The 70,304-nt window shown below is 39.6% G+C and overlaps 7 protein-coding genes across 7 annotated transcripts in view; 5 read left to right on the top strand and 2 right to left on the bottom strand.

Moving 5' to 3' along the window:
* inavab (innate immunity activator b) overlaps positions 1-6,595 on the top strand; it is a gene marked incomplete at its 3' end in the record, with an annotated part of 10,496 nt that extends 3,901 nt beyond the window's left edge. The window contains exons 3-9 of the mRNA XM_083887496.1: positions 853-975; positions 1,077-1,308; positions 1,482-1,535; positions 2,780-3,080; positions 3,950-4,105; positions 4,632-5,334; positions 6,503-6,595. Coding sequence (XP_083743622.1) covers positions 853-975; positions 1,077-1,308; positions 1,482-1,535; positions 2,780-3,080; positions 3,950-4,105; positions 4,632-5,334; positions 6,503-6,595 — 1,662 coding nt within the window. The remainder of the gene's footprint in view (positions 1-852; positions 976-1,076; positions 1,309-1,481; positions 1,536-2,779; positions 3,081-3,949; positions 4,106-4,631; positions 5,335-6,502) is intronic.
* Positions 6,596-15,477: 8,882 nt separating this feature from the next.
* Positions 15,478-23,147, top strand: adipor1a (adiponectin receptor 1a). The gene is made up of 8 exons (XM_083887412.1): positions 15,478-15,534; positions 16,904-17,110; positions 17,202-17,315; positions 18,190-18,361; positions 18,505-18,691; positions 19,280-19,467; positions 19,746-19,939; positions 20,856-23,147. Exons 2-8 carry the CDS (start codon positions 16,973-16,975, stop codon positions 20,982-20,984), a joined length of 1,122 nt encoding a protein of 373 aa, XP_083743538.1. The 5' UTR covers positions 15,478-15,534; positions 16,904-16,972; the 3' UTR covers positions 20,985-23,147.
* A 668-nt stretch (positions 23,148-23,815) lies between these two features.
* On the top strand, positions 23,816-29,409 carry rabif (RAB interacting factor). The gene is made up of 3 exons (XM_083887502.1): positions 23,816-23,911; positions 24,262-24,413; positions 28,118-29,409. Exons 2-3 carry the CDS (start codon positions 24,270-24,272, stop codon positions 28,364-28,366), a joined length of 393 nt encoding a protein of 130 aa, XP_083743628.1. The 5' UTR covers positions 23,816-23,911; positions 24,262-24,269; the 3' UTR covers positions 28,367-29,409.
* A 1,105-nt stretch (positions 29,410-30,514) lies between these two features.
* On the top strand, positions 30,515-48,109 carry kdm5ba (lysine demethylase 5Ba). The gene is made up of 27 exons (XM_083887507.1): positions 30,515-30,761; positions 35,182-35,259; positions 35,363-35,485; positions 35,659-35,829; positions 36,335-36,460; positions 36,797-36,890; positions 36,993-37,099; positions 37,200-37,358; positions 37,511-37,630; positions 38,583-38,741; positions 39,146-39,327; positions 39,416-39,578; positions 39,729-39,848; positions 40,050-40,244; positions 40,487-40,668; positions 41,566-41,690; positions 41,850-42,000; positions 42,322-42,442; positions 42,635-42,990; positions 44,144-44,282; positions 44,384-44,563; positions 44,650-44,808; positions 45,302-45,721; positions 45,865-45,955; positions 46,032-46,210; positions 46,299-46,562; positions 47,064-48,109. The coding sequence occupies exons 1-27, from the start codon at positions 30,609-30,611 to the stop codon at positions 47,199-47,201; spliced, it is 4,455 nt and encodes a 1,484-aa protein (XP_083743633.1). The 5' UTR covers positions 30,515-30,608; the 3' UTR covers positions 47,202-48,109.
* Positions 48,110-50,571: 2,462 nt separating this feature from the next.
* On the top strand, positions 50,572-57,716 carry nelfcd (negative elongation factor complex member C/D). The gene is made up of 15 exons (XM_083887840.1): positions 50,572-50,721; positions 51,712-51,815; positions 52,357-52,466; positions 52,591-52,700; positions 52,857-52,964; positions 53,074-53,226; positions 53,552-53,682; positions 54,473-54,638; positions 54,726-54,860; positions 55,582-55,721; positions 55,897-56,011; positions 56,108-56,203; positions 56,556-56,696; positions 56,989-57,118; positions 57,290-57,716. The coding sequence occupies exons 1-15, from the start codon at positions 50,665-50,667 to the stop codon at positions 57,322-57,324; spliced, it is 1,731 nt and encodes a 576-aa protein (XP_083743966.1). The 5' UTR covers positions 50,572-50,664; the 3' UTR covers positions 57,325-57,716.
* Positions 57,717-58,243: 527 nt separating this feature from the next.
* On the bottom strand, positions 58,244-65,838 carry ctsz (cathepsin Z). Its single transcript, XM_083888762.1, has 6 exons — positions 65,490-65,838; positions 61,705-61,868; positions 61,302-61,481; positions 61,061-61,211; positions 59,538-59,700; positions 58,244-58,858 (listed from the first exon to the last, which is right to left on the bottom strand). Exons 1-6 carry the CDS (start codon positions 65,624-65,626, stop codon positions 58,733-58,735), a joined length of 921 nt encoding a protein of 306 aa, XP_083744888.1. The 5' UTR covers positions 65,627-65,838; the 3' UTR covers positions 58,244-58,732.
* Positions 65,839-67,252: 1,414 nt separating this feature from the next.
* Positions 67,253-70,304, bottom strand: part of npepl1 (aminopeptidase like 1) — a 15,160-nt gene continuing 12,108 nt past the window's right edge. Inside the window, exons 7-12 of the mRNA XM_083887417.1 lie at positions 70,088-70,165; positions 69,893-69,993; positions 69,003-69,126; positions 68,612-68,788; positions 68,297-68,407; positions 67,253-67,519 (exon numbers count right to left, since the gene is read on the bottom strand). Coding sequence (XP_083743543.1) covers positions 67,361-67,519; positions 68,297-68,407; positions 68,612-68,788; positions 69,003-69,126; positions 69,893-69,993; positions 70,088-70,165 — 750 coding nt within the window. The 3' untranslated portion in view covers positions 67,253-67,360. The remainder of the gene's footprint in view (positions 67,520-68,296; positions 68,408-68,611; positions 68,789-69,002; positions 69,127-69,892; positions 69,994-70,087; positions 70,166-70,304) is intronic.

Genomic DNA, 70,304 nt, shown 5'->3' with positions numbered 1-70,304 from the left:
AGTGTGACGAACACTCCCTTTCTTTTCAGATACATTGTGTAGACCATGAATTGTGGATGTTGGGATTTTTTTCTGCTGTATTTTGCTGATTCAATTTGCCATACTAATTTAAATGTTCCCATAAGTAATTTGAATAGACATCTGCCACCTGCCCCCCCCCCCCACCACCACCCTTTCTTTTTGCTGTGAGTTGTCAGACAAAGATAAGAGATGAAAGTCATTTCAAAACTGGACACATGCTGCTCTACGCAATTGCTCTAGGGCAATATCCCAGGACTGATCATTCTTTCCTGTTGACACTGGGCTGGGCACTCCTGTTGGGACATGCTTAGGTGAACTAATAGCAGGCATGATAATGTGTCTCCCTTCTCTCTGTGACAAAAGAACAAGTTATCTCAGTGGCCACTTGTTTGGTTTTGTCTTTAAAGGTGGCTGTGTAGGGAGTGACTCATAGTAGCAGTGTGTGATGACTGTTCTCTAATGAGATCAGTAACTATGTGTTGTCATGCTCAGAGTTCATTTGGATATAGATATGCTTTGCAGTGAGAAAGTGAGACCAAAAGAATGTGTTGTTGAAATGAAATCTCACAGCGTTGTGCAACAGATTCCCTGAACCTCTATGTCTCAACATGTAAAGAGGAAAGATACTGTACCTTTACATCATTTCAAAACTGCCACAGACGTGTTTGAATAAGCTATCTGAACAGACATGCACGTCTTTATTTGAACAAATAAGCTGAAAGTATCCATCAGTGTTGATTTGTATCTTAATCTTGATAAACAGTGTGATCCGTCTTCAAAAAAGTACTGATTCATGTTCAAACATTGCTTTGAATTGTCTTCCTTGTTCAGGAGTTGACAGGACGCCTGTCAGATGATTACCCTCTTCTGCCGGGAGAGAAACCTCCACAGATTCGCAGACGAATTGGAGCTGCCTTTAAACTAGACGCACAAAGCTTCCCTCAGGGAACAGAGGTACAAGAAGCACTTTGAGACTGTATAGTAATGTACATCGCTCAAGGATGTAGGATGTTTCAAGAGTCATTCCTTTTCCTCTCTCTCTTCCCCCATGTCAGGAGTCAGAATTGAGTTTAGTGGATGCAGAGTTGGCTCTTCAGATGAAAATATATGAAGCAGCGCGAAAGCTCTGCCAGGAGGATCACCTGAGTAAGGCTGTTAAAAAGAGTCGTTCACAGCAGTGCAAGAGAGAGGACAGGAAACTGAAGCAGCTGCAAGAGACGTCCTTTCAGCTGCGCCTCAAGCACGGCCGATCATCGCCACTCCCTGCTTTTAATATTGCACAACAAGGTGAGAGACACTTGGCCACACTAGATGATAGCTTAGTGTGTAGATCGATTTTAATATCTTGATAAAGCTGGCTTTGTCTTTCCATAGTTTTGTAAGAGAGTGTAATTTCATAGTTTGAATGTAAATTCTGTAGAAATCTAAATGTTTTGTCTGTTTCTGTATCTGGTTTTCAGATGTGGGTACGTCTGATGACAGCTCCCTGTCTGACTCTGTGGTTCAAGATGAAGGTAAGACTTGTTTGTTTCAGCATGTCAACAGATCTGTTTGCACATGAGGGTTAATAAAGCAGATTTTATGATGTTTGAAAGCTGGACATTCAGACCTGCTGATTCAGCATTTGTCCTGACAGAGCTGATCACAAGTGAACAGGTCTAAGATCACACACAGCTTTATACTCTGTCTTGAATGTGTGATGACTTTTGATTCGGGCTATCATTAAAAAAAAAAGCCTAAAAACTAATAAATCTCACATTTTGTTTGCGATTAAAAGTTTGCTTTTCTTCAAATGACTAAGTTAATGAGTAATCAGACAGTGTGCATTTCAGACACCATTGTTTCATTGTGTTTAAACCACACATACAACTATGTGATTTCAAAGAGTCTATAAACTCAGGCCTATCACAACAACAACAAAAACACCTGAGAGTGTTCTTAGGGGAGAGGGAGAGGAAGGGGGAGGGGTTAGGCAGGTGACTGTTTCGCATGGATCATTTCCGGGGCTTTCATGTCAGAGGTCAGCACACACCAGAAGTAAACAAACCTGCATTAACTGTTAAATTATTTTATTGCATTAATCTCAGTTGTATTCATCACAACGATTAACGCATTAACATTGACAGCCATACTTTTGATTGAATCTCTTTACTTCTTCATTTTAGAGGATACCAGCTGTGTTTGAATGACACCGACCACCTCTCACTGTGGTCCTCATAGATAACAAACAACACTTGTGCTGAAATCATCCAGGACAGATACAGATGATTTTTGAAGTGTGGTTGTATGAGTACTGATAGAGAGTCAGAGCTGGTTAGTCTGTGTGCAAAAACCAGCCAGAAAAGAGCACACACTCTCATATGCCAGCAGCTGCCACTTAGCAAAGGCTTCAGCTAACACAATCTATGCCAGCTCCAGTTTCTGTTGTCTCCACTGCCACTTTGCAATCTGCTTACTCACCCAAGTCCATAGAGAAAATTGTTCAATTCAGGTGTGCTATTTTGTGACTTTGGTGTTTGAAATATCTTATTCAGATTTATCTTAGAGATAAACCACAGCAACTGTCATGTCACAGCAAGTTTAAAACACTAATTATTTTTTTCTCTGGACTTTTATGTGGTTTTAAAGGTGTCTCTTCTTGTAACCACACTTCTAATAACCTGAACTGTTCCCTTTAATACCAGGTCTGAATCTTCATGAAAGAAAAAGATGGCAACACTTAATACATTTTACATTGTAAAATTTCAATTTTTTTCAGAAGTGACAAGCCAGTCATCGCAGCCGTCCTCAGGTCTTCCCTATCTAGCAGAGACAGATGCTCCTCAGCTCCCCTCTGAGTCCTCACACTTGTCTGTAGACGGCTCCTCTACACCTGTGGATCAACAGTCTCTCCTGCTGACACCAAATAAATCTCCTCATCTGATTTTTGACTCATCGCTGAGTTTAAGCTCGAGCCCAGTGTATGATCCTCCTCCCATCCAACACTCCCCATGGACTGAGTCCAGTCTGGACCAACCTTACCAGAAGAGCAAGAAGTCTCGCTCTTTTACCAAGACAAGGTAATGCTGGCAATCCATCTTGACGCCTTTCCTGCTCATCAAGTTTTCAGAATTGAAGTAGTCCTCTGACCTGTAGGAGCATAGTAGCATGTATGAAATGCAGATCTCCATGTTTCTAATAACATTAACAAGCTTGAGTTGAAAGGATGCTGGTCGGACTATTTAGAAAAGCTAGAGCAGGGGTCACCAACGTGGTGCCCGCGGGCACCTGGTAGCCCGCAGGCAGCCAATACGGTGCCCGCGGGCTCACTTCACTTCACCTCACTTGCATGTATCCGTATGATCGCTCAGTAAAATATCTTTGATATTGTTTATAAAAACTGATAATCGTTAGGAGTAAGCACTGGAATGAATGTGTATGCAGTTGAATGCATAATATTAATCATTTAAATGGTAAACAAACAAAAAAATATTATATGGTAGCCCTCCATATTATTTTTTACCCTTAAGGTAGCTCTCATCTCAAAAAGGTTGGTGACCCCTGAGCTAGAGGAAGAAGAAGACAATGGAATATAGAAGTCATTTTATGATTAGTTCATATTTATCTTTCAAGAAATTACCAGTGTTACCACTATTACTTTTGTTTGTTTTTGTACTTTTGTTGCCTTATCACTGTGTAGATGTCAGCTTTGGTATTGATGAATGTGCAACACTGCCATCTGCTGTTGCTTTGGTGCTACTACAGTCAGTGTATAGTCATAAACATTTACAGTGACAATTTCACACAGAGGTGTAGTTCATGCTTTACTGTAGGGACCGTATATATATAGAAGAGGCACCATTTTGAAATATATTATTATTACTTGGATGTTTAGTTGTGTTTATTCTCTAAAACATAATGTCTTGTGCTTCTCCTTTTGTGTTTGCAGCAGTCCAGCCAAAACCGAACTGTTGCCACCTTTAGAGGCTTGTTTACCACAGTCTGCTCTGCCAGTGCAACTTTCCCATCTAAAGCTGAGCCGCACCGTCTCCAGCAGCACTCCCTCCACACCAGAGATGCGTGTGCACCGGCAGCTCTCCCTCAGGTAGCTACATCCTAGTACTAAATTAGTCACAGTGATATGATTCCTCCATCTCACCCACACATGTGTTATATGTCCACTTACTGGTTTAAAAATATTTGTAAAATGAATCTTTCCTTAAGCACATAAATGTTTGTATGAGAGAAAATGCAGTTTTTGCTGGACCTTTTAAAGATGACCTGTGTTCTTAAATAGTAGTGTACTAAGGATGTCATTTAATTCTAAATGTCTTTCATCAGTTATTTTCTAAATGTTTGTCAAACACTTAAGATGGCTGCCTGCTCTGTACTCAGCAGGAGTTGCTATCCCAGCTGCAAAAGAACACACACAAACACACACGCATATCTCCTGCTCAGTTTAAATTTTTTAAACAAAAGCTTTGTTGTCATAAAAAAGTAATATAATGAACAGGCTGGCAGGATGTAATGCTTATAAATCTTTGTTTTGAATCTACAATATCTAAATATTTAGAAGAAGTTGTGCAGCTTCTTGGTATAGCTTTCTTATAACAGTGTTCTGATTTGCACAGGTTGTCCAATCCTGAATCTCCATTTGAAAAGGAACGCGGCCGCACCAGAGGTCCAAGGCGACGGCTGACAGAATATACAATAACATTACCAGAGACCACTCCTCCCTCAGTGAAGTATGGAAGCCATGCAAGCTCTGAGGACAGTAACTCCGAACATTCCTTCACATCTTACAATAGCTCCCCGTGTAAGGATTTCCCCTGTGAAATGCCCAAACAGTACCGGCCTTCATTACCATATTGTAGCCCAGTTGCCAGCTTTGGACCTCAAGCCTTCTCACGCACTGCTTTTTATTCTAACCCCAGACTCCAGTCCAGCCCCACTGTTCACAAAGCCTATTACAATGAAATGGTCTACTCACCTGATGTAGATCTAGCAAGGAACTATTACTCCACACAAGCTTCTTGTCCATCCGGTAGATATGATTATTGGTATAAAGATCCTGCTGTGTCCCACCAGAGAGCTCAGAGGCCTTTACCTCCTGAAGTCAGACTCTCACCCTCCCCTGTTCAATGGGACCACCCACACTACTGCCCCAGTGGTGTCCCCCGGCAAGTGGTGAATGAACAGCTCAAGTCATGGCATCGGCGCAGTCAGCTGAAATCCCCCAGATCACGATCTCTTGACCGCCAGGGAGCAGTTCGAATGAAAAACATGCCACTGAGGGAGTCGCCCTGTCACCAAAGTCAAAAGTACCATGAACAGGTAAGGACACTGAAGTTTTCAGCAAAGATATAACCAACAATGTGTCAGCCTAAAAGACATCACATTATTTTAGTATAAAGGAAATGTATAAAGAAATGTATCCACTGGTTCAGTCCGTCTCTCTTCAGCTCTATGACTTTCTATGAAATTGTTTGGCCCAGTCTTTATCAGCAGCTGCCTTTGCAACCAATGTTGCAGCTCAAGCCCTGAGCATGAAGTAGAGGTCAGGATATGATAAACTGAGGCTCCAGTTACTTAACAACTGGTGTGTGTCCCAGTGACTCAAGGCAATTTAGTTTCACAAGTCAAGTCTCGAGTGTACATTCACCCGATTGGATAAATTGTTTAAGTTTTAATTTAAATTTAGTACAGAATGAGCCTTTTATATTTATATCAGAAGTCATGACCACTCTGTAGATCCCGCCATTTTGGACCACCATGTTGTTATAATAGCCTACAATGGACAAACTAAACACCTTTTGAGTTTTGAAGGCAACATAGTTTCCCTAACATATTTTGAAAAGTGAGGGATATTCAGCTGCAACATACAACTTCACCAATTCATTCAATCCTAATGGAGTGAAGTGTAATAGATGTAATGTAGCGCAATGTTTAATATGATTTGGCCATGAAGGAATGTCTGCTTGTGTCTATTCTGTTCTCCTCAGTACATTACAGTTTAGTAAATGTGTCTGCTAAAGACATAATTATTAGGAAATTATAGGTATATAGTGATGAAAGTTGTAGAATAGAATTAATGGTGTTTTCTTATCCGATGTGTGTTACTTAAGTATTTTTTTTAAAGATAGTTTAGTATTTTTAAGTTGTGTCTGACTTTAAATTAATAGCCACGGTACTGCTGTTTATGGGATATAGCTTGAACATAACTGCAGTGCAAATACAGTTAAAATCAGTTATACTTTTTATATCTTAACTCTAAATTAACGTTTTTGCAGACATGTTTTCCCTGTCTGTATTATTTGTGAAACACTAAATATTACAAAAAAAAGGTCACAGTGGAGACTGATGATACCTCCACCTAATGTATCAGTGAACATGAATATATGTGGTAGATACATTTGCACATTACCAAAACAGCTGTGTGTTGTTTGATTGAATTACGACTGATAGTATTGTTGCTTTTTTGTTTCCTTTCGCTGACTTTTAGGTAAACCAAAGACGGCCTCAGCAGAGAAGTGCAGATGACTCTCAAGATCACTGGGTGGTTGATGATGGCTCTCACTACATAAGTCAAGTTTAAAGACATGAAACTCCATGTTCGTTTTCTAACAGACCAAAACAAAGTAGTCCGAAAATGACGGTGGATTATTTGTTTTTACCCATCGTGAAAGCTTTGTACTTGCTCGTCTGCATTTGGGCGTACAGTTGGGAGGATGAAATTCAATCCAAAACAATAACACCACAAACTGTGGCCTCTCACGTTACTACAAACTTGAACCAACACCTCTCTGACACACACTGATTAAATCTAATTGCAGAGCTGTGTGTTTTTTTTGCATTTGGACTACAACTCTAAACTGTGTGTTGTTTTTAATCCATCCTATGTTTGTTATTCTGTAATAGTCGTGTCAAACCATCCTAGAGTTTCTGCACTATTACAAACAGGGTTGTTTATTTGTGTGTGAAGCAATCACTAATGAAATCAAACTGGTTGAGGACGACAACCTCGTACACAGAGATAGCCACTAAATTTGCTCATTGTATTACGAGAAATGTGAATATTTTAAAAATAAATAAAGTCATGTAGGTCATACTGCTGGGGTCGAACTCAGATTGATAATGGCTTCTGTCAAACATGCTTAATGTAAACTGCTTTAAACTTAAGATGATTGCATCACAGTCATGCTGCCAAATTATACTAAATGTGAAGAGTGAAACATTCACTCTTCACTTTACTTTGATTGTAAAGTTCTCCTTTAAGTATTCTTATGAAGGAAACAAAGTCATTGTAAAAGAATTTAAAACAGCATAATTTTTCCCCTTTTTTTAAGCGCATTTTATTTGTAATCACACCTTGATTTAGTCGCCCTGTTAATGAACTTGAGCTGCTTGTATTTTCTTTCCAGGTTTGTCCTCTCGTGGTGTACTTTTGGAATAAGATTTTTCATGTTTTTATTCGTAGCCATGCCTGTGGCTGTTAACTTGAATTTCTAACTGATTAAATCAACTAGTTGAAACTAGATATTATTAACAAACACAAAAGTAGCAAATGAAGATAAAAACAGTGTCTTGCTTGGCAGCTGAAGATGTGTCAATGAGCTTTGACCTTATATTTCTCAGTCTTTTGACACAGCAGATCACTTTCCACTAATTCTTTTTTTAATCGCACCAAATGTAATTTAGTGTGAAGGGTCCTCAAAACGCTGCCAATGTGTGTCAGTATTTCGCAAATCAAGCAAGATGTTATTGTAGGTCATTTATGAATTAGACCTAAGCCACAGCACAACACTGACTGCTCTCCCTCTGTGATCTATTTATGTGTTTATTTATTGTGATTTACACCATAGGGCTCATGGAAAGTCAGACTTGAAATGAAAGAAAACCTGGATAGAGTTTGTGTGACCCAGCAGCGGAGAGGACTGTGTTTAGTTATGACTAATGTACGATGCAAGACCACAATCATGTTTGTTACCTTGTGTGTAGTGTGCCTTTTTTATTTTTACTGTCCTCTATTTATCAATAACAGTAGTTTTTAAATTGACTTAATGATGTGTTACATTTCTGTATTTAAAATCTGTGAAATGTTTTTCCTGTGGAAGTAAATAAAGAGTAATGTTGTTTATTGGCGACTTTCATTTACTTGTGTCGGGGGATTGAGAGATTGGCTTTTATAGGCTTTTATTTTTAGCTTTAAAAAATGTACGCAGTCTTACACAGAGCCTGGGTCGTGACCCACAGATGGGTTAGGAGAGATGTTCTTTGAGAACTGCTAAATAAATATGCAGAATAACTGTTTTCCCATCTTTGAAAATTAATAAATAATAATAATAATAATAATAATAAAATAGCATATGGGTGCCTGGTTTGTGTGTGTGTTCACTACTGGTGTGTAATAAGGATTGGTTAAATGCAGAGGTCTAATTCACTATAGCTTATTGGTGTGTATGCAAATAAAACACACTTTTATTAAACATACATCTCTTGGAGATTGTCACGTTTATCTATTCAAAACATGTTGACAACTTATACCTAAGTTTCAAGCCAGTAAGTAACTTGGCAAAATATGAGAACAGTAACCACAAAAGAAAAGTCACAACCCGCAGTTTAAATCATATTTATCACAGCTAAATAAGACAAAGTAACCAAACAAAACGTAACTGCGGCTTCAAACGCTGAACTTGGTGCAGTAAAAACACTGAAGCATGCACCCTCTCACCTCACCACCATAAAAAGAAAAAAGTCAAAATGGCAAAGTACCAAAAAATATATACTTAAGTAAAATCTTGAAGTATGACATATACTGTACTTAAGTATCAAAATGAATCTTCTGATATAACATGCACTTAAGTTTTACAAGTGAAAATATTAAATAAGTGACGAGTTGCAATTGAGCGATGGTAGATCAGCGGTAGAGCGAGTTGTCTTACAACTAAAAGGTTGTGGGTTCCATTCCCAACCCCACTAGTCTGTATCCCCACGTCAATGGATATGAACAGAAACATGTGATAGAAGGTGTGAATGGGTGAATGGCAAAGCTGTAGTTTAAAGTGACTAGAAAAGCGCTATATAAATACAGACCATTACCAACTCTTCTGATTTTATTTGGTAGTACTAAAGATAGTTAAGGGAAATGTTGTGGAGTCAAAGTAAAGTACAGATATGTGAATTGTGTACTTGTGTACCCAACTGTCTGACAAAGGATGACGACCACAGACAAACAAAAGGTCATTAAACTCAGTTTAGTTCACTCTCCCATTCCCTCCTCTGCCTCTTTCTTGCTTCATCATTGCTTTATGCATCAACAACTACCTCTTATTTACATTATTTTTGGTCTTGCTTATGCCTCAGTGTTTTTTCATCATCATCTTTTTCACCAAAACGTTGGTGAGATCCAATGAATTGTGCAGGAATTATTGTTAAAAGCACATTTTGTGTTCTCACTAGCCACACAGCAGGCTTCACCCACAGACAACGCCCTCACCTTCCTTTGATCTATATGCAGGATACCATGGCAACCACGGTAATGGCCAAAAGTATGTTTGTAGGAACAGCATGCAGCAGGTTTCCACCCCGTCTCTATTCTTTTTCATCTTCTTCTTAGGGCCACAATGGTAACCTGCAAAGCCAGTCATTGTGTCACCTACTGGCAACAGGAAGTACACCTTCAATCACAACTTTTGTTCCATTTACAGGAAGCTTTCATGGTTGGTCGACATTTGCATCTGACTAAACAAATTATTGGTGGCCGATTTCTATCGCCACAAAAAAGGCCATTGTCAGAGGTCAGGGGCCAAGGCATGAAATTACCCAAGCCATTGCATTGCAGTGTTAAGAACACAAAAGGTTAGATGATATTATACACAGTGTAGTGATTCCTACTCCCTTAGAGCTCCAGTAGTGACAACCATTGGCGTTGTTCCACCAAGTGGAACGGTTGGGACAGAAAAGCCTCACTCCCTTCAACGCCTGCAGTCTATTCTCATACAAAGCTTGACGTCTTGTTGAGATAAGCAGCCACAGACCGAGCAGGAAAAAAAAGTAAATAAGCTGCTGGATGTCCTCCATTGGCCACACCCCACCTGTCAAGTAAAGGTACCCACAGTTGGCTAAATACACCAGACTCCACTGTTCAATATTGAGATTTTAGACATTTCCCTAGTAATTGTTGGAGATTAATCCACATTTTTAGGATCGTTAACTAGTTTTAACTGATTTTTTACTGCAGTTCGGCATTGTTGACAACACTCTGATCAATTAGTGGCCGGCAGTCTGAAGATGCCATGCATAGTATTGCCTCAGCACGCTTGGAACCTGGTACCAGGTACCAGGTAGAACTATGCTAATGGAAACGCAAAATAACTGTGCTCTGCCGAGGCGAGGCGAGCACACCAAAGGCCAAATTTGGCTTAGGACCCCACCCAGTCCTGGCCATTGCAGTTGCTTCACACCCTGACATGTATGGGTGTGCAACCGCGGTGAAATCAGTTTCTTGGACATTCAACAGACATTCGCTCTCCCCAGAGATAGGTGCACGATTGCGGCTTGTTCAAAGTCCGACCCATCGCTCTTGACTTCCGAGGTCTCATTTAGGGACCGTCAACAAATTACTGTTTAAATGACAATATTAACATTAAAAATTTATTAAATAAAAATATGGGAGGTAAAAATGTAATAAAAAGAGTTGTGTCTTTACTAGGCAGTCTAGTACTATGGTCCTTTTCTGATTTGAAGTCTTTAGGTCACATGTTCGGGAAGCTATTGAGCTGAAATGCTAATATTTACATTTAAAATGTATTTAAACTAGAGTGGTGAAAGTCGAAGACTACTAATGCTCCGCGCTGAGTCCATGCGCCCACATTTTTATGGCAATTTTAAAGCAAAATTTGGATAGGCAATGAAGGCCACTTTGGACATGTGGTGTGCAGCGGTGACCTTGGAAAGTAGGTCAAGGTCACCCATCTTCGAACTTATCCAAGATACTTGTAAGAGGCATCTACAGTGCCAGTTTGGCAGCAATACAATAAATATTTGTCAAGTTATCGCGTTGACAAGGTTGAAAAGTGCCGGTTTTTGGCTTTTTTCCAAGTTTCAAGTGCAGCTGTGACCTTGGAAAGTAGGTCAAGGTCACCGATCTACGAACTTGTTAAAGATACTTGTTAGAGGCATGGACAGTGCCAGTTTGACATCAATATGTCGTATATTTGTCAAGTTATCGTGTTGACAAGCTCGTAAAGTGCCGTTTACACATCTCTCACATTTCCCCGCAAAAAAAACGCGTAAAAAATCACGAAAAATTCAAAAAAGGTTTTTGGACAAAACGAAAAAAAAAGCCTGGAGATATTCACCCACTAAACAATCCTGCAAAATGTGAAGGGCGTACGCGCACAGGAAGGTATTCATTTTAGTCCAGACGGACGGAATGATGGACGTACGGAATGACCGACGGAACGGTGCAAACGCTATATGCAGCATAAAAATGGGAAGTATTTAAATGGAATAAAAAGAAATGTGTCCTGACTAGGCAGTTTAGTGCTATGTTTTTGCACTCATTTTGTGTATTTAGGTCATATGGCCTGGAAGCTATTGAGCTTAAAAAAAATATAAAAAATCAGCCAACAGAACTGATCTTCCTTGTCACAGTTTACCAAAGGTAGGTGTGTGTTGTGCGGTTGGGGTGATGGGGGTGTGGGGTGTGGTGGGGTGGAGAAAAAAGAGTCAGAGGTTCAAACTCATTGACAATTGACAATTCTTCAACTCATTACTTCACATAACTGATTACTTTCTCCTATCTGGTTGTTTATGTATTTTCTGATCAGTAAAATCACACCATGATTTGTTTGTTTTAAAATAAACATACTCGGGGCAGTGTTTAGCTCATATGGTACCTGACTTGCCTCATATGCTGAGGCTATAGTCCTCGCTGCAGGCAACCCTGGTTCGAATCCCGCACCAAGTGGTCTTTCCTGCATGTCAATCACCACCTCTCTGCCTCCTGTTTCGTGTTTGTCTCCACTATCCTATCCATTAAAAGCAAAAAGGCCCAAAAATATATTTAAAAATATATATATATACTTACTCTTGTAGAAGAAGTTCCTAAGCACAACAAATATAGGTCAAAAGAGCAAAAGTGTTAGAATTTGTCATTGAAAGTCTGTTTTGTTTTTTCTACTGTAGGTAAACTATGGCGCTATTCTGTCATTTGTGCTTGTCAACAACAACCACTGGAAATTACTGGTTTGTAATTTACATTTCATTATGTAGTATTCAAACTTCAAAGGTAAAGTGTTTGTGGCTATAAGTGTTTTCCTTCTTTTGTTCTGTCACAGTACATGAATGCAGCCATCAGCAGCGTATTCATACTGATCCAGCATCATCATCATCAGAGTTTGCTGACTTTGAACATGCTGCTAAAAGAATACAGTAAATAAACATTCAAGATTTTATTGATTTTGTTCTATAAAATAAATAAATGTTTAAATTAAGTCACATCTAGTTTTATACATTCATTCACATTTCATAAACAACACTAAAAGCTGATGTACTGTAATTATGACAATTTGGGAACTGAAAAATATCAAAGTTAGTATTTATTCAGTAATACCCATTCCTCAGTTATAAAGTGAATACATGCAATGGTTATTTAATGGTGACACCAAATATCTGTCTTTTAATACTATCTTCTTAACGTGTATTTATTCAGGGAATACTTGAGAATGAAGCGAACACGCCATGGAAAGACAGACTGGGTGGATGTGAAGTGGAGAGGGGGAGATATGCCACACCCAATGCAACAAGATGGAGGAAGTTGTGGCATCATTGTTGTCAAGGTAAGATTTTTTTTATTTCATCATGTCATGTAAATTATTTTTTTCTGTGTAAGGCAATTTATAAATCTGTTCAAACATGTGGGAGGCATTCAGGCAGATGTCTTCTATAATGTGTCACCCATGTTGGATTGTCTGTGTTATTACTTTACAATGAAGAGCAAACACCCTCTATAACACAACTGTTGTTTGTTCAGATGGCAGAAGCACTGATGAGGGCCTTCCCTCTGACTCCAGAAATGAATTTTAAAACAACGAGAAAAGACATGAGAAGGGAGAGGAGAGATATGGCTCTGAAAATCCTAGAGGCATCAGGTAGACACATCATAAATCACACATGCATATCTAGAATTTAATTTGTAAACAATTAAATAATGACTTTTATTTCGTGTTTAAGTCTTTGATGAGCACAGCTGTTGTGTGTGTGCAGCATTAAAGCCTCCAGGATCCAGACCTCCAGTTACAGACGGGGTGAGTTGTTTAAAAACAGTAATTACAATGAAGAATTTTGCTGTAGACATAAGAGGTTCACCTGAGTAAATCTAAAGGAAAGAATACTAGGGAATACAAAAATAATACACAATTAATAAAGCAAATAATTTCTTTTACATTTCAACAGGTCCAGTGTGGCTGTGACCGATGGTTTCATAGGCTGTGTGTGGAAATGGACACAAAGACATATTCAGTGGCCACGACAGGAAATTGGGAGTGTGTCCTGTGTAAATAAACATCCATCCATCCATCCATTATTAACCACAATCCTCCACCGGAGGGTCGTGGGGGCGCCAATCTCAGCTGATAAAGGGTGATAGGCGGAGTACACCCTGGACAGTTTGCCAGTCCATCGCAGGGCCATAGACAAATAACCATTCACTCTCACATTCACAACTACAGTCAATTTAGAGTGACTAATGTACCTAATCCCCAATGCAGAAAGGCCCTTGTTCTGACCGGGGCTTGAACCCAGGACTTCTTGCCTGCAATGTGTGCCAATAAACAGTATCTTTGAAATGTAGTCAACTGGTCTCATTCATCCATAGTAGTAAGACCATTTTGCATTGATTAGGCTCACTAGATCACATAACTTGGAAGTTATAGATAAGTAGAAGCTTCTTTGTCGAGAAATATTCATCTAAAATACAATAACTAACTAATTTACTATAATAATATTCAATATTTAACCTCTGTTTTTCTGTACCATAACTGCATCAGTTACAAAAACATTTTTCTCAGAGGTGCAAGCCTCCCTGGCAACTTGTCTCTGATTCTGAAGTTCTAAACTATAAAACAAAGTGATGTGCCCTATTCATCCACAGTAAAATATTTTTTTTAAACTATAAAGTAAAAAAATGACTTGAAACAAGTGCATAAACATAGTGTTTGACTGCCAAGTCAGAACACACCTTTTTTATTCCCTTTTCAAACCTCCTATATTTTTTATAATTTTTTAAAATGTAAATATTAGCATTTTAGCTCAATAGCTTCCAGACCATGGGGCCTAAATACTCCAAATCAGTGCAAAAACATAGTGCTGGACTGTCTAGTAAGGACACACCTCTTTTTATTCCATTTAAATACTTCCTAAATATTTTATAATTTTTTTAATCAAAATGTTAGCATTTTAGCTGATTGTATCAGGTGAGCACCTGAAAGTATCAGGTGAGCACCTGATCGTATCAGGTGAGCACCTGATCGTATCAGGTGAGAACCTGAAACGTTTTTTTTTTGTTTTTTTTTTCTCATGTCCCTTTAGGGGCTCTGTACCATACTTAAATAATAATAAATAGTCTTAAAGTATATAAAGTAAATAACAGTGTTAGTGGAATGTTCCTAGTACAATGAGCACTGTCAGTGTGTAGAGTCTTCTTATAACTGACCTTTTTTACCTTTACATACGTACATATATATATATATATATATATATATATATAATTTTCAAAAAGAAAGAAAAAAGGGGTCATAGAGTTGACATTTTTGAACCATGACTGTAAAATACAAGATGGATGAAAACTGACTTCAGAGCTCACTTACAGCATGCGTGTCCATGGGAGGTTTGGTCAGCATTCTCTGTAATTCTCACTGATTTACAGAAAAATCATTAAGTCAAATGTCTGTGAAGTTAAGGTCATTTCATTCATCCAGTCGTCAAATATTCAATTATTATAATTGTTTGATAGCTTCCCCCTTTATCTCCTCTTTCACGTCAAATACCGAGTGGTTCCACAAATATGACGTTTTCTGTCGTTGACGAAGATGACGCGTGCAAAGAAAAGTGTCAATCTTCTGCACCGTTCTCTGTGTGCTGTTTGTGAGGAGGACAGTCGTGTCCATGACAGGTTAGAATGGATGATGCCTGTGGCTTTCTTTGTCCCATGCAGTTACACATGTGTGCCACTAGATGACAAACAACATAGCTTCAGTGTTATTGTAGCAAAAAGGTACAGAAACATGCCGTGCGTGTAGATACAAGATCACTCAAAAATATAGGGAGGGTTATCCTTCACCATATTCTCAATTTTTAATCTAAAAAAGCAAAGCAAATGTAGGTCACCAATATAAATGAATGTGAATGAATGCTTTTATTTTGAAAGGAACATACATTAGGTTTACGGAAAAGAGCTCAACTTCCGGAAGTGATTGTCTTTTGTACGTAGATAAATAATTTACCTTCCTGGTTGGAAGACTACCTTGTCAGGTAACTCGTGTCTATTAAACGAAATGGTCACAGTCGGTGTGAGTAGAATAGAGTGTACAACGGTTGTTGCAGTTTGCTGCCGTCGAACTGAAATCGGTGTTAGTTTAGGTTAGATTGACAGAACAGCGTCGGCTGCACAGCGCTAGCTAAGAGGTAATGTTAGCTTGCTCTTAAATAAGAGCGAACCGTGCCCAGCTGACTCACCGTGTAATTCTGTGTTTTTGTTGTCTGTTTAATGTAGGGAATTCAGCTCACTGTTTGAAGTCTGTCGAATCTTTTGTGATATTCCTATTTTTTTGCGGTTATTTACGTGTGTTTACGTCGAGTGTCGCTGTTGTTCTGGTTTTGTTTGTTTTGTCATCCTCAGCTTTGGATCCTTTCTTTATGTCACTCCATTTTAACATGTAATAGCTAGTGTGGATATGTTTTACATATATAGATAATGGCATGTTCCTAGTCAGAATGAGCGTTCTAAATAGTTATACATTGACATTGACTGAAGCCATTCACATATTCAGTTTTCGCAGGACAAAATTATATCACGTTATCCATTCAATCAACGGAATTATGAATATCTACCATTTCGGTTTGCCATGTCTTCCATTTAATTTTGACTGGTCCCGTTTTGTAAGTCTTTGATTCCCCTGAAATTATGATTAGTCCCAATTAAGTTGTAGATTTCTCAAAGTGTTATGGATGGAGATAATGTAGTTGTAGATGTCAGCATGTGGATTAAAGGTGCAGTACCTGTTATGGCAAATTCTATATGCACAAATGGAAAAAGAGGTGCATGACACCTGGACTAAAATATGTGCACGACATTAATAACTACTAAAATAACTGGTTATTAAACAGTCAAACATGTTGTTGATGGCTCATTTCCCATTATTGGTTGCCAAGCAACATATGTTACTGCTTATTTCAATAATAATAGGCTACCAACTATTCCCTTGTTGTCATGTTTGAGGAGGATCTTTCACTATCTGGCAACCAAAATGTTTTTTTCCCCATTACCAATGTTTACCATGGTTTATCAATTAATCAACCTCCAATAAATTCCAGGTAAACCTTTGTACAAACACGTATAAATTCATTGGTCACCTTCAAAATGTTATATTACTAAAAATAGCAGCGGTCTGACCTGCATTTTTGTTTTTCACCTCTTGGCTGGTAGAGGTTATTTAACATTTGCATGTTTCTTTACGGCCTTATTTTTTTAAAATTAAAATTCACATCTGTTTGTATTGTCTTATATGTGTGTTTTCTGCATTTCAGACTTTGTTAAAACAAAAACTGAGAGCTTGTGTCATATTACATGTTTTGCATCAATAATACCAGACCAATCAATATGACTGTGATTCTTGCTCAGGAGGAAACTGAAGTGTGCGCTCTCCAGTCGCATACAGAGATTGTGAGTGGGTCATCAGGCAGTCTCCCTATGTCAGGCCGAAACGGGTCTGCGAGTGATGCAGACTGTCGGATCTCTGAGGACTGCCATGTCCCAGATGTTGAGCTGATGGAGCTGGGGCCGCTGCTGGAGGAAGGAGGGGCAGCATCTAAAGGCGGCCATGCAGAGGTAGGCTGGTTGCTTGTCTGATTCACAAAATATTCAAAGAAAACTTAGTTTCGCTTAGTAGCTTTAGTTTTTTTGTGGTATTTCTTTGAAGGGAGCTGCAATGCTTGCTGATGAGGAAGATGATGATGATGAGGTGGGAGAGGTCTTGACTTTACCACTTCAGGCTCACCATGCCATGGAGAAGATGGAGGAGTTTGTACACAAGGTACCAATATCTTTCAATAGTGTAAATGTTGAATGTGGAGAGGTAATAATTTAGATAACATCATCAATCCAAGTTTTACTTTGCTAAAATGTCCATCATATATTTATTCTGACACAGTGACCCGAGAGAGAGATTTAACTCTTCGAGGTTCTCTTGTCTTGTGTTCCCAACCTGAAGTTACATCACTTAGATAGACAGAAATAAACAACAACTTGGAATGATGGCTTTTTACTGCAGAACTATCATATATTGTTAGAAACTAACGCTATAATGCATACGGAGAATGAAGTAATAGAGATCATATGACGTTAGACGACTTGTCCCACAGTCTTACGTTGAACTGGCATGAATATTGCAGTAGCCATGTTAAATGAGCAGAAACCCAACACTCTGCTCGTCAGTGTACTGTTGTACAATTCTGTGGTTTGGAATTTAATGGACATAGAGTTGCACCAAAAACCACTGGCTGGTGTGTACTTGGAATTAGTCATATTTGAGTTAAGCTTGTTCCACATCAGTTGCAGGGTTTGTATTATATAAGGCACTCCCTAATCACCATGGTAGACCAATGTCAGGTGACAGTGTTAACTGACATCTCAAATAAAATCTGAATAATAAAAGACTCACCTGATGGGGAAAAAATGAAGACAATGACGGCATGAACATGTTCTCCGTCAAGTATTATTATCCCAAACATTTGGTTCCCCCTTAACTTACATTTCAGTTATGACTGTTGAGAGGCTTTCATATAGATTACAATACTGTAGAATTCCTCTAAAACATTTTTAGTGGCAGTGTACTGTATATTTTCCATCCTCTGGCACATAACAAAACATACAAGCTATACAATTAATTTGTAATTTACCCTTTTTAGGTTTGGGAGGGGCGCTGGAGGGTCATCCCTTTTCATGTCCTGCCTGAGTGGCTTAAGGACAACGATTACCTCTTGCATGGACATCGACCCCCTATGCCATCCTTCAGGGCCTGCTTTGGAAGCATCTTCAGAATTCACACTGAAACAGGAAATATCTGGACTCACCTGTTAGGTGAGAATAAAACAATGCGCTATTGCATTCCTCCAACATTGTGTAATCCACAACAAGACATGTTTTAAAAACATTCTGTGCGTGTAAACTCTAGACGGTCTGTTCACTTATTGACTGTCTGTAAAACTTGTTTTCTTCCTTAGGACTGATCCTATTTATTTGTCTGGGCACATTAACCATGTTAAGGCCCAACATGTATTTTATGGCACCACTGCAAGAGAAAGTGGTGTTTGGAATGTTCTTCCTGGGAGCCGTCCTCTGCCTCAGCTTCTCCTGGCTCTTTCATACCGTCTACTGCCACTCCGAGAAAGTGTCTCGCACCTTCTCCAAGTAAGGCCTCATACTGTCATACTGTTTTATAGTCATCTGTGCATCAAAACTCAGGTTGTATGTAGACTGCAGGCAAGTTGTATTTAGTTCTCAAATGAGATCTTTACAGGCATACGGTGTGCACTGATCGTTGCATCAATAATGTCAGATTTGTGTTTTTGAGACATAAACAACCTAGCTGCATGTGTTGCTTTGTTAATCACAAAGGCGGACCCACATTTGTGCCCCAGGTTTTAAACATGGATGCAGGAAATATACTGTAGGTGCCTCCTCTTGCTCTCCAAACAGTAGTCATGTTCAAGTCAGGACACAGCACTACTGGAGAGCACAAGAAATTGATACATATTGCAGTGTTATGAGAAATAATCAAGGCAAGGTGCATGCAGGTCTATTTGAATTGTATTTCAATGCAAATGGTTTGAATAAAGAAAATAATTATCTGAATAGCACTAAAATAATTGTATACCACTTTGTCCTAGATAAAGGGCAATTATAAAATCAAGATAGACTCCATAATGTGCATAAATGGAAACCTTTCCATAATGTCAAACACTGAGCAGCTGTCTTCTCTTCTCTCTCTTTTCTCAGACTTGACTACTCGGGCATCGCCCTCCTGATCATGGGCTCCTTCGTGCCCTGGCTGTACTACTCATTCTACTGTTCCCCACAGCCACGACTTATCTACCTCACCATTGTCTGTGTCCTTGGCATTGCCGCCATCATAGTGGCTCAGTGGGACCGTTTCTCTACACCTCGTCACAGACCTACACGAGCAGGTGCTGGCTAAATGAGGAATTAAAAGCCCTTTTTAGACATGTTATTCCTTTTTTAACCTTCTCCTACTGTTTGCATTGGGTTACTTCTACTTTTACCACTCAACTGTCATTAGGTCTGCTTTTCTGAGAAACTGTGATTTATTTATTTTCTCGCGTAGGAAACACTGAGGAAACATGTTGCAGTTGTAAATGACTGCTTTCATCCATCCATGTCTGAAATAATTCATAATGATTATATTTTACTGTGCTGTCAAATGTAACATCCGTGCTTCTTGCAGGTGTCTTCATGGGACTGGGATTAAGCGGCATTGTCCCCACCATGCACTTCACCATCGAGGAGGGTTTTGTTAAGGCCACCACAGTCGGCCAGATGGGCTGGTTCTACCTGATGGGTGCCATGTATATCACTGGTGCTGGTCTGTATGCAGCAAGGATCCCTGAACGCTATTTCCCTGGAAAGTGTGACATCTTGGTAAGTTTTCATTGTGTTTTTACATAACTTAATAGATTGGTTGGTTCAGGATGTGTTTTTCTCCGAAATTAAACATTTTATTTAGATAAACCAGCACCAATACGAAACTGCTTCATACATTTTCTGCTGACAGTAGATCCTAAAAAATGAAGGATTCTAAAATGTACGATTGGTTACTTGTATGTGTCGACTCTATAAACGCTGGATTTTTTACTTTACACAATACACAGTAAAAGAGCAGTGTGTATTTGTAGTCCACCTAATAAACACCGGGTTTTCAAATTCCACACCTCAGCTCGTGGTGATGAAGAATGTTGTTGGCCATCAGTAAATATATTTAGTTTTCAAACCCAGGCTATAATCATAGTACATGCAGAACCAATGACATGACACTGTGATTACAGGCTGTGGTTGTCCTTGTGACTGAAACTAATCAGATTATAGAAGTAACAGAGTTGGTATTGTGAATAAGAAGTCAGTATAGCAGCCAAAGCCTCAGTTGCTGAGGAGGTGAAACCTTGGAAAATGTTGAGAGGGAAACTTTTGAGGTTGCACACAAAACTGCACTTTGACATATAATGATTGAGTTATGGGTTACATGGGAATACAGTTTACAACAGTACAAATACAGAAGACAAACATTTGTAATGAATCAAAAAAACACTGCTTTTTGATAAAGCTCACAATGTAAAAGCTTTTGACGATTGATACGACAGACATGTAGACATGACTATGACAACATGATAAAACTTGTGACGCCTTTAGAATCAGTTCGATGCGTCTCTTGACTTATGGAGATTGTGGCCTTTTCAGAAGTGCATAACTTAACAATAATCTAGATCGCTCTTTTTTATGAGGGGGGAGTATTATGTCTCTTGATAATAATGCACATGTATTTCTCTCTCTCTCTCTTTAGTTCCACTCTCATCAGATTTTTCATGTCCTGGTTGTGGCAGCAGCGTTCATTCATTTCTACGGCGTTTCCAATCTGCAGGAGTTTCGCTATGGCCTCGAGGGAGGATGCACAGATGACACTCTGCTCTGAGATCCTGACTGTGACTTACTCATGCTTTTCTTTATAGCCCCATAAGCAACACAAACCCACACACAGCACTTTTCCACTATACAGTTCCAGCATGGTGCAACTTGGCACATTGTTTTTGCTTTTCCATTAGTGATAGTTACCTGGTACTTTTTTTAGTACCTGCTCTGGCGAGGTTCCAAGCGAGCTGAGCCGATACTATGCATAGTATCTGCCGGCCACTGATTGGTCAAAGTGTTGTCAGTAGAAGAGGCAACAATCGAACCTAACAATGCCAAAGTGTAGATCCGTTAAAAAATCCTGAAAACTTGTGTTAATCTCATTTACCAAGGAAATCTAAATATTTAACAGAGGAGTCTGTGCTCCGGCCATGCAGGAAGTACTGAACAATTATGTGAACAATATTTCTTTTTTTAAATAAACTGATTCTAGTGATTCAGTAAACTGGAAAAAAAAACAGTTTTAAACTCACTTGTTTGTGTGTGTTGCATGTAAAACGAACTGCAGACATGCAGTGTTGACACCACCCACGTTGAGGAGGTCCTAAAGTAATTGTAAAACGAACTAAACCGTGTTGTCAAGCCGTGACGAGGCGAGCTGTGCCGGAACTATGTAGTGGGAAAGCACCAATACACACACACACACACACACCCCTACACTTACACATGCTGCTGGTATTGAGTTAAGTCCCTTATTGCTCCTTCTGTATGTCTGATTTGCAAATATCCTCTTTGGGTTTTGGTGATCTGTCTAATTTGGCTCCTTTTTGCTCCAATAAAGTAGCATTAACTAGCCAATGAACTATGGAGGGAATCTTAAACAGGCAAAACGTCTTTTAAAATTATGAAGCTTGAAGTCTGTATTTTCAAGCAGAGTTAAGATGGGACTTCTACCAAATCAATTATTACTGTAATGTTTCTGTTCACCTTTTAGAAACTCTCTAGTAGCCCAGCTTCACCAGTCTGTTACAATTATTTTATTGAGTTTTTGTGCTGTAGCAGGGAGCACGTATTATAAACCATTCCTTTTGTCCCTCCCAGTTCTCATGCAGATTAGAGGACCATCAGACGGAAATAGGAGTCCAGGACCATGTAGGTGATTCAGGCCTAAACACACCTCTTTTTCTGTATATTTGAGGAGAATAAAAAATACACATACACTATGTAAGGATGTCACCAGATATCCGTATCAACAAAAACAGTACAACTTTTCATTTAAACCTGTGAGATGATTCACTCCATAATAAAATTTCTTCAAAATCCCAATGAAACATAATAATAAATGTCAATACAAAAGAAACATGGAGGTTAAATCCACTAATTGGGGCACATAGGTGTGTCTGAGTAACGAGGGATGTAGTCTTAATCAGATTTTTACCTGAATAAATCAGTGGGCTGGATATTTCCTTTGACTTTATACTGGAATTCCTTCTTTGATTAGCAATAGTCCCAAGTAAGTGATTTACAAATGGCACTGAAAGGCTGTAAAGGTTTGTAGCTTCTGTGGGGAAATGTATGAGCTCAGCTCAGGTTAGGTTAAAATGCTGAGGTGAAAAAACACCTACCATAATTTTTCAGAAAACACTATTAATTCATTTTTAGGGTAATTTTTCCTGGGCTACGCACAATGTATAGATCTGGATTGGTCTACTTTTTTTGCAAGGTGATGTATTTTTTCCTTTTGTGCTAGATTACAGATGCAATGAGAGGTGTAAATATTCAGTGCACCTTGGTGTATAACATGAAATTCTAAACTTTAAATCACTATATGGGGTTTAAAATGTGTTATGTATGATTGATATAAACTTTTAGTATTCCTGTGCCTTAGGCCAATGGAAATGTTTTTAAATAAAATGGCCTATCTTAACTGTCAAGGGAGCTTCAAGGTTTTCCAGATGTTTGACATTTTTTATGTTTTCCTTGCCATAAATACACAATCAAATCATTATTGAACTTACAACTCCATTAATAGGTTGTATCAACTGCTGTTTGAGACTCCTTTTTCTAGATCAACTTATTCAAGCTTTATTACAAAAACTAAGACAATGTGTATTCTTGACTTTGTGTTTTGTCCTGTGTAGAAAGTGATACATCATACATTTCACTGAAATGTAAACATGAATATTTATTAATGGTAATCTTGGAAAATTATTGTAATAAATTTTTTTCCACATGTACAAAGACAGTGTCTGGTTATGTCATGTGTGTATTTTAACAGTCCAATTCAATGTAAATAATGTCCAACTTTAATAGAATCAGCTGATGGTTGGAGATTAGTGGCAGAAAAAAAAGTGTGAGATGAGTTCACAGCTGATGTTGATCACGAGAGAAGATAATGCAACATGTATGTACTAAAATGCCAGGAGTATAAATCAGAATTCACAGTCATTTAACATTCACGTGTATCCAATCTCCGTCTCAATAAAGAAATTCATAAAAAATAAGTTCTATTAAAGTGACAGAAAATTGTGCTGATTTCATCTCAATCTTCTGAAAATGATGGCTTTATACAGTATAATGGTGAAAACTCAACAGAAATTGTGAATAAAAAAATCATTCTCATATTTTGTCTGCTCTTATGTCAGAACAAAACTTCATATGTCTGATGGACAGACTAATATTTTTTGTAGGTAGTTTTTATCTCATATAACATTGTTTTGAATAAATTCTGCATTAGAAATTTAAAAAAATGTATTGAAATGATGTGTGCAGAGCACTGCACTGGGAGTGACGATCCAATTATTTTATACATCCAATAACAGTCATAGAGAGTGAAGCAGGAACCAAGTGCAGCGGTATGTGTTTCTGAACGACAACAATTAGCGGCTGGTATCTTTCAGGAGTGGCTGTTATGATAGGATAGCATTAGCAATCCTCTCAGTCTTACGATTTTATTCCAGTTTTCAGCGCTTGTTCTACTCCAGCCTGTAGGTATGTCATTTGTACATTTTCCAAGTGTGTAAATGTTACATATTTCTATGTATGTTTGTATGTAAAATGTAGTTATTTCTTGTATAGTGGCAGAGTGCAGGGTTAGCGTTGGTGTAAGCGTAAATGCAAGGGGCTGGTCTTGCGTTTATAGCGTCTCTCAAGCTAAAAACTAAATGACATTCAAGCTAAAAATATAAGATCAATGTTTATTTGTTTACTTCTGCACTATGGAGGTTTTGGAGACTTGTTAAGACGTGTTGTTATTGTGCAGCCAGTTACAGTCCCTTATTCTCTTTCTGTCCCGTTGTTCATCATCATCATCACCATCCAACTCGTTTTCTGTGTGGCAGGTTTCATTATGGACAACAACACACAGTCCAAAGACAGCACGGACCGGTCCGACCTGGTTTCTGTGGACGGTAAGAACAGCAAGTCTGTGCTGTGTCAGCGCTGTGGGTCTAAAGTCCTGTGCCCGGGGATGGCTCTGTTTGCAGAGAAAGAGGTACGATATAAGAGACCCACGTTTCACTTGTTTGGCAGCTGGAATAACTTAACTTGAAAGTAACATTTGAAAACACAGGATATATCTTAGAACTAGAGAAAACTCCACAGTGTCAATACACTCTGCATATCTACATAAAGATTAAAGATTCCTTCAGGTCCAATTATTTGGCTGCTTCAGATGAGCTTTATTCACAGCACAATGGAGACAACAGTCAGGACAGTTTCCGAGAAGGAAGTGAAAATGATCCGTCACCTCTCTGAACTTCCTTCATTACTTTCACCTAAGCATATACCAAACTTTATCCTGACTCTACACAAGACTACTCTGACATAATGGCAACATATGCACATTTTCTAGCTAATCCAGAACTTTATCTGAGACCTTGCAGAAAGTTTCCATTAATCCACACTGGGATTCTTCAACCCTAAAAGAATTGGGTTGTTATCCATCTCCTACTGATTTCTCCCCTTCTGAACCAGCGACTTAATTCATTGGACTGGAAGGAATTTGTATTCCTTCACACTATCAACATGGCAATGTTGGTTAAGTTATCACTGTATCACCATTGAAATCTAATGATTTCTTTCTTAAGCCATGACTACATTCCCAGAGATGTTTATGAAAATCCATTATTAACTTGTGAGTTAAAGCGGACCTAGACCGGAAGTTCCAATTAACGCTGTTTTTTAGTGTGTATTTGCGTCATTACCTTGTTTAAGAAGCCCTGAAGGTTCTAAACAAACAGTTCAGCCACTGCTGAGAACGCTGTGTTTTATTGTTATCTCGGGCTCAGCGAGATCTCTGAAAAAACCCGGTGCGGTTACGTAAACACCGGTTCTCCTGAACAGCAGATCGTCCTGCTCCAGGCGCTAGTCCAGGCACATCCGGTTGCGTACATTGAAACGCAGAAGTAGAATAACGTCCGTTGTGGAGGTGTTTCACGAGCGACAGCGTCTTCTGACTCCGGGTCAAAGTCATAAAAGGGACTGCTGCAGGGAGTCGTGAAGAAGCTATTTTTAGACATTGTTAAAACAATGTTTTGATAATGAGTAGCAGTGCATCCACCGTTCCAGAGGGGGGAGCTGTGCTTCTGAGAGTGGGTGTGCTGAATATGTTACTTCCGGGGACTGGCTAATCACAAGACTCTGGCCGTTTCTCAATATCCATACTTGTGCGTACTTGTCCGTACTTGCGTACTCCCGTACTTGTGAAAACGTCATCAGCCTCAGACCAAGTTCTGTTCCATTTCTCAAGAACGCGAGCAGCGAGTACGGTTCTCGTACCCAGAAGTGTTCTCGCTCCGCCCATTTTACCAAGTATGCATCGGGTGGTGACTTGAGCGTACTTGGGAAAGCCATATATCCCAGAATGCATTTCGGCGGAACATAGCAGGATAAAATACTAATTTAAACCTGAAATAAATATTTTTCTGTGTCCCGGAACGCAGTTTTGAAATCATTTGAGGCGAGAAATTAGTTCTTTAGAATCCAAACATGTGGTTTGTGTAATAAGATATGACGTATTTATAGTATGACAGCAGCGCTGTCGGAGGTGATCAGCTCCGCCTCTGCGGACGCTCGGTGCGCACAGTGCCTGGCACAGAGCAGCATTACCTCGGCCTGTCCTGATGAAATGATCCGCTGGTTCAGACGGCTCCGTCATTACATACTTGGTGTGATCCATAGATTTGTTGTTGACATGTTGTTTTGTTTTTAATGCAAATGTTTTGACCTGACAGTGTGAACTTTTGTATAATATTAATGTTTAATTTATTGTAACTTTGAATTTTAGATTTATATTAAAGTCGCACTGTCATTGTATATTATAGTATATTATAAGTATTAACATATAATGGACACATTTTATAGTGTATAAAATATTTAAAATGTGAAAATAACAACAATATATGTATTTATTAAAAGTATTTTATATGTTCATTCATCAACACTGTAGGTGGCGGTAATGAGGCTTAAGTGCTTCGCGCCACCATTCAAACAGTAGAACAAGGAAGTACGCTGCTGTTCCAATTGAAGAATCGTGCTCGTGTACTCCCGTACTTGGCAAGTATGTACTTTCCAAGTAAGCAAGTACAAACTGGCATTCTTGGGTATTGAGAAACGGCCTCTGTCTTCTGGGTGTGAGAGTTGAGTCTCAAATCTCGAGGCTGGGAAACACCGTCAGAAAAGAGGATTTCTATCAGCTCGTTTACAGCAACTAGGAGGTTTTTGACCATAAAAACAAGTTAATGTATGTAGTAGACCTCCATAACTAACATATATGTGCAACAGGACCACTCTATGTGAGCTTTAAGCCCAATTTATACTCCTGTGAGCCCTCTGTGTCGAAAGAGAGGCTGTCGGAGAGCCTCTGCGTCGTCTCGGGCTGCACAAAATATTTTGTGTCCGTCACTCCGTCAAGGTACAACGGAGACGGCAAGGGCTGCGATTGGTCCTCAGGACAGGCCGAGCTAAGCTGCTCTGTGCCGGCCACAGTGTGCACCGAGCGTCCACAGAGGCGGAGCTGCCAAACTATAAATACGTCATATCTTAATACACACAGCACATGTTTAGATTCTAAATGGCCAATTTCTCGCCTCAAATTATCTTAAAACTGCGTTCCGGACACAGATAAAGTGAGAAACGGCCCTGTTTCAACAACAGCAGTCTTTCTCTCTCGGACGCCATTCCTCACTGTAGCCAAAAGCACAACAACCTTGCATAGCGACCCCGACTGATCGGGCAGGAAATTGCAGTGCGTCCGTGGTTACTCAGTCGGAGAAGTATAATGTGGCCTTTATGCTACTCACAATCAGACAAATGCTGGCTAAAACATCCATCCATCGTTTCTCTACTGTTCTATCCTCCACATGTGGGTCACAGAGGGAGCTGTGCCAATCTCAGCTGACATATGATGGGGTACACCCTGGACATCAAAGGGCCACATACATAGACAAACAACCACCCACTCTCACACTCGCACCTATCGTGAAATTAAATTATCCAATTTACCTAATCCCCATTAGGGAGAAAACCCATGTACACACAGGGAAAACCTGGCTTAAACATAATCTCCTTATAAATATATAATATTTTGGGATGAATCTAGCAACAGTATATAAATAATGTTGTTACATACATCTTGCAATGCACTTTCACACATCACCAGTGATAGTAGCAGGGGTCATCGGGGGTTTCGACACTTTCAACTTCATACCATCTCTCTCTGGTGACCCAACCAGGGGTGATCAATTCCTGGCCTGTGTCCAAGTAACATTACACCACAGCTTGTCCCTCCTGATCCACAGCCACCTTGAAGCACTCTCTCGCTCTCTCTCTCTCTGCCGACCTCGGACACTTGTTGTTTGCGTGCTCTTTAAACAACAAGCTTAGCTTATCTATACCTATACTAGCTCATTTATAACTTGTAAAAATATTTTTTGTGTTGATGATGTTCTATTTAATTTTTGTTTGTAAATCATTTAGTAATGTAAATGGCTTCATATGTCCCTGTAACACACAAATACAACATACAAGAGCAACAGTACAAAGGCACCAGCCTGGTACTTCAACATGCTTTATGCTAAATGCAATGGTTATATTGTCAGTATGGTTAAAAATGAGTCTCAGTGATTCTGTATTTAGGCATATAAACGTTACAGAAACATGAAAAAAAAAGTGAAAACATGTTTATTCTCCTACTAGCTGTTCCTACCCTCCATGCGGAAAAAGAGTGGCCTCAGCTCCACAGACGGCTCGGTGGATGGGGATACTCTGACTGCCCATTGGATTGTGGACGACATGTACTCTTTTGAGAATGTGGGCTTCACAAAGGATGTGGGGAAAATTAAGTATCTCATCTGCGCAGATTGTGAGATTGGACCAATCGGCTGGCACTGTTTGGATGACAAGAAAAGTTTCTTTGTTGCACTGGAAAGGGTGAATCATGCATAGTGTAAGTACATGTGTGATTCCGTAAGAACTTGGCAGGCTATGCATCTTTCTGTGGATTTACTCCCAGTGTTGACCCCCAACAAACATAATCCATCACACACAGTGACAACGGTGTGGCCATTATAATAAACTTGTTGTGTTTTTGTTTTTTTTCTGGGAGGATTTGATGATGTTAGTTTATTTGACCCATGAAAAATGGAATCTTATCAGAGTTGTATGATGCAGTGAGGATTCCATAAAGAGTAAGTGCTCAGTGATGTACGTTGCTGCTTGTATTGGAGAATGTTCACATTGTGGGCTTTTAACTTTTGCAATAATGATCTGAAAACTTATTTCTGAAACAGGAAGGAATAACAAGTACACAGACTTCTGAAGATACATTTACATGAATAATAACACATATCTTATGCATATTCATACCCACATAGTGTACAAGAGCAGCAATTCCAAGTCCATAGACAGGTATTTACTAGACTAAACATAAATGTCATCAGACTGTTTAAAATAGTCCTGTGGCCATAAATGTTTCATGCAGTATCACCAGACTTTGTAGAAACATAAATCAGATTGGTGCCTTATGACCTGAGATAAAATTACTGTATGAACGTATTAAACTTGAGTCCTGAAATATTCACTTTATCACCACTGAATTAGTGAAAGTTTGATGACTGATTTCTGGCTTCTCCAATGATGGTGTGTAGGTTTTTCTTAATTTCTTCTTCTTCTTTTTTCAAGTAGTATGTCTAACAAAACAAACCATCTGAAGTTCACTCATGAATAACATATGTCCTGGAAACATGTTCTCTCAGTGTTTTGATTATGTAGACAATTTAAATAGAATTTTCAATTGTGCATCTGCTTCTCTTCCAAAGTCCAAAAAGCTGCTTATCAGGTCCCTGTTTCTCTGTTTTCCCTTAAAATACGTGGAGTGCTAAACTAAGTACGTACAATCAATACATTTGTTGTATTTTTATGGTAAATAATGGTGTCATTTGCAATTGTTTTGGTTTAATTGTGTGTGTACTGTAAAAAGCTCCACCTTCTCTAAGCCAATAGCTGTGGTGCTAGTCAGCTGACACCATGAGTGGCGATGGGGGTTTGTTTCTCTTTGTGTGATTATGAAAATAAAAACCATTATTATAACAATTGTTTTGGGCGGATTGAAAAGGAACATTAAATTAAGTAGAACTAATAACTGGCGGAGGGTTGAAATTCAGTAAACTGGTTTATGCAATATTAAATAATTGACCTAATATGTACTTTGCCATCATTAAACACAAGAAAAGACTATTTAAACTGTATATTTACTGCGTGATAGCTGATATCCATATACGATGCCAGGTGTGTTTCGGGTTTTGGTGTAATAGAAGTATAAGATGACTTTGATTTAATGTTTATTATGAAAACAAAAACCCTTCCGACTACATCACCATGTGACTATGGTTTCGACCAATCAACGAGCTCCTCTAGACCATTTAAAAACGAAGTACCGGCCATCGCGTAGAGATCTGGCGGGTGTGTTCGTTTACTAAAACTCAACTGGCCGTTCTACTTGTCCTTTATGTCGGCACAGGCGGGCGGGGTTAGAATTAGGGAGAGCGAACACACAACATTTACAAACGTTTGTTGGTCCTTTGGTCTGCGTTCGTAAGAGTGACATAAATCATACGCACCCCAACAGGGAGCGATAATCTGTGAGGAAACCACGGAACCAAATACGATATAGTGTTAATCCTCATCTAAAGCGTATGCACGCATAAAGTGTTAAAAGCATGTGAACAAACTGTGTGTGTTAAGGTTGTGTCCCATTAAAGTGAACTGAAATGACGTTGAAGGCGTTTCACTGAACTCTGTCAGGCATTTAACTCTTTCAAACAGACACGAACACGCACCACTTGAGCCGAGTCGGATTATTAAAACATAAACTACACACACTATTTTAATCATGTGAAATATTGGCTTGATGTGGGCATTTTGCGTGGGACGAGGCAACACGGAAGCTGAGCGCAAGAGCCTAGTATTTATAATATTTTGTGGGTGTCTACTTTTTGAGGCGGAGTAGTACGATCTCTGGCTGTCACCCTCTCGTCTCCCAACAACTAGATAATTCGTCTTTGAGTTCAAAGGAGTGGAGAGAGTGGGCATGAACTGAGAAACACAAAACCTCCAGCCAGGCACCACACATTTTCGGCGTCGTCGAAAAAAATACACGAAGCGACATTCACCCAACAAAGATGCAACGATGAGTCAGCCGCAGCTGAATGAGTTCATTCCTCCCCCGGAGTGCCCTGTTTTTGAGCCCAGCTGGGAGGAATTCGCCGACCCTTTTGCGTACATCAACAAAATACGACCCATTGCGGAGAAAACTGGCATCTGCAAGATCCGCCCGCCGCCAGTGAGTGTTCCCACATATTGACAGTTAAGCTGTCTTTTTTGTTGTTTCTGCTTCGTTTTCGTTCCGTGTGGAGAGTCTGCTGCCGTGGACCATTTAGCAGACAAAGTTGTGTGTGAATGTGTTTTTTTAGACAGGCTTCAACATGGCGGATTGCGGCTCTGAGTGGAATTGTCACCTAGCTGCTAGCCCGAGCCTCTGGAGTGTTTGTTGGGGTTGTTATAGTTGAGGAAGAGGAAGAAAAGTAAAAGAAACGGAGGAAATCAAGTTCTATTGATCCCAAACATTTAGACGTAACGCTGTTCGTAACGTTCATCTATAAAGCCACGGTTTCTATAAATAATCCGAACGCTGAAGTTTGCCTGTATGTAAATATAACTAACTGTACGTGGCTGTACACAGAGATGTACTTTATGGGTACAAAAAACTAGTGCATTGTTTGAGTTTTAGCAACAAGGGGTCGGTCTCATAACAAATTATTAAAATGTAAATTAAAATATAAAATATAGAATTATGAGTGAAATTCAATAAGATATTTTTTTAAAGACATACTCTTCATAGCTATACCAAGAATATGCATAAAATAGTGAGTGATATATAAGTATAAACACCGTAGCTGTACAAAAAAAAGAACCAATGCGATTGAGGAATTAAAAGTGTCATACAAGGACATGCACTTTATTTTAACACATTTTAACAAGGATACTTCGGGGAGGTTCATAAAACAATACAAACGTAATAATAAAACAATATATAGATTAAAAGACCACTGCACCACCATAGTTGTAATAAAATATTAGCGTGCAACATGAAATAATCCAATCAACAACAATGACTATCAGGGCATAATGGTTGTTTGCGCATAATGAAATGCTTCCTGGAGTTGGCACACGGAAATGGCTCAAAAAAATAATAACCACCAGTCTTTAAAAATATCAAGTTATTGTGGAGTTATGGTGTGAGTTTTCCAGTAGAATTGGAACGATGTTTAGCTAGTGCGAGGTGGAAGCCTCGTCATCGTGAATAAGGCCCGTTCAAAGCTGCAGTTGTCGGACATTAACGCCACCTACGTGCTCGGTGACCAACTGTTTATGGAGAGATGGAGTCGCTCCGACGCTGAGCTGAATGGACATACGCTTCTGTTTGTAGTTTTCAAAATGTTTGCTTCTTAAATGCGTTTGCTCATATTTTTCGCGTCGTTATCTTAACGTTATGGGAACAACTCTTGGAACATTTTATTTTTCTAATGAAGAAGGGGGAGCCCTGCTCTAATGCAAACCTCCATAACGTCACAGGAGTCCAAATCTGAGGTGTTACAGCACACAAAGAAGATGACATAATTACAGATTTCCACCCCGCGATCCCAAAGGTCACAGTTTAATATTGCATTGGCCTTATTCTCTTATACACTGTGTGAGAAGAGGGCGTTCAAGGGTGTGTCCAAGCTTGTACGCAAATCGGATGGAAACATTTTGATTAAATAATTATTATCATGATCATGACTGACATCCTAGATGATGGTAGATATCCTTTGTCACTCTAAATACGTCAAGATACAGGCTGGACATTGTTTTTGTTTCAGTATTGGATGAATGACATCTGTTGAAGAAATCAGGAAATAGAAAAAAAACAAACACATTTGCATGGTTCGTCAGGAAGGGCAGGGGTATGAGGGTCTGAGATGTCATCAAAAATGGTTGCAGGCAGGGTTAAGCCTAGTGACTGGTATAAATCCACTACAAAAATGTTGCTTTGACCCGTTTTCAACCCTGACATTAATCATGAACATTTTTTTTTTAAAGAAACCCTTATTTATTTTATTTTAATTTTTTTAATCTTATCATTCAGAAATGTATTGGTAGACAAGTTTGTGGCACTACCTGTTCACATACAATTAAACCTTTGATGACCACAATGATGGGTTTGTAAAAGCAATGTTATTTTTAGGTAGAGCTGAAAAAGCTGCAGGCTAACTAATTAAAGTGTATAAATGTGTTAATTGAAACTTGGCTGGTGTTTAAAATAGATAGAAAAAGACTGTTTGGTCTACCTTGTGTGCGCACCATTATCTACAGTCCTTTGTCATGCAAAATTAGTTTTTTACTGAACCTTCAAAGCAAAATTTGACTTGAGGCTTCTATGTAGGACAAACAAACCAATAAATGACCTCAAAACTGAATTCTTGAGAGAACCAAGGCAGGATAGTGTTGGACATACTTGGGGCTTGTGTGGCAAAAGCACATGCATATAACATCCTGTGTTTTTAAAGATAGGATCTGGCCTGGTAATCTCTGTTTCTTTGTTTTCTTTCTCTAAGTTTTTCTTCTATGTGAATGGTTTGAAAAGATAGTGTTTTAGAAAGTAAAAAGCCATTGCACCGCAACCTGTTTTTCATCAGTGACTTTTGGGTGCACTGTATGTGGTCAGTATTTCCTGCGGGGATTTTGCAAAGGTTACTGACAAACATCTGTAGTCTGTAGTGTGAATGTTCTACTACTAACATCGAGGAGAACATTATGGCTGTCCATGGTCTCACCAGTTAAGGGCAAGTCATGATGGAATAAACTTGTGCTTGTAATCGTTAATGTTGTTGTCAGTCTTGTGCTTGTGGAGTGGCCAGAAAACCCAGTGCAGATCTGCATGTTTTCAAAATGATTGTTTTCCCGTTGTCATCAGACATTTGTGGTCAAGGGTTTCGGCACTTTCAACTCGGCTTTGTCTACAGATGATTATATGATGTTAATTCAGCTACTCATAGTTTCAACCCAGGAAGTAAAAACAGCCTGTCCATTATATGCTGTTAGTCTAACAGTAACAAGATATTTCTGACTTAAACAAATGAACAGTTTGTCTTTGTGCTTTTCAAGTAATTTGATAAGTTATATTTGAATTGTAGCCAGCCTAATTTCTAGGCCCAGTTGGGTCAGATGATCACCAGATAACTTACATGATACTTAGCACATTCCCTTTTCATTGTAATGGAGTTTCTTGGGATGTTAGGTTTACCTATAAATGCACTAAGAAATGATGTTTCTCCAAAGTAACAGCTGTGAAATAAAATGCCAGGATATCAAAATCAAGTGTACAGTGCGAAATGTACTCAGACATGTTGCAGTGAAGAGTGAAGTTAAATCAACAACTACCGAGTTTAAGAAAAAAAAAAAAGCTTTCATCTGTGACAGAGTTCCTCTTTCAAGCTTAAAGCGTACACGCAGAGGCCAAAATATGTGCTATCAAGAGAACATGCAACAATGCTCTTGTGTGAGGAAAGTGGTTGTTAAACTCATGTTGCAAATGAGAGTTCTCTGTGATTCTGGCTATATAGCACTTAGGTCGTTTTGTGCAGCTGGTTTTATAATGAATTATATAGATTATTTCAATATGATCAGCCTCCTGTTGAACAAGATGACCAAGTTTGTATCAAACTCAAAGACACAATCTCACCAGTTGTTCTTTCCAGTTGTAAAATTTGTAAATTTCTCACTCATGGCAAAATAAGTGTGTTGTTATCTGGTGTTGCAGGAAGTTGTGTGGTCGTGCATGAGTTGTTTTGTTTTATCACAGTGTGCAATTGCATTAGTATCAGGCGTGTTGGTGTTTTCCATTTTCCAATCACACAGGTCCAGGAAGTTATTTGATGTTGTTGGAGGTAATCGTGCATTCATTTTAGTCATCAGTTATTAATATAGAACGTTTCCTACAACAGGTGTAGACTTGCTGTCCTTTAAAGAAATTTTTTTAAACATTGCAAAATGCGATTTTGATATTGCTGAGTGCAGTAACTATCACCCAGTTTATTTGATATGTACAAATGCATATTAGTTCACCTGAGAATCAACTTGTAGTGCTCGTGTGCTACATGTTTTGTTTGGTTCGGCCATTTTGTCAAATGCAAAATAGTCACTTTCATGTTTGAATGCACAAATACTTCCTGTTGGCTTTTACTTTAAGAAATGCACTGGTGGATGATCAGACAGGGTGTGCTGACAGGACTTGTTTTGTTGTTTAATCAAGTCCTCCTCCTGTTGTATTTTGTTTCAATTAGTTGAAAACAGTTAAATATGTGTTCATTGAATAGCATATGTTGAGACCAATACCACATGCATGTAATTTGCTTTTTTTTAATGTATTGTTCTAATTTAGGAGTTTAAAAAGTCTGAAGCTAATAGACTGTTGTTTTAGGGAACTAAATATGCCACTGAAGAGTCCTGAGTAAAAACCGTTTATTTCTGCTGTTTGAGTAACATTTGCTTTAAACTACAGTCACCACGACTTGCGTATTGAGATATTGTATATTAATGGCTCTTGGTTGTTGTCGTTTTTTACACAGGTACCATGTAGTACACTAGATATGCTGACATTTAAATGTGATCATCGAAGGTTCGTCTCATTTTACTTAACAAAAGTTATATCATTCTCTCAGGATTGGCAGCCACCATTTGCCTGTGATGTTGACAGACTGAAATTCACACCACGAATACAACGGCTTAATGAATTGGAGGTAATTGTTTACGTTTAACATACAAGTACAAACGTGTGTGTAAATGGTAAAACATCTAGTTAATTGCACAACTTGCCAATCTTTGTGTGATTCTGTTTTTTAGGCTCAGACCAGAGTGAAGCTCAACTTCTTAGATCAAATGGCAAAATTCTGGGAGCTCCAAGGATGCACTCTGAAAATTCCTCATGTGGAAAGAAAAATATTGGACCTTTACCAGCTGAATAAGGTAAACGAAAAGTCTACTTTCATAGGTTTGGGCCCAGGAAGAGTGCCTTTAACAGTTCACATAAGATTGATGTTTGTTTGATCATATACACGTGTCTGCTTTCTACACATTAATTGGAAATGGAATACACCATGAGAAATATTGTACAAATATTTATCTTTCTCTCTATTAAGCTGGTGAATGAAGAAGGAGGATTCGATGCAGTCTGCAGAGAGCGACGCTGGACAAGGATATCTGTTAAGATGGGCTTTGCTCCAGGCAAGGCAATTGGCTCTCATCTGCGAACACACTACGAGAGGATCCTGTACCCATATAACCTGTTCCAGACTGGAGCCAATCTGTCCGTACGTCACAAATGTTTTCTTTTCCCAGCAGAGCAGCAGTAGTTACACTCATTCACAGATGGCTGGGTATTTATAGGCATAATCCAATCCATTACAGTGTTTTTTTTTCAAGGTGTTCAGCTTATTATTATTATTATTATTATTAACTTGTATATACCCATCCATAATTTGGTCTTGAGAATATTATAGAATCAGCAGTGGGGCTGATGATGAGGTCAGATTCTGTTAAGATGGTGAGAGAACATTGTCAACACGCATTAGACATAATGTAGTCAAAATACCATGTCTAAACCAAAGGCTCTTTTATTAGGTTACATTCATGTATGATGATAATGTCATCCTCTCAAGGAGCAAGTTCCTTTAAAATGTGGTCCAGTCTGTACTGTTTGAGTGCACGTTTTGTCCATTTGGTTTAAGTTCAGTGGGGGGAAAAATTAGCTTCATTTGAATTTTAAACAGATATTCGAGCTTTGTTAATAGGATGTTTCCTGGTTTCTGACTCTAGAGGGCCACCTTGACCAATGACACTAAAGATAGGGAGTACACCCCTCATGACCTGCCGCAGCGCCAGTCTGTCCAGCCTCAGGAGACCTGCACCATCGCCCGCCGTGCCAAGCGAATGAAATCTGAAGTTAGTCCATCTTTTCATTTCACTGCACTGTGATATTGACACTCCTGTCATTTTAGGATCCATACATCTTTGCCACACATTCACCAAAGGTTTTCCACAGAGTAGTTGCACTGATGTTTGTGAGCTGTTTTGTGAGGCAGTAACATTCTGTGGTCACCATGAATGAAGACCAACTGACCTTAATTTAAACTGCAGCTGTGGCCTTTTTCACTTAAAGGGACAAGGGACACATTTCTCACATTAGTTCAAAGCTGCCTCATTGCTGACCCAGTTGTATAAAAAGATATTTAATTTCTGTATTTTTTTCTTTCCAACACCCACCTGTGATCCTGACAGAGAAGTTATTTTAAAACTGAACCAGGAGAAGTCTGTGAGAAACGTCCCAATCTCAGGAGGAGGATGGGAACATATGTTGCCAAACCAGAGCCTGGTAAGAACAAGGAAACCTGTTGCTGACTGGTATAGGAAGACAAAGAGAATGTTTTGGTTCAAATGAAGGAAAGATTTACATAGTGTCATCAATGTCTTTCAGTGAGAATGGCAGTCGCAAAGGTGAAACGGGAGCCCAATGAACATGATGGTGATCTAACAGAATATGAAGACACTGAATTGAATGCGATAAAATCTCCCCACAATAGAGTGAGTTTATTCTTTTGTGCTAAAACATATTATACACCACTCTGCTTTTAGTGATGACATGGAAAAAAAGAGTTCAGCTCCAGCTGTTTTCTGTCCTCAGGTGGACCAGTATATGTGCCAGGTGTGTAACAATGGGACTGCTGAGGACCGTCTACTGTTGTGTGATGGCTGTGACGACAGTTATCACACCTTCTGTCTGATTCCTCCCCTTCATGATATTCCCAAAGGCGACTGGAGATGCCCCAGGTGTCTGGCTCAGGTGAGCTGCAAACCCTTCACCCTGAGGGAGCGAAGACCCCACAGCCAAGCTCATAATTGGGAACAAGAGAATAAGCTTCTATCTGATATTCACAAATTTAGTATGAATGCTTGTTTGTTTTTAATTGGTATTCTGTGTTTTGTCTCTCGCAGGAATGTGGCAAACCTCCTGTCGCTTTTGGCTTTGAGCAGGCTGGCAGGAGCTACACCCTGCAAAGTTTTGGAGACATGGCCGACTCCTTCAAGTCTGATTATTTCAACATGCCAGTTCATGTGAGTTCACAACAGATGTTAATTGACGAATTTCCCTTTGGGAAACCACTAACTAAAGTAAATTTCGTCATCCACCCATATCTGTGTTGGTCCTTCAGTTTGATTCTGTGTCCATACATACCGACAACACATGCTCCCTATAGTACAACACTTTCCTGTCCAGTTGATGGCACACTCTTGTTTTGTCCAAAGAGACAACGAAGAAGATGAAAACCATGGAAACTTGCTTGAGGTTATGAGAGATATTCCACCGGTACCCGCACACGTACAACTCTGCATTTACAGAATACAAGGAAATACAAATGAGGGCCCTCATTAAATATGAATCTAACCACAGGCTTTTACATGCATAAGAAATGGAGTATGACATGGCCCTAACAGATGCTATTATAATTCTAGTTTTCTAATATTGTCATTATTTATCCTAATCTGTAAACACAAGGATGGCATCGCTAGCACAGTGTCACTGGCAACAAAAATGTTATTGAAATAGATTACAGCTATTAGACCTACATTTAATGAGCATGCAGAAAATACTCCAGTCTGTGGAATCATTCTATTTTTATAAAAAGGTTTTCTTAGACCAGACATAGATGCCGACTTTCAAAGGGAAACGATTCTTGACTCCCCATTTTGGTTTTATGACTTTGACTTCTTTGAGCAAAGGAATTCTTCAATAACACACTTCCAAGAGGAATCCATTTTTATCTTATCAGATGTTTGGGGTGGGTGCAGGGCAGGGAGATAACAAAAGCAAACCTTGTATGCTACAAATCAGAGAAAATGAAAGAAAAAAGTATCCAGCCTAATTCTTAAAAGAGCAAATGTTTCTATGTATTTGTCTCAACAATTCAAGCACACTTTGGACATGTGTAGCAGTTGGTGTAGAAATGCATAGAATGTCCTAGTCCATATGTTTTGGTGTTTAAATTTGCATTGTATGTGTTGCCAGATGGTTCCCACAGAGCTGGTGGAGAAGGAGTTCTGGCGTTTAGTCAGCACAATTGAGGAGGATGTCACTGTAGAGTACGGAGCAGACATTGCCTCCAAGGAGTTTGGGAGTGGTTTCCCTGTGAAGAACGGCCATTTTGAGCTCCCTCCTGAGGATGAGGTACAAAATGTCTGCTGTTGTGGTGATTTGTTGTTATGGTTGTTTCACACTCGGTTAATTATTCAACATAAATGCTAACATGTGTTGCTCTAATACCATATATATGTAATATATATCACTATATATAAAGTCATTATATTTTTAATATATTATATTAAAAATATAGTGACTTCACAGCAGATAATGTTGTCTTAAACAGTCCCATCCTCAATTCCTTCCTACATTCATTAAAAACTGAAATTCACTACAAAAGCTTCCAAAAGCAGTGTGGGTTTTTAATTGGGAAATGAGCAACATGAGAAACACTTTTTGTTATTCATTTGGTTTGTTTTCGGTGTACTGTGTTGAGGTGGTTTATGACTGAGTGGTTAATTGGAGTGTTGCTTCCTGTCTCTGACCTGCAGCATTACCTGAGCAGCGGCTGGAACCTGAACAACATGCCTGTGCTTGATGCTTCGGTGCTTACGCACATTACAGCAGACATCTGTGGGATGAAGTTACCCTGGCTGTATGTGGGAATGTGTTTCTCCTCCTTCTGCTGGCACATTGAGGACCACTGGAGCTACTCCATAAACTACCTGCACTGGTAAAGAGCCCTCACCAAACTCTAATATATTACAGTTTAAATGATTTAGTCCATTACAATTCAATAATGGCAACAAGCTTATGTTTAGGGGAGAGCCAAAGACATGGTATGGAGCTCCTGGTTCTGCTGCAGGGCACCTGGAGTCTGTCATGAAGAAACTGGCTCCTGAGCTGTTTGAGTCCCAGCCAGACCTCCTTCACCAGTTGGTTACCATCATGAATCCCAATACACTGATGAACAACGGAGTCCCGGTAACAACAAAACATATTTTCTTATCAATTTGAGTACAGAATTTATTAATTACAGAAAAATATAATCTCTGTGCCATAAATCAAACCAAATTACCTTTTTAAAAAACATTTGTGAACAATTTCTTATTCTTTTTCTCTTTTCTCGACTAGATCTATCGCACCAACCAGTGTGCAGGAGAGTTTGTCATCACTTTTCCCAGAGCTTACCACAGTGGATTCAACCAGGGCTTCAATTTTGCAGAAGCTGTGAACTTCACTACAATGGACTGGGTATGATATCATTTCTACTGTTATCGGTTAAACATTTGAACCATCTAGGAAATGTGTTCTTGGTAAATATTTAGTGTTCGATTTAATCTCTCTCCTTTTTAAGTTTCAGGAATAATGCGTTTGTTCTAATTTAATAGAAACACTACAATTGTTAGCTTCATGTGACTATAAAATAACAATGACCTCATGTTTTCTCTGCAGATGCCCATTGGCCGCAACTGTGTGACACACTATCGCCAGCTGAACAGGTACTGTGTGTTTTCACATGACGAGATGACTTGTAACATGGCCTCAAAAGCAGACACGATGGATGTTGACCTAGCATCAGCGGTGCAGAAGGACATGACCGTCATGGTCCAAGAAGAGGAAGATCTAAGACAGAAGATTAAAAAACTGGTGAGCTTTTTAATAGGCCTGTCTGTTTTTATTAATTCACATAAAATAGTAAAATTATGAGAAATGTAGTCTCTATTGAGCAAAGCTGAACTCATTTAAACAAAACTCGGCTTCATTATATCGTGCCAAAGCTGGTTTACCTTTTAAGAAAGGAGTGTTATAGTGTAGTGTGTATATATATATAGTATAGTAGTCTATTGTCTGCACTGCACCTCCTAATGATTGTCAATTCATGTCCCCAGGGTGTGATGCAATCGAGGCAAGTTGATTATGAGAACCTCCCAGATGAGCAGCGGCAGTGCAGCAAGTGTTGGACCACCTGCTACCTGTCTGGCATCACCTGCGCATGTAGTCCTGGCAAGACGGTTTGTCTGTACCACACTCAGAACCTCTGCTCGTGTCCTCAGACCAGCCTTGAGCTCAAGTGAGTCTTCAGTAAACGCATCCACTAAAAATGCATCTTTGTATCTTTTTACTCATGCTATTATGCCTGCAATCATGAATTAAGATGCCCCTTTAGGGGCCTGAAGTGCTGCTTGTATAAAGTTTTACTGAATGACATCCTTAAATCAGTCCATATCTTCATACCGCTGAGCTGGTGACAAAATAATACTCTTTAAATCTGAACGTCATTGTCTTTTTAAGACATTAAATGACTGGAATCAATGTATATTATGCAAGTAATCACTGCTCTTACAACATAGTTTTCAGCAACATTCAAATGTCCAGACAGTGTTTGTAAAATCAGCTTGTTAAAGGAACAATAAAGCTGCTCTCATGAAAATACACAAAGGCTGTCATGCACAATACTGTGCAAATGTCTGAAGACACCACCAGTTTTGTTGTCTGTCATTCTGTGATCATTGCTTATATACAAAACCATCTTTCAGTCACATCATTACAGTCAACATGACAAACTGTCAATAAGTTAAACTCGTACATGTCTTTGTGATGCTCAAGTATGTCTTGAACAAACCTAGTAGGACAGACACCGTTTTTTCAAATCACATTAATTAGGGATTAAGAGAGCCAGGGTCGAGTTAATGTTCAAGTGTAATGTTTGCTTAAACTAATGTTATTTTAAAACTGCATGCATGTTTCCTGTATTTTCTGGATGTGTTCCAATTAAGTAATCAAGAAATAATAATTCTACATGGTCATTATAACATTGCTAAAAACAAATGTAATGACCAACATAGTACTATATGTTTCATTCAAGGTACATTTAGAACCAAGTGTATTTTACATATTTCTGTTGAACCTAAGCAAATGACACGGCAATAACAGTCCACTCATTGTCTTGCTTCATCTTTTCCTGTAGCTTCAAGTTTACACTGGAGGAGTTGCACAGCCTAATGTCGTCAGTGACGCTGCGCGCAGAATCATATAAAGAGTGGCTATGTACTGTTAAGGAAATTCTGGAGAAGAATGGAAGCAAGAAAAGAGGTAAACACAAATGTCTATACTAAAAAAACAATGATGCCAAATATGCCCTGAGCTTTATTTAAACGTGCTACTCTCATTTGCTTGTATTTGTGTTGCATCACCATGTCTTTTTAAGTAAATGTGTTTCCTGAAAACTTAAAATAATTATTTTCTATTCAGGTTTGGAAGAGCTTCACAGTTTGGTGGAGCAGGCAGAAACAAAGGTCTTCCCAACCACCAGCCTCGTGGATCAGCTCTGCACAGTCACCACAGAGGCTGATAAAGTTGCTGTGATGGCACAACAGCTCCTGAATGGGAAGAGACAGACGAGGTACTGCAGAAACAAGAATAAGCTTATGCTTTAGCTTTAGCTTGTTTGGTTGCTACATAGATCACAACACACATGCATATAATAATCAGCCAAGTTCATTGTGTTTCACATCCAATATTAATTGATGATAAATCAGTTATGCAATCTTAATGTTTCCTCTATAGTCTTTCTTTTCTACAAATGGCAGCTTTCTACTGTACTTTGATGTGGCCTCACTAATATTTTCATGGTGCCAACATCACATCATCATTATAACTGCTGTTTTTTCATTGTGACTTTTGTCCTTAATCGGTCTGTAATGCAGTCTTCTTCTCTGTGTAGGTATCGATCTGGAGGAGGAAAGTCTCAAAACCAGAACGAATTGACTGTGGAGGAGCTGAGGTCTTTTGTTCAACAGTTAGACAGCCTGCCATGCACTATCCGACAAGCCCCTTTACTGAAGGTTAGTTAACTTCTGTTGGACAAGTTATTGATTGTTTTTGACTTATTCAAATTGGTCAAATGTTGAGATTTTATATGGTTTTAAAACTTTAAACATATGTGATATATGTGAATAAATGTGATTGGTTTTTGAAGATGCGTGATCCAGTTATTCAGATGTTGCTAATGACTTTGTGTTTAATGTAACCTCCAGGACCTGTTGATGCGGGTGGATGACTTCCAGCAGAGGAGTGACCGTCTTCTCTCTGATGAGTCCCCCAGTCCAGTGGAGCTGCAGAACCTGCTGGATGTGAGTCTGGGCCTGGACGTGGAGCTGCCACAGCTACCCCTGCTGAGGGAGAGACTGGAGCAGGCTCGTTGGCTGGAGGCTGTGCAGCAAGCCAGCAGCTGGCCCGACAGCCTCTGTCTGGACACCATGAGGAGGCTGATAGACCAGGGTGTGGGTCTGGCTCCTCACAGTTCTGTGGAAAGGGCCATGGCTCGTCTGCAGGAGCTGCTGACAGTGTCTGAGCAGTGGGAGGAAAAGGTGCTCGGCCTTATCGAGGCCAGGTGAGGACACAAAGCTGCACTGGACCTGAAGTATTTTCTTCAGTTTCCATAGTTTAGCTTTTGTTTGTGCTTTTTTTTCTTTTATACATGGGAATCAATATTGTTTAAGTGAATTCAATTACTAATATGTCAACCTAATGTCATCTTAAGTTAAAGAATCAACTGAAACCAGTGACAAAAGTTACAGCATAAGTATTGATTACATATACTCCACCTACAGTGTGCGAAATACCCAATCTTTAGGAAAATAAACATGCTTTCCCATTACACTGCAACATGTTTAGACCCCCCTCAAATTTTGCATTAGAGGCTTTCAGGGGCTCTTGAATGTTATTCAGGGGGTCTAACCCGCCCAGACCCCGCTGTATTTCGCACAGTGTCCACCTACTCCTTATCGACCCTTGAGTTTGAAATCCTGAAAAGCTGAAATCTCTAGTGCAGTAACCTTAACATACAGTCAAGGCGGTATTCCAAAACTGAAAGCTGCGGTCAGTGATGTTGTCATTTAGTTAACTTCCTGTCTGTTGGTGCTGTGGGATCCCTCTTCCTGCTCCCTATGTCAACTCATGAGCACATCATGTTTGCCAATGGAGGGGCAGTTATTCACCAACAGCCGAACCTCTTGAGCAGAAGATCCCACCTCTTTGAGGAACTCTGGCTCCTGATTGGATAAAGCTTGTTGGGCTCCTCCTCAATTTACTGTCAGACCCCTGAGACTGTCGATCAGTGATAGCTGTTGCAAAATAGAGCTTTCGAACAGGATTTTACTGACAGCAGTTTAAATATGTATATGCACACTCTTCTTTAAATGGCAATATCAGATGTGAACTGAAAAAATAAAAGCAGCTTCAACTCCAGACAGTTTAGAGCTGGATCATGGAGTATAAACAGGATAATGGTGTTGTGACAGTTCTTATCCCACTAATGGCTCCACAGATATTATGAACTATAAAACACCAGACTCTGCTGGATCAGGCACTTGAGACAATCTAATATTTGATGTTTGTACAGAACTCTGCTCTCAGTAAAATATGACATTCTGTTGGTATTGTTGCCTGTCCTGTACATTTTACTGATAATATAAAGTAGGATTGTTTTCCCCTATATGTATGAATTGATGCTGTACTGAACTAAAATGATTGTCACTTCACAGGCCATATCACGGCTTAGAAACACTTGATGCAGCACTACAAGAAGTAGAAAACATCCCTGCTTATCTGCCCAACTGTCTCCAGCTGAAAGATGTTGTAACCAAGGCCAAGAAGTGGCTCCATGAAGCTGAAGCACTGCAGGTAAAGGTTATGAGTTTGAGTTATAGCATTTGATCCCAGCATTTAACACTTCACCAGGTGGTGGTGTGTGGATAAGTAATCTTGTGTGACCATATTTGTAGCTCGGAGGACGTATACCTGTGTTGGACAGTCTCTCTGAGCTGGTTCTCAGAGCAGAGGGCATTCCAGTGAGGCTGGACCCACTGAGTCGTTTAGAGGCCCTCATCAGTGATGTTCAGGCCTGGAAGGAGAGCGCAGCAAAGACATTCCTACTGAAAAACTCCACTTTCTCTCTCCTGGAGGTAAACAGAGATTTCTTTGTGACTCTTTTTAAAGATTTTCTCTATGATATGATTAACAAAGAACTTGTTTCCTTTCACATTTTTAGGTGCTTTGCCCAAGATGTGATGTAGGCAGCGGGCATCAGAGGTCGAGATCTAAAAAAGCAAAAGAAGCTCCACAGATCATTAAAAAACCTTCATTAAAACTGGAGTCTCTGTGTGACGTTGAGAGAGTGCTCTCTGAGAGCAAGGACACTGCTTCTGCTGTGAGTGTTGATCTAATATTGTCAAAACTGAAAAAGAAAGTGCCTTTTCTTTAACTGAGGATGGCCTTAGCTACAATGTTTATTTAAATTTGAGATGCTGGCCTGTTTTGGTAAATATTTAAAAGCTGTGTTTGACTGTCACATGTTTCTACTTTAATATTCAAATTAAGATTAATCTCATGTTTGTATAGAATTAATGTCTCTCTTTTGGCAGAAATACTGTTCATTATTATGTTTTAACTTCATTTTAACTGTGTAATCAGCTGAAAATGGCGTTATGCGTTTCTTGTTAGCTGAAGGTCACTGTATATTCTCCTTCATGTTTGGAATGGGAGCAGTAATTAAGGTTAAAAGTTATTAAATTGACTACAATGTACAGCATTATTACACGCACTCAACCTTTTTCATTTTTTCAGTAACTCAAGGAACATCAATTTATCTGTCTGTGGGTTATTTTTAATTTAAATTACTTTTTTTTTGTCTCTCCTCACAGATGACCACTCTGGCTGAAGTCCACCAGAGGGAGATGGAGATGTTGTTAGCTCTTAGGGCTTCAAATGAGTCCAGGCTTCTTCCTGCTGAAAACTGTAGCACACTTAGCGTTTGTGTTTGCCAAAAGGCCCCTTCAGATGCCATGGTGCAGTGTGAGCTTTGTCGAGAGGTTTTCCACTGTGGCTGCATGGAAGCAGCCTCAGACCTGGAGTACGGCCAAGCCTGGCTTTGTCCTCTTTGTCAGCGGTCGAGAAAACCTCCTCTAGACAAGGTCCTGCCACTGCTCGCTTCACTGCAGAGGATTCGGGTTCGACTTCCAGAAGGAGATGCGCTGCGCTTTCTTATCGAGAGGACAGTGCGGTGGCAGCACAGAGTACAGCAGGCCTGCACAGATGGAGTTCTGGAGAAAGTGTCAAAGACGGTCAGTGAGAAGTCGCGTTGTAAAAATATTTGAACAGATACACCTCGACTGTTGTTTTGTCTGTATGCTTCACTTGGCTCGTTTTCTTACTCGGTGACATTACTGGAATGACATTGTAGACTGATTGTTCTTTGTTGTTTCAGGTGAGAACTGTTCCCAGAATATCATCACACCTGACTCAGGAAATAAATGGTTCATCTTTTTATATCAAGCATCCGTCTGTTCCTCTCCAGGGTCAGTGTTTAAGCTTTTATTCAGTCAACATTGTCCTTTTTTATTTTACCCTCTGAACTTATTTTGATTGTCACAGGACTTGGTTCTGAGCTGGATGAGCTGATGGTAGAGGGATTCCTGCTGCAGGTCACTCTGCCTGAGACTGAGCAGCTGTACAGATACCTGCTGTACAAACTGGCCCCCCTGCCCACACAGAGCTCACCCACTGGGAACCACACAGAACAATCTCGGAGAGGGAGCCCCCATCACAACAAGGTAATGGCAAGTTGCAGCAAAGATTAGCACCTGTGCAGCATTTCCTCAGTCCCACTATTTTCATTTTAATTATCATGTCTCACCACAGAATGGAGACCCCAGTCTCAAAAAAGAGTCGCCGAACGGGCCCAGCAAAAGGACCAAGCGACGTAAGGAAAGCTCCGACTCCCAGCACAGTGAGAAGGCCAAGAAGTGCCGTAAAAAGAAGTGCAAGAAAAGCAAAGAGAGAAGTGAAGAGACCAAGAGGACGAGTTCTCCGACGCACACAGGGTCTGACCCTTCTCAGTCAGACTCCGAGGAGGACTACTCGCTGTGTGCTGCACCATGGTGCCGAGAGCCAGAGGGTGACGAGGTTCGTTTTTTATCATTTTATTATTATGTACTTTCTTCAACATGATCTGAATGTTAACTGACTGTTGTGTTTGCAAATTAAAGCTTCAGTTAATGATGTTTGTTGCTCCCTTGATTATTGACCTTGATTCTGAGTAATTACCAAAACACTGCGGGTGCCTCTCCATGGCATATGCCTAGTTGCTCTTGTTGAAATGCTCTTTTCAACCTGTTACAACCGTATTGCTTTACTAGAGCTATGTTGCTGTTGTATGTCCTCTTTGCCTCCTTGTCTTGGCATAAAATAAATCACTTATCTGTGTGTGGAGTGGTAATATTGCCTGGCAACACAAGATGTCTTAACACTGTAATAATCAGAGTCTTCTGAATCTTAATAAGCATTGTGAACTCATCTTACAATGGCTTCAATGTTAAATTATGCACTGCTGCTTTACGCAAATAAGTAATACTATGAGTGAACTAAAAGAAATTTTAAACAAAAACAAAATGTCCTGCTTTTCAGGTAAACTGGGTCCAGTGTGACGGCAGCTGCAACCAGTGGTTCCACCAGGTCTGCGTGGGACTGTCTGCAGAGCGGGCAGAGAGTGAAGACTATGTTTGCATTAGCTGCACACAGCCAGACTACAAACGAGGAGAATGAAGACCAAAACGTGACTTTGAAGGATCAGCAGTTTTGTTGCCGCAGCACTTAAGTGCACACCTGAACTCTGTGTGCCCTGTGGCCCCCACCCGCCACCCCCTACACCACCAGTTATTGTCTGACTTGCCCTTAGTGAACATGGTGCTATTTACTTTTACCAGAATTACAAAAAGACTTCCGTCACTGTTTTCGTCTCGTGGCTGGTTTTTCAGCTAACCAACTAACCCTTTCTGAAACTTTCCAAGACTTGATGCAGATGTACACAATGGCAAAAATGTTTGAAGAACCAGGGATATTTTTCAACCAAAAACGTCAATTTGACATCACATTTTAAAACATTTTTGTTTTTTACATGCATCTAAACAATGTGAAACTTTTCTCTTGTAGAGTAAATATTATTTATCTAAGCAATAACTGAACTGATTAATGGAAGTTCAGTTTTCACCTGAGCTACATTTGTCCTTAGATGTTCTTTGATAGGATGCCTTTTTGAAGCTTAAATCCTGAAGAATTCACTTTATGAAACGATATTAGACTCGGTTCAGTTCAAAGTTGTCAACAAATCTAATCGGAAACAAGTCAGGTGATGACTGAATGTCTGAGCTTGCACACGTTTGCACCTGAATTTTGCCCATATCCCTTAAAAGTTAACTGTAATATGAAGTCAGGTTTTCCCTTTTGCGCTGTCTGCAGAGGTAAGTAAGATGAGCACTGGATCTGTAATTCATGGTGCTGGCTGAGACTTGATGTTCACGGAGAAAGAATGAACTGTCCGACATCAAAGGAATGTACATTTTGTTTTTGGGTGGATTTTCCCTTTATATGGTTTAGGATGAAATATCGTGTTGGACTTAGATTTAACACAGATTGTGTGATTGCATTGCCACGGGTATATGACCTTTTTCTGCTCCTTTGGTCAAATAATATAATTCCTATGTTGCAGTTTGCATTATAAAATAAAAAATGTTTGTTCCCATATGCCTGGACTCATTGACCCTTTGTGCTGAACACTATACAGGTGATATTAATGGCTCAGCTGACTTTTAAATCAGCTGTCAAGAAACATTTAAAACTTTTCAGACCATGAAGGGCATGCTGGCAAAGGTCTGGGGGGACCCAAAAGATAGAAGGTCAACATAAAGTGCCTAAAGGTTGAGTGTGTAGAAGATTAAAATATTTTTTCAGCTTTTTATCTGGGAGGGACAGGTCAAAGGCAGGGATGCCCATGATGGGCCATTGATTTAATTCACATATTAAATATAAAGATTAAATAAAAAAATGTTTCAAATAAAATATCCATACTCTTTACATTCTGGAAACTGTTGACATGTGCCTTCTTTTTAAACTTTTTCTAGTCTTATTGCTAATATCTTCCTATAGTGTACTTTATTTGAAATGCATGTTTTTATTATTATCTTTACTGTCTTTTCTGCTGTGATTTTGCATTTGTTAGGTATACTGTATATCCACTGCTTGACCAGTACACATTTATTGATTTATTACAGTTATTTTGAGGCTTTATATCCTCATTATGCAGGTTACAGTTTTCGATGGAACACCACTGGTGTTACACCAGGTCTTTTTATTCTTCTTTGGCACGTTGTTAGAATTATACACTTTTAAAGATTTTGGCACATACTTTTAAACAAGACATCATTTTATTGGTGGTAAACATTGGTACTTGAGTAATTATCTTAAAGTACTTTTACTTGAATAATTGTTATAGTTCTTTAGTTTCTTAAATAAAAAGCAATATATCATGATGACATCCGAGTAACATTTAATATTTAATTCAGTTACTTAACCCTAGAACACCATTGCCGGGTGGTTTACTCCCGAGCAAATACATTTATGTGATTTTCATGGAAACCAAGTTTTCCTCTTCATTACTTTTTTTTATTATTATTTTTGTTCCCAAATTCCTAATTTTCCAGTAATTTTGGAGCATGTTTATATGGTCCCCTCGTGATGCTTTTCTTTCATTTTGTTTGACATGACACAGTTTAAAATAAAAGAGCACTACTCAAATTTGTCATGTATTGTCATGTTTTGATATATTTTGATGACAAGTACTTATTGGGTGTATTTATTATCTCGGGTAAAAAATCACCCGGCGTTAGTGATGGTGTTTTGAATTTGAGCGATGGTGTTCTAGAGTTGAAAAGAAGCTAAAATACACTTTAAGTGAAGCAACAACAAAAGGTGGGGGGAGAGTAGTCTGAATTGGGTTCTGATGCCGTGCACCAACTCATACATCGCACTCAGTTGCCAGCCGCGAGCAGTTCCAATCCAGTGAGCACCACATCCGCCGGGTGGCGCTGTCAAGGCTGCGTCACACGGTATCTCCTGTTACAGCTGCTCACGTAGAACCATGTTTACTGTTCACTCGCTCACCCGAATCAGGTGATACCCTGCTAGAGTAGCGATTGGCTCTTGTCTCAGACCTTCCCCGAGGTGATTGGAGGAGTGACGAGCACTCAGCATGTGACCTCTACAATGAGCTTCCGCCCACGGAAATGAGATGGTGTAACACGGCGTATATATATAGCGTTACATGTCACGGTAAACTTTGTTGTGGTGTTTTTAAACATCAATCTCACCGTCTCCCTGACAGCAACACATGCTACATAAAGGTCAAGCAAATAAGCACCAGAGTATCTATTATTCGTCTTTTTGTTTTTGTTTTACATTTTATTTTGTATTTCTGAACCACAACGTGAGTGTTGCATGCTGGGAAATCAGACCTCCTGCTAAACCGACAACAGTACTTTTAAGTTGATCACTATTTTTGTATTGTAAAGATACTACATTTCCGAGTTTACTTATCATCTTTAGTTATTGATTTGATATGACTGTTATTCAACCCACATTTAATTTCACGTGACAAATCTTGCATTATGAACTAATATATATTATTTGTGTTTGTGGTTGTGTTTTAAATAAACTTGCAGTTAAGTAAAGTGGTATAAAAAAAGTAGCGGTTGTTTACCTATGTTTACTACCAATGGAATTATGTCTTTTTTTTAAAGTATGTGTCGTGCCTAGAACAAAATACTGAAGTGTGTATAACTCTAACAACATGCCAAAGAGTAGATGATGGGAGATGGGACCCCCGATTATTAATTATAATAATATAATTTCGCACACTGCTGGTATTTCATCGAAACCTGTGACCTGCATAATGATGACATAAAACCTCAAAATAACTGTAACAAATCAATAAATGTGTTGTTGTGCTGAGAGAGCTCAGCTGCACCTGACAGTCCAAACATACTGATGATGAGACCCTGAGATTAGGGGGCGTGGCTTGCAGTTCACCGCTTCGCCATTTTCCGGTTGTTGTTGTTGTTAGCTTACTAGCTAAGCGGGTTGTCATTTTTCCCCGTTTCACCCGTTTACACCCATATTAAACACACTCTGGTGATTTGTTGCAACCGACATAACACCTGCTTTCCTCGTCATCATGGACGAAGAGTATTACAGCGGCGGAGGAGACTGGGAAGGAACGGAGGGAAGCACGGTGAGAGGTCGACTTGTTGCTGCCGTTTAAGTAGCATTAGCTTTGCTGCAGCACTAGCAGCTGCTGGTTTGCTGCTGTGATAACTCAATATTAACATTCAGGCTGCACATACCTGATGTGCCGATGATGGTGGTGGTGAAAACAAGTGCACCTGCACTGTTAAAGAGAAGCCCCGCGCCATAGTCTGAACTCAGCCAACAGCCAAGTTAGCTGGCTAACATCAGCTACAAGCTAACTAACATGCTTACCTCGTCTCAACAAAACTCCAGTTTTACATCTGTCTGTAGATTTTATTCATTATTTTTTAAAGCACACCAGACTTTTTGTTCTGCAACACAAACCAACATGCTCGATGTTGTTATGCTTAACTCTTCATAATGAGTCATATAAGCAAAGATGTTTAGTTAACATTTAGTTCACTGTTTTGACTTATCGAAAAGTTGCAAAGACGCGGAGATTAATATCTTGACTAATTTTTCCGAGTAATCAGTTCGCTGATTCATTGTTGTTTCACAAACCACGAAATAATGACTATGTTGTTTTGTCAACAAAATTAGTCAAGAGATATTCACTTTAGTGTCACAGAGAAACCAGGAAATATATTCATCTTTAAGATGCGGGAATCGTATAACTTAATTTTAATTTATCTCATGACGAATTGATTGTCAAAATCAAATTTGAAGGGATTTTGTTAAGTATTAATAAATATTTGATCGATCGATCTTTTTTTCTTCTAGTCCAGTAAATGTCTTGATCTGTTCTCTAACCAAATATTCAGTTGACTGTCTTACAGGGACAAAGAAATTAGAAAGTATTCACCTTTGAGGAGTGGAAATCTGATTAATTGAACGAAATCAAACCAAACCAATTAATCAATTACCCAAATATTTGGCTATTCATTAAAAATGTAAAATACTAATTGGTTAATGGATTAATTGTTGCAACTCTACGGAGAACATTATGGAAACATAAACACTTTCTATCTTTCAGGAGGAAGGTTATGCTGATGACGGAAAGGTCCAGGAAGACTGTCTGCAGAAATTCTCCAGCAGGGACTACATCATGGAGCCTGCAATCTTCAACACCCTTAAAGCGTGAGCGCCTGTCTCCTCATACACACGTGATCCCTCTTTCTAAAACGAGAACAATCAATACTAGTGCAGTTCTTGTGTCTTTGGCTTCAGCTCGCTCAGCGTCGTGTGCATGGCTCGTTGCACTTGCGTGAAGCTTCCCGTTTGGTGATATTGCTGTCATTTCTGCCAAACAAATGTTTTCATCTGTTTACTGAGTTTTGGTTGCAGGCATAGCAAAATAGTGACATAATACAGTACATTATCCACTTTTTGTTGTCTGTGACTATATTTGACACAGTCAACAGCTATTGAAGTAATCAAGTCAAGGACCTATACCCATTCCATTGCTTTCCTATCCAAACAATGTCAAAATTGGCACTGCACACCCTTAGTAGGTCAAGCCAAGTTTGAAGCCTATTAAGTGAATTGTTCAATAGTCATGTGATTAACTGTCAGACAGCTGGAGAATTAATAGATAGGTGATGAAATTAACATTTGTGAAGAAGGAAGAGAGGCTTCAGTCATACATTTCCTCTGAGAAATCCTGCTTTTTTTCTCACAGGTATTTCCGAGCTGGTGGTTCTCCAGAACACGTCATCCAACTTCTGTCGGAAAATTACTCTGCTGTGGCTCAGACTGTTAACCTGCTGGCAGAATGGCTCATCCAGATGGGTAGGTAATAAAAATTGAAGACATAGACTTTGGTTTATCTTCTGAGTAATCAACTCTGTGCCAAGGAGAAACATTTTCCTTGTTGTTTATTAATCTGCATTAATCTGTCTTTGTTTTACTGCAGGTGTAGAGCCTGCTCAGGTACAAGAGCGGGTTGAAAATCACCTCAAGAGTCTTCTGATAAAGCACTTTGACCCCCAGAAAGCAGATTCCATTTTCACTGTTGAGGGAGAGGTGAGATCTGCTCAAATACTGTATATCTAATGCCAAAGACTTGGTCATCAAGGTTATATATAACATATTTTATTATGAGCTCCATTTGATTTATTTTTAGTATAATTGTAATTTTTTGTGTGGATCTGAAACTAATCGAGTCTGCTGTGTTTCCAGACTCCTGCGTGGCTCGAGCAGATGATCGCTCACACTACATGGAGAGATCTCTTCTATAAGTTGGCAGAGGCTCACCCAGATTGTCTCATGCTCAACTTCACTGTAAAGGTATAATTACACAAAACAACTCAAAAACAGCAATTTTAAAACACATCTTTATTGTTTGTATTTTCTCAATCTAAGCAGTTTGTTCACCCTTCTTCCTCTGTGTGTCTAGCTCATTTCAGATGCTGGTTACCAGGGAGAGATCACCAGTGTGTCCACTGCGTGTCAGCAGTTGGAGGTTTTCTCTCGAGTACTGAGGACGTCTTTGGCCACTCTGCTGGATGGAGGAGAGGAGAACCTGGAGAAGAACCTGCCAGAGTTTGCTGTGAGGCTAACCTTTATTTTGCACTATGTAAACTTTGATATAAAATATCAGATTCTTCAAGGATCTGCTATCATAGGTTTGTACCTCATATCTTTTTCTTTTGAATTGAGTGTAGCATTTAATAAGTAATTCCGAGTTATTTTTCATGTAAAACTGACTGAAAAAAATGTGAGAATCTGTCTTTCCTAACAGTGTCATATGACTGACAATTACATACCTTAATTGTGGACATTCTGCCTTGATGAAAGAATTACTAGGGTATCATCTCTTTGCTGTTTCTGTGTTTGATGATCTTTGCTGAGTTGTCGTTGCCTCTCTCCTGTAGAAGATGGTGTGTCATGGTGAACACACCTACCTCTTTGCCCAGGCCATGATGTCGATCCTGTCTCAGGAGGAACAAGGTGGTTCAGCTGTTCGCAGGATCGGCCAAGAAGTGCAGAAGTCAGCACATGAGAGGTACAGCTCACTTTTTCAGTGTGACATCTGTTCTGTGTAGTTTCACCTAATAAAATCGATCAAGTGTAAGTGATTACTGTATCAAGAAAGTAACAGGGACAGAATTATGGTGATTTTGTTGAATAAAACAAGGAATCATTTATAATGTAGAATATGAACCGACTGGGATTTAAATCGGCAAATTCATATACCAACATGATTCAGTAATCTTGGCTGAGGATACTGTCCCAACTTAAGAACCACACGCTATTGACCTTGTCCCAGGGTTCAAGTAGTGTATGTTTGCCTCCACACCGCGAGGTGGTGATATGCCCCCTTTCAGCATGGTGTCTTGTTGGTAGCTAAATATAAAAAAATAAAGCTGACAAGAGCATAATTCCAGTCTCTTCATAAGTCCAAAAATACAGTGGTCTGGATTTTTATCATGTTTTCTCAGAGTTGTCTGCTTTTCGTTTGCTGGCTTCTTCTATTGTATCCATAGCAAACCTCAGTGATGGGATGTGTAGAGCATGTGCAATACATGTCGGCCAGCTTGGGTCCAGTTGAACGTATACATGCAGTAGAAATTAAATTTCCAGTCACGTTATTTGAGTGTGTTAGTGTGTTAACTTTGAGAAATTCAATTTGGTACCATTTCAGTCAGAAATGGTACTGTTTTAGTCAGGCTAACACAGTAATTCAATTTCTTTCAAAGCCCATTTAAACATTTGGGGCTTGTTTGTGTGCCTGTTTGTAACTGTCATGTATACAAAGTTCACTGTTGACATCAGTTCTGTGGTTCATATGTCAGAGGTCATGATGCCAGTCAGATAACCCTGGCACTCGGCACAGCAGCGGCTTACCCTCGAGCGTGCCAAGCACTGGGTGCCATGTTGTCTAAAGGAGCCCTGAATCCTGCTGATATCACAGTCCTGTTCAAGATGTTCAGTAGCATGGACCCTCCTCCTGTGGAGCTGGTGAGTACAGCACATCTTTGACCCTGGTTATGTTCACGGAATATTTGTTAAAGTGCTGCTCAGTGAAACACTATTTCTCGTCTGTAGATCAGAGTGCCCGCCTTCCTGGACCTGTTCATGCAGTCACTATTTAAGCCTGGATCAAAGATCAACCAAGACCATAAACACAAATACATCCATATCCTGGCGTACGCTGCCAGTGTGGTTGAGACGTGGAAAAAGGTACAGAAAACTAGTAATTCTGTAAGGAACTGTTCATAAACACATTGCTTAAAACACATCAAATAAGCCAGAGGTGTTTTTAACCAAGGTGGGGTTGCTCCTTTGTTGCGCCTGTCGTTGCTGAGCAAATAAAACTTGGTTTTATATATATATATATATATATATATAAAAACAGCATCACTTAATTAATGTTTGCATTAAAACTAAAACCAAATCACAGACTGTGGATGTTCATGTGTCAAGAAAAATAAGAAAGAACTTGCCATGTCTGGGTTAATCCTCTTGTCCAGCTGATTCAGGAGTCTGCATGCTGGAACGTTCAAAGTTCATTTCAGAGTTGACGAAAAACAATTTGATCCAGTTCTTTGGTCCGAATATCAAAATGCGTGCTGAAAGCACCTGCTGCGTTCAATTTTTTGGGGGATATTTTCATCTCAGTGTGACGGGGTGTCAACGCACATTTGTGCATCTCCATTGAACATAAAGTATTTGTGTGCACAAAAGACAATGCATGTGAACAGCACCGAAATTAAGCAGACATGGTGATGCAAAAAACACTTGCAGACGTGTTTACAGCAGTAAAATGGGTTAGGGTTAGAATAATATATAGTAAATATAGCCATAGTAAATGTCATGTATCCTTGTTTGTCTCTGTTTTGTTCCCTGGTTCCACACCAGCTTCTTACACTCGGTTTCTTTTGTGACACCTGTTCACTCCCAGAACAAGCGAGTTAACATAAATAAAGACGAGCACAAGTCGACTTCAAAGGCGATAGAGACCGTGCACAACCTGTGCTGCAATGAGAACAAAGGAGCTACAGAGCTGGTGGCTGAACTCGGTACTTTGTACCAGTGTATCCGGTGAGTGAACACGACCCCTGCACCACCTGCAACTCCAGATTCATAAAGAAGGAAACAATGTGTTTGATTAGAGAAACACTGAAAAATAACTTGACAACAGCCGGATAAAATTATATCCACTCAAAAGCAGATTTTAGGAGCGACTGAAATTGTAATAATGACTTTCCTCGTTCAGGTTTCCAGTCGTTGCCATGGGTGTTTTAAAGTGGGTGGACTGGACGGTTTCTGAGCCGCGCTACTTTCAGCTCCAGACTGATCACACTCCTGTACATTTAGCTCTGCTGGACGAGGTACCAGATTCCTGCCACAAAGATCAGTGGTTTGTCCTTGATTTCGAGTCCCAAAGCCAGGTGTTGGATTTAAACATGAACTCCTCCTCTGCACAGATCTGCACGTGTCACCAGCTGCTGCACCCACAGGTCCTCCAGCTGCTCATCAAACTCTTTGAGACGGAGCACTCTCAGCTTGACGTCATGGAGCAGGTGTGTACTGAGCATAGCTCACAATAAGGCTGAAGATTATTGATTATTCATTGATTATGAAGTTATTTTGATCATTGAGCTTTTTTTAATAATTAAGACAATCTCAGTATTTTTCTGCTTCTTAAATGTGAATGTTTTCTGGTTAATTTGCTTCTTCCTCAACTGCAAATACTCCAGATCAGCCATCATGTAGTGTGGGATAAATAATCAGTGATCCTCTGACTGAAAGTTGCGTAGTGTGAACTTTGCTTTAAATGGATGCCTCTCATTTCACTTTCTTTGTTAGTGCATGTACCGTCTCTCAGCTGACTGCATGTTGTTTTTACCTCCCCCCCACCCCCACCCCCTTCAGCTGGAACTGAAGAAGACTCTGCTGGACCGAATGGTTCATCTGCTAAGTCGTGGCTACGTCCTTCCTGTAGTTGGTTACATTCGAAAGTGTCTGGAGAAACTCAACACAGATATTTCCCTCATTAGATACTTTGTGACTGAGGTAAAAGTGACATCTTATTGGAATGAGATGTGTGTGACTTATAAATATTTCCCAGCAACGCAGAAGTTCCTGCAGATCCTTGACGTCTCGAGCTTTGATTTAACATACACGGCCTTGAAAATGGTCGTGGAGGTTTGACTGTATAGTATCAGCTAATTGAAGACATATTCTCATATGTCATATAGAATCATTCCTCCACTTTTCAAACTGGAAGACTTCTTAATTTAAAAAACAAATTATTATTTACAAAAACATCCATCAGAAAACTAACTCCAGTACTGTTTTTTAAAAGGTGCTGGATGTGATCGCACCTCCATATACATCAGACTTTGTTCAGCTCTTCCTGCCCATCCTGGAGAATGACAGCATTGCAGGAACCATACGCGCGGAGGGAGAACACGATCCTGTCGCCGAGTTCATCGGTGAGTGACGTGCTTTTACATTTTGAACTAGTTTGAACCAGCACAGAAATGTTTTATGTGCAACTATTCATGGAGTGATGTTAACACACACACGCACAGGACTGGGAAACAAAAAATCTGTATATCATCCACTTCTTTTACAATTAATGTGGTTATTACTTTTTTCCCCAGCTCATTGCAAGTCAAATTTCATCATGATCAACTGATGTGGAAAAATAAAGACTAAAAAAACTTAGTTGACGGACGTTGTACAAATACGACCAAACAAGGACAGAAGATCTGTGATCTCGATGTTAACAAGTGCTCTGCTTCATTTCACTCGGAGACGAGACAAACTTTTCAGTTTCAAGAGAATGAAGATTATCACGTCACCCCACCGAGTGGGAGTGAAGTAATGTTTTTAGTGGCTCACTTTGTGCTTCCACACTTGCACTTGCCACTATGACCAACAAAGGCCGCCAGAAACTTGTTGCGTGAATGGGGTGAAGTCTGCCTTTTCTGATTGCCTTGTTTTCTATTGAGATGACACAAAGTCAAATGGAGTGAAGAAAAGGTCTCATGATACGACAGAAGAGGCTTTGAGAGGATGCAGCTATATTTCTTTTTCACCTTTTGTATTTTATGTTAGTTTGAGTTGTTTTAAAATAAAAAACCTGAACATGTAGTTTTACTGCTTTTCTTTTAAACTTTGATTTTCTACATACTGTAAATGCCATTCACTCTGTTCATATAGATGGTGTCTTGTGTAAGATGTGATCACCAAATGTACATCACTATCTGAAACTTGAAATAAGTCAAAAGCACTGCAATTGAACTGGTTCCTCATCGTGAATCAAGACTGTTTGGGACCAGAGTAAAAACACCCTCGAACAACACAAGCGAATGGGCCTTTTTAACAGTTGATACTGATCACATTAACCATGGCTCTGTTCAGTTCAACAGTCAACACTGAACCATTATGCACCCTGAAACTGGAAGCTAATGGAACTCAACCATCATTTTAATTTTTTACACCTGTGATTTTACTAACAGATCAGGATTAGTTAACTGTTGTCACATACAATTATGGCCAATGTAACCACATTTTAACTTAAAAGACTGAAACAGGACAGGTTTTGTGTGAACCTTCCCTTTCAGGTGTTGTTTATTGGCACAGTGGATCGGTGACATGTTGATTGTTTGGCATGAAAACAAAATTACAAAAAGCTTTATTTGACATGAAGAACATATAAGAAGGCACTTATTAAGTTTTTGTAGAAAAACCCTACGTCCAGCTGCAGAAACAAGACAGGAAACTGAAAAATCTGAAAATGCTCCATGTGTATGTATTTGATGGTGTAAAGCAGATTTGGTACACGGTGGGTAAATCTGTCTGTTAATCTCCCTGGTTTAAAAATAATTCAGATTGTTGAAAGTCTGAAAACTTCACTGTGAAGCAGGTATAAAAATGTAGCTGAAATTTGCCTAACCTGATTTCAAGTGTAAAAAATGGAGAAAAAAAATGATCAGAACTTCCCTTTTCAAGCTTTTGCACATAAAAATTTCCCCACTTCCAGAAACGGGACAAGATTAAGAGCATGTGTTAGCATCCTCGGGCACTGTGTGTGCTGTCCTTTAAAGGTAGTCTTTAGGGACGATTGGGTCTCCGAACATACAGTCCTCCTCCACTGCCAGGTTGTATGTGCTGCCACTTCCTCCCTTGTAGTCACTGGTCACAATCCTGAGCCAACCTTTCTCACCCTGAGAAGAGAGAAGCAAAGCAGAAACGACTCATTCTGATAACTGTCTAATTGTCGTAGTCATTTTCCAGCCAAAGACATTTAAGCATGTCGGCAAATGCTTGGCCATTTCTGTGAACCAGCCTGGAACCTGAACACTCGCTCTAACTGAAAACACAGCAGCCAGAAAGAAGAACACTTAAAATGGCTTACACACCCTGCACCAATGTCCACAGAGAAAATCAGCTATTTTACATTACGGCACACAGAGGTTGTTGATCCACAGCCTCAGTAAGTAATGTTTTATTTTGTGACTTGGGTGTTTTAGCAAAGGCACAAACTGACCAAATGAGACATCAGTAGACCAGCAGCTCCAACATACCTACAAGCTAAAAGTGTTCATTTTCTCTCTGGACTTTGGTGCGGGAGAGTTATCCGTTTCCAAACTTCAGTTTCCAGCCAGGAAAGACTGTCTCATAGTGACATAAGGCAGTGAACATATTCTAGAGGTACCTTAGACTTAAGTGGGTGTAGATTTTAGTCAGTGAGACTCGAGTGAAGTGGCTAAGATCTGTTTTTCTTTCTGTCCCTACTCTGCTGGAATGTTGATGACGATAAACCTTTACAAGCTCTTTACTTTCACAGATGAGATATCAAACTACTTTCACTGCCTAAACATTATCTTTGAGATGTGGACGTACCCACGGCTCTCCCCAGGAGTTCCGCACGATCCAGTATTCGACGCCGTTCTCCACGCCCCACCCTGCCACTGAGATGATGTGGTTGATGAAGGGTTCCTCGTAGTATTCAGAGTAGACGCCTCCAGTGTACGCATCCAGCTTCTCTGTGGCCATAATCCCACAGCTGAAGACAACAGGCACCACAGATGACATTAAGGTGAAACAATGGAGAGAAGACATGAATGTACAGTCATCTACAGCAGCTATTATTTGAGAGGGCAAAAAAAGACGGTGCATAATAACCAGTGATATTTGGCTTCAGGACCCCATTAAAACATTGAGATGATCAACATCATAGTGAAGACTTAAGGAGAGTAGTGAGGATGCTTAGCCCTGTGCCTGCATTTAATAATCCATCCTTGGGTAGAATATTCAATCTCTACCTATAATCCATCCTGAATGTGACACTGAACTTTTACGTATCATATTGGTTTGGTGTTTTTTTGAACAGGGAGATTTCTTTGAAGGTCGTAGCAGAGGTAATGAGAATGAGTGAAAGGCAATGAACCAGACAGGGTCTTTTTCTGTCATCTGTGGTGGAGAAAAGTGTCTGAGTCCGTCCCGTTTATCAGAATTCTTTTCATTCTTTTTGTTATTTGCACTCTTTTGTGGCACAGAATTGTTGTGAGACTTTTTTATTCCTTGTCTTAACCAAACAGACGTCTAGATGACTGGATATCTGTTACAGTTGTATTTACTTTCAAAAGATTTCTGTTCCTCAGGCAAACTCTGTGTCTTGTGGTTTCCTGCAGATTGAGCAGGAGGCTGTGACACGGTGAATGTAGCACAGGGCCCTACTCATTAGTAACTGATTTCTTGTTGTGTCTGCACAAAAATGCAAGGGATGCATTTTGAGATGAATTTTTTTTTTTCATTTTGTAACCCTTTTTCTAAAAACATTGTTTAACCCTTTGTTGTGCTTATTTTAACCATAAACAGGCCAGAAAATTATCCTGTGAGTAAGTAAGTGCCCTTTTTACCAGAATAACGTCCAATATCTGGCAGTTATTTACAATTTACTGCATGTTAAAATATTGTATTAACAATTTAAATTGTAGGAAAACAAAAAGTTTAATTGAGAAGAGATACTATAGCTGAATTTTTGTCAAAAATGGAAACTTATGTACAGGTGCTTTTCCAACTCTCTCCTCTCTGGTGTCATATACACTGATTCTCTGGCTTCCTGCAACAGTGCTGGCTTTGATGTGCAACTTCTCAGCTTTGAGAAACCGTTGGAAGTTTTTCCAACAGCACAAACCGTCAGGTAATTACGGTAATGCAAAGTGCAACAACGTGTCGTGTGCGATACGCTCGGTGTTAAAGGGTTAATGCTCCTAAAACAATGGTTCCGTGGATATAAAGCTGATGCGATACAAAATATTGCAGATAAAAGTGTTATTGATTGACACGTGTGCCCAATAAAGTGGCCAGTGAGTGTCTAAACAAATTGAATGGACAGTAGTAGAGAGAAGCATGAAGGAAACCTGATGGGTCCTCTCGCGTAGATCTCGGCCATCATCTTCTCTCTCCCGCTCACAGATCCATAATCTCCCACTTTCCACAGTGTGTAGTTCTTGACGATGTTGCACACATCAAAGGTTGTGCAGGTGCCACACTCGTTGAAGGGCTTGCACTCTTTAGAGAGGAACACACAACATACGCACACCTCAGACTCACGCTTTCAGTGACAGAGAGAGAAACCTGTGATTTGTGTGTGATGCTCACTCTGGTCTTTGGCCTGGTAGTTGTTGCAGGTCTCATCTGGGATCCCATGTTTGTTAGCGTACTCCCAAACTCCTTGATGATTTCCTCCATGACAAGAGCCGGCGTTACCACAGTCGATCACGTGCTGGACAGAGAGGTAGGCAGACGGCCACGCTCCTTTACGTTTAATGTTGATGCGATCTGAACAGAGCACAAACATAGAAATTTAAAAAAAATCTAAATAAATAAAGAGTACAAAGCACAATTCACACGCTAATAGGGAACATGAGCTGGAATTAGACTGCATTGAGACCGGTTAGTTTTACCCTAATGATGTGTTGTCCTTCTGAGCCAAAGAGGAACTAAAACCATTGATCAAACATGTCTGATAATTCCCCTGTGAGAAATATGTCATGAGTCATACCTGCCATGGCGCTGGTGCTGCCATGAGCCCAGCAGGAGCCGCAGTACTGGGGGATGTGCTGGTTACGGGTTGTACTGACATAGTTTGCACCATTGCTGTTCCTCCAGTCCCACGATTTGGGCAAATCTGACACATTTAAATATTCATGGGGGCGAGGAGCAGTCCTGTGAACAGACAAGGATTTGATTTTTAAAGTATTTGTTCTCTTGAAGAGTTTCTCTGTCCAATAAAAAACAGTCTGTGGTTTGAGTAAACAATCTGTATTTGCATATTACTTTTCTAGTCCTGATGATCACTCAAAGCTGCTTTACACCACAGTTTTTGTCAACAATGTGCAGGGTTAAGTGTCTTGCCCAAGCATACACTGTCATGTGGAGTAGCGGAGCTGGGTATCAAATGCACAACTTTCAAGTGGAAAGACAACTCGCACAGTAAATACCTCATGTAAGTACAGCTGCAACGGCAACGATTATTTGCAATACTTGTGTGGTCCTTAAAATGTGAGAAAATGTTGATCTGTCTTTGTCAAACCTGGAAGTGATGATGTTCTTAAATGTCTTGTTTTGTCCAAAAACCAAAATAACTCTGTTTTAATGATTTCTTTGTTAAATGCCCCCCCCCCCCCAACAAGGGCAAATGGAACTCACCTGAAAATCCCTTCCAGTGTCAAAGTGCATTAGGGCAAATGGATCATTTCCTAAATTTCCTAAATTATTCCTTAACAGGTGCGTTAAAAACATCAATGGATCCTTGTTCAGGGTGACACTGACTAGTATTACTGTTTTCTCGATTGTTTTATAGGCCCTGTGATGGACTGGTGAACTGTCCAGGGTGTGACTCCGCCGATCACTCTATGTCACCCTGCGACCCTCCGTTGGAGGATGAAGCGGTACATAATGAATGGATTGTTTTTATACTCAAAACACACAAATACACATTAACAAATTTATTTTATTCCTATTTATTTCCCACAAAAACAATGTTCACAGTGTACATCCCAACCAACACAAAGTTGCACATACAGTGGTCTACATACAAAACAGAACCCTTTTATGCTCACGCACTGACTGCAAATTGTAAACCTGTGTGACAGGTGTTTTCCCATGTGATGAGTCAGTTTGCATAGTAGGAAAATTAACTATAGTATTTTGAATGACAGTTTGTTCCTTGTGAAAACAGGAGATTTTCTTCATGAAAATTGTGGCAAATGCAGAGAATTGTGTGTAGTGTTTTGAAAAAAGTGTGTTTTAGAACTGCAATTTGAGTGTAAAGCAGGAATTGTGCTTGTAGTTTAGCAGAGTTGGTTCAGGGGGTTGGTGCATGAGTTACCTGTTGTGGTCATTGTGTCTCAAGTACCAGTATTTGTGTGTAAACCATTGAGAAAAACTATAAAGCAAATATCAAGTAATTTTACGGTATGTTTTTGAATAAAGTCACCTCAAAATTCCTCTCAAAATTGTCTTTTCATTTGTATAATATAGGTTGTTTAAAAGAACTGGGGAAACTGGAAACGAGGAGGTGACAAATAGCATTTTGTTCATGTCCTGTTTTAGAACCTTCTATGAATATTAATAAAACATGAACTAAAAAGTCCTGTCTATCTGTGTTGAAGCTGTGTTTCAAGTCTTTCAGGGACAATTACTAGTTTACAGTGAACTGTTCACTTCCTCAACATGTGACACTTTGTGATGTGAGTAAAAAGTGATGATGAGTTATATATAATATAACGGAAACTGGCTTACCATGACTACTATTGTATTCAAGCTGTTGTCCTGTGAGCTGCGACAGAAACTTGTCTTCTGATTCTGTTGTGGTTTGACCTCTTCCTGTCATGAGTGTTCAACTGTTTCTCAGTGCATTTTGATGGTGAAGGAAACTGTACTCACTGATACAATGACTCTTTTTTTAGAATTTCTCTGAAGGAAAAACCTACATTTTTAACTCTATCCGTCTCTTCCATTGTTAATTGCCTTTTTCTCACCATTTTTCATACTTACACAATACCTTATGCAGTACAGTACTGTTCAAATGATGCTCACAAGGGTCTGACACCACAGTGTGTTCCAACACTACTTTTAGTAACCTTACTACAGAGTAGTAGTTAGTATAGTAAGTAATCGAGGAAGTAGGGACAGCTGTTTTGAATTGGTAGAACCAACTCCCAAGGCTTGACCAACTCCATTCATGCAGAACAGCTTTGTTTTTGTATAATTCTGAACAGGGGCGGCCGGTGTATAGGGACGATTTGGGCGACGCCCTCCCAACTAGGAGGAGAAAGAGAATTTTCTCCTCAGCAATTCCAAGATCCTTAGTATTAATATTCCTTTCAGTCTTCTCTGCCAGCAAAGGTAGTTATTATCAGTGTTCTAGACATATTATCTGTCATTGTCCAATCAGAATCATCAGATTCATGTCACGTTTTATGGTTCCGCCTCTTCTGGGGCGATTTGACTGACGTGAAGAATCGTCCAAAAATTCTCCCATTGACTCCAATGCATTTTTAATGAGGATTTATGTGCATGCACTAACGTGCTTACGTCATATGAAAATTGAGCAAAGAGAGGAGGGGATAATTTCTCTTCACTTCACGTCTCTCGATAAGTTGTTCGCGGCGCGCTGAGCGAAGCGAAGCTCACCGTTTTAAAAATAAACGGTCGATTGTGCTCGTTTAATCGGTCCCAGCACGAACGGATAAGTACACGTAGTTTGACCAGTGCCACGGAGTTCACGCTTTCATACGTGTTAGCTGTTTATGGCTTGTAGCAGCGGATAATCGGACTGTTTTGTGTAAGAAAGTATTATTCTAAGATGCCTTTAGCAACACATGTAAAGATCCAATTCTGCACTTTCCTTTACACTAAATTAATAATTTGACTGCACTATCTTGTCATATGTTTGTTGTATGTATCTGGTAAACGTTGTGAAAGCTCTTGATCCTTGGTCAGTTAATAAATACTTGACTTAATATGCTGCCCCTGTCTTTATGTGGTTGCTGGACACATCTTGTGTCCTGTTTAGCTACTTTACATCATACATTAGATCCATGTAAATAATATTTGTTTATCAAGTTGCCATCTAGTGGACACAAGGAGGACTGTTAATCATCTAACAACACAATGATACTGTCTTTCTTTATGCACATATTGAATGGGTCACTTTAATCATTATCAGAAATAATGCCCCCCCTGAAAGGAGCTGCCACTGATTCTGAAACGTTGTTTTTCAGTTTTATATAACCTCATTTTTATTTTTTAAACTCTGGCAGTTCAGCACTTACCTTTGTACCATTTAAAGGTGCATTATGTAATAAATCTAAATCATCTGGCCATAAAATCCTCCTAATATGTCACAGAGACTCAGGAATAATGTTCATATAACAAACTAAACTCACCAACAACAACAGTACAGACAAAATATTTGCATTAAAAAAATCTTTTGCAGACTGAAAATTATGTTTATGTTTTGAAATCATGTTTTGGCATGTGGCGCCACCTACCGCCGTCTACCAATCATTGCAGTCAGTAGAGAGTCTCAGCTGCCGAGCAACCACGGGTTGCCAGTTACGTCAGAAAACGAAACCTAAAAGACCTTGGTATTTTGGAATTTGAGTGTAGTAACTGTTTTTGGCCACATTCTTACATATGGCACCTTTAGAGCTATTTAATGGGCAAACATTAGCTCGCTGTTTGACGCTAAACCAGTTTCAATAACTGTGTGTTGTTGTTGATGTTTTTTCCAAAAACTGCTGACTCATGTAGAAACAAGATAAACAAAGTCGAACTCACTTGAGTCCAAAGTTCTGGTTCCTCGGTGTTCGGACGTAACAAGGCTGTTTCTGGCTGAAAAACACTCCCGCGAACACTGCGGGCAGAAGAACCGCCAGCAGCTGCAGAACAACCAGCAGCGCAGCTCTGCGAGCCATCAGTGACTCTGTGGCGGCGGCGGTGGAAGAGTTTTAGCGGAGAGGAGAGAGTAGTAGAGGTAGTCTCGGCACCAACACCGACACCAGGCTGACTGTGTGAAGTCACCGTTGAGGAACCGGTAACGAAACTCGAGTCATGTGACCACGAGAACACGCGTATGCGTCACGTGAAATCGTGTAACAATGCGCGAGCCACAACTGTAAATACGGACCTTCACATGTGGACTTCAAACTGAGGAGGGCAGCAGTGCACCTGTTAGTGTAAAGCCTGCCGGAAATTATTACACGAAGAAGAACATTGTCGAACAGTAGAGGGCAGTATTCCACCGGTTAATGTAAAGGCTGCCGTAATTTACTGGAAGACGAACGAAAGCGACTTATATTAAGGGATACAAATAAAAACATACGATCAAATAAAAGGACAGACATTAAAATAAAGTTATGAAAGCAAAAAAGAGAGAAGAATAAGATAAAAAAGGAAAAGACTAATCAAACAAAGGGCACTCAATCTAGAATATTGGAATTAAACAGTGAACTTGAATAAATTAATCTATTACAGATCTAGAATAGATCAAAATTCATCACAGATCTCTATTAGTTAGAAAACTATTACACATCTATAGCGGATACAATCTAGTCAACATATTTACAGATTACGTACTATAAATCTACAAGATTACATAAACTATAAACACAGAAAATCAATATATATCTATTGGCTAAAAAGAGAACGATGAAGACAAAATATACCGCACATCTTCACAGCTCAATTCTACTGCACACCTCTAATCGTGGAGATCTATACTGATAAATACTCCTGTAGTTCTACTGTAGATAAAATCTACTACAGATCTTGAGTTAAGGAAATCTATTGCACATAGATATGGATATAAACCACCTTAGATCTATTGTAGAAACATTGCATCTCTGCATAGGGACAAAATACACAGAATAAATAGATTTTTAATCCATGTCTTTTGTTGATGATAATAATAATATATTTCACACAGAAGTCAGATGGCACTGCCTTTTATTGAAAGACAACAGGATCATCACATGGGTGACAGACACCACACATCACACACTCTGTCAAACACTTCTGAATTAACATTTTGTATTTCGTGTGTTGATGCTTGTCGTTACTAATCTGGCACAATTTAACTCTGAAATCGGCACTCAGGCCCAATCCTCCAATCCAATTTTGGTCCAGGGATCACTCAGTCCATCCATTCACATGACATTTACACAGTACAGTGATTACAAAAAAGGAAGTGTAACTCATGTCTACGTAGATATATGGCATAATCCTCAATTTGCATATACTGTAGAATCAATATACATCGCTCTGGATGAGATGGGTATTTGAAAGCAAGGTGTAGTTTAAAAAATCTGAGTGGTTTATTCATAAATGTAAACCACTTGTTTCTCAGAGTAACTGAGAAATAGAGGAGCTGTGCAGGTCATAAGTGCAGAAAAAGCCGATTCACGAGGACAATAAATTGAACATGTCAGATTTAACCATGATTATCTGTTTAATAAAGCCAAATTCAGTCAATCAAACACTGAAAGCTGAATCACATTTATGATGTTTTATCTTTAAGTGGATGAGCACTTGATTTAATAGTGTGTGTGTGTGTGTGTGTGTGTGTGTGTGTGTGTGTGTGTGTGTGTGTGTGTGTGTGTGTGTGTGTGTGTGTGTGTGTGTGTGTGTGTGGAGGCAGCAGAGCAGACGCTCTATACCAGTCTCCGTCTTTTGCAGTCTCGCTCCATCTGGCCGTCAGACATGCAAGTGGCTGCACCCAGAGGAGACACCTGGTTCAGCATGGAGTCATCCGATGCCTGACCAAACAAGGCCATGAGCAGAGCAACACCAAATCCTGTGGCACGCTCTCCCTGCAGAGACCAGGTAAAATGCAAAAACATGGATCAGATCACAATATCCAGTGTCATTACAGTAAAGCTACTCTGCACCTTTCAATAATGTCACTGAGACATGATGCTGCTCTGTGATCAGATTTAATAAGCTTCTTGGTAATTGTGCTTTGAAAGGTGATAAATACAAAGTAACAGTAAAAACAATTAAAACTTAAAGAGGAACACTCAGGTTTTGAAGCTGACTCCGCCCAATGCCTGATTTTCGGCTGCACAAATGGAGTTGCGAGACAATGTTTTTTTGGGGTTCTTCTTGCACAGAAATACTCATGTAAATGTTGTAAACGCAACAAACGGAGCAGTTTTTTTTACCAATCGAATAAACAGGAGCACGCTGAGCTTGCGAGGACTCTTTCTGTGATGTAGTTAAGTGAAATATGATGTGAAATACGATGGGAGCTTTTATTCTGAAAAGTAAACCGGAAGTTTATTTTCCTACTTCCTCGCACGCTTGTGCTAAATCCGAATTTATGCACTAAATTTATGTGGCTCTGCAGCGGCATCTGCCTGAAATAGAAATGCTGCATAATTTAAACACCACAGACAGTCAGACACCATCTAAATTGATTTCTGATGCCAGAGTTAACATCACATCTAATCTTTTTAGTATCTGATTGATACTCATGAGCTCTGCTTGTTTTTCGACTGAAGAAATGTGACGTCAAGATTATTATTGGGACAAAAATCAAAATCACACTGCAAACTGTCAGTCTGCACATTTAAACCTCAGGTACTCACAGCATGAACTGGAGAGGCGATATCAACATGGACCCAGACACCAGACCAATCAAAACCCAAGTGGGAACCAATGAAGAGGCCAGCGCAGGAGCTCTGGGCGTTTTCTCGATCCTGTCGAAACACAAGAGAATTACAAATCCCAAATGTACCCAAATTAATCACAACATAATACATTAAACGTCAAGTATGTAGCTGAAAAGCAATGACACTCTATATAGATTACTTACTACTGGGACAATTTGACACTTTGGTTTACTCCAACATAGTGGTTTTCAAGTCTTCATAGTTTTGACGGATTTATAATGTGTCACTTACTGCCACAGAGTTCTTCATGTCAGCCATGGCAGAGGTGAACTCGCTGAAATGCAGCTCAGGGCAGTAGACCAGAGGGTGAGCCAGATCTCCGCTGCTGCGGCCGGCACGCACGCATGCCACCTCCCACTGCTCACTGTTGGTCATCACAGCTGCATGGTGCTTTCCTGTGGAGATCCCCTGGACGACAGCAACAAAAAGGTGACGGATATATTAACGGAAAACCCATGATAAAGCATGCTGAGGGTTTTCATACTGTATGTTTGAGGAGGAGTTATGCTAACTATGACTCTGGTCCATCATCGAGCCATATTTTAGAAAAAAAAACAATCCTAAACGGAGAACTGGAGAGAAACTGTTTCGTTGTACTATTTTTTTTTTTATGGTCACCCACCTGTGCCCCGGTCAGTGTAGCCATATCCAGAATAATATCAGCCGACAGGTCTTTGCTGGCGTACACCACCCCATCAGCCAGCACCAGCCTCCCCTCTGCATCAGTGTTGTTGATCTCCACTGTCCTTGAGAATAAAACAAATGACAATTTAACACCAGTTGATATTCCTTCCTGTTGATTTGGCATGTTAAAAACAAGTGCAGTCATTCTGTGATGGGACAAACAAAATAAATCAGGGAATAGACACTTAAAGGGATAGTTCAGGTATTTATATGATGTACCGACATGTGGTAAGCTGCCATTGTCAGGATCCAGCCTGATAGAGGAACACTCGCCTCTTAGCTTCCAGCAGAGACACAGGGAAAAACTGATTTTAGCCATGTAACAAAAGGCTCAGCTAATAAAATGTACACCTGCTTAAGAATATATTTGCTGATTTATTTTGCCACTAGACAACATTTTCTCTCTGCAAAGATTCCACACCAAAGTCCATAGACATTTTTTTTGAGCTTGTGGGGAAGAATTTAAACAACAAAGTCACAAAATAACACATTCCAACTTACTCAGAGACAGCAGTAGATTGACAACTTCTGTGTCAAGTGAAATGATTGATTTTTGTTTTTTTTTAGACTTTGGTTTGCAAAACTAGCAAAAGTCTGAAACAATGGCAAGTTTTTAGGTGAGCCTTTCGTGAAGTAGCTAAAATCAGCTTTTTGAAGCCACGCTCTTCATATGGGCAAACTTACATGACTCAGACTGGCCCATGTCACAGTGATGTCAGTGCCGACCTGTCAGTACCTCATACAACACTTAAAAAACCCTGAACTATCACCTAAAGGCATCAAATGAACCTTCAAGGAAATTATTAAATACAGGAAGTTAAGCCTCACTTTCCAGAGTAGAGTGTGTGGATGTCATCAGGTCGTGTAGCAGAAGGTCCAACAGAGTTCTCAGCAAGGCAAAACACTGCATGGAGATTATCCTTAAAGCCCTGATGCAAACAAAGGAGGGATTTGAAAAATTAAAACGGAAGATTTACAGAGGATGATAATTTAACAACGGAATAATCCAAAACGTCAAATCACCTGTTTAATAGTAGCTTTAAAAGCTCCCAAAATAGCAGCAGCTCCACCACAGTCTCTCTTCATTCCTGGCATTGATGTCTAGACAAAATGAAATGAAACATCGTCATCAGTAATCTGATCTCTGATGTGCTAATGCTGCAGCTCTCTAAACCAAGTGCCTACATTTTACTGTATAAATATTGACAATCATCTTAAATCGTAATCCAACAGATCATGG

Source organism: Microchirus variegatus (assembly GCF_963457635.1).
Source record: "Microchirus variegatus genome assembly, chromosome: 4".
In the NCBI taxonomy this organism is placed as follows: Eukaryota; Metazoa; Chordata; class Actinopteri; order Pleuronectiformes; family Soleidae; genus Microchirus; species Microchirus variegatus.
This window is presented reverse-complemented; position numbering and strand designations above follow the sequence as displayed.

Bases quoted from the DNA above. Each gene is read 5' to 3' on its own strand.
- nelfcd (XM_083887840.1), top strand. From the start codon at position 50,665: ATGGACGAAGAGTATTACAGCGGCGGAGGAGACTGGGAAGGAACGGAG. The intron at 51,816-52,356 runs GTGAGCGCCTGT...TTTTTCTCACAG, and splicing joins ATCTTCAACACCCTTAAAGC to GTATTTCCGAGCTGGTGGTT. The intron at 56,012-56,107 runs GTACCAGATTCC...TCCTCTGCACAG, and splicing joins ATTTAGCTCTGCTGGACGAG to ATCTGCACGTGTCACCAGCT.
- rabif (XM_083887502.1), top strand. From the start codon at position 24,270: ATGGACAACAACACACAGTCCAAAGACAGCACGGACCGGTCCGACCTG. The intron at 24,414-28,117 runs GTACGATATAAG...TTCTCCTACTAG, and splicing joins CTCTGTTTGCAGAGAAAGAG to CTGTTCCTACCCTCCATGCG.
- kdm5ba (XM_083887507.1), top strand. From the start codon at position 30,609: ATGAGTCAGCCGCAGCTGAATGAGTTCATTCCTCCCCCGGAGTGCCCT. The intron at 35,830-36,334 runs GTACGTCACAAA...TTCTGACTCTAG, and splicing joins AGACTGGAGCCAATCTGTCC to AGGGCCACCTTGACCAATGA. The intron at 42,991-44,143 runs GTGAGGACACAA...GTCACTTCACAG, and splicing joins CTCGGCCTTATCGAGGCCAG to GCCATATCACGGCTTAGAAA.
- adipor1a (XM_083887412.1), top strand. From the start codon at position 16,973: ATGTCAGGCCGAAACGGGTCTGCGAGTGATGCAGACTGTCGGATCTCT. The intron at 19,468-19,745 runs GTGCTGGCTAAA...TGCTTCTTGCAG, and splicing joins TCACAGACCTACACGAGCAG to GTGTCTTCATGGGACTGGGA. The intron at 19,940-20,855 runs GTAAGTTTTCAT...CTCTCTCTTTAG, and splicing joins CTGGAAAGTGTGACATCTTG to TTCCACTCTCATCAGATTTT.
- ctsz (XM_083888762.1), bottom strand. From the start codon at position 65,626: ATGGCTCGCAGAGCTGCGCTGCTGGTTGTTCTGCAGCTGCTGGCGGTT. The intron at 61,869-65,489 runs GTGAGTTCGACT...GTCTGTTCACAG, and splicing joins AACCAGAACTTTGGACTCAA to GACTGCTCCTCGCCCCCATG. The intron at 61,212-61,301 runs GTGAGCATCACA...TCCTCTCTAAAG, and splicing joins CTACCAGGCCAAAGACCAGA to AGTGCAAGCCCTTCAACGAG.